The following is a 72089-nucleotide window of genomic DNA, read 5'->3' as shown; positions in this document are numbered from 1 at the left end:
AGAGAACATGTAACAATAGATAGTAAAATACTCCTCTCAAGTACTCAGTATTATCTCCACCTGTTACACACAAACTAGCTCCGATCTGAATCAAGTCATAGGTTCAAATCTCCTCTGCTTCTTGCCTACCTCTACTGCGCAATCCAAAGTGAGTATGATTACTTTCCAAGCTCATTTTCCTTGGCTTGTACTGCGCAATCCTCATTGGAAATCTCCATAAATGCATGTGCAAATCTCATGCACAACTATAGTCACAAATGATAGCAGTCTCAACCTCTAACACCTGTCTCCACTGAACTGTACATGCATTGAGTTAACTGGTGTATTCTTTAGTTGCTTTATGAGTTAATAATTAGTGAATTAATTAACAATTAGTTCACATCACTCATCACTAGTGTATTTGCAGTTAAACTAAATACAACTAGTTCAACCAAGTCAAACTGAACACAACTCCATCAACTCCTCAATCAACTCACCAAATTCAATCACTTGAGTTCTAACTAAAGTCCACCATGCAATAGCTCAACTAACCCATAAGAAAAGCGTATTTCCTTCTGATAGATACATGTGCCACATCCGTAGCTCGAACTGAATTGCTCCAAGAGGATAAGATATTGTTTATAGTCCAAATATTATTATGAGCTAATAATATTCAACTGTTCTATTTTTAGACTGGCAGTCTAAAAATAGACTCCGCCCATATGTCTAAAAATAGAAGTCCATCTATTTTTACCAACATGACCAATCCTCCACAAATAGCATCCTGCAACTCATAGACCATGATCCATATGTCTAAAAATAGACTTTGCACCAAAAATAACCTGCGGGCCCACTTAGTGAAGGCGACTCCTTTCCACTAACCTCCATCATCTTGTTGCATTCTCAAAACTCCCTCTCAACAAGATATGGATTATCTGCAACCCCTATCCTGCCTCGGTGGTATTCGAATTTGCTCCTGATGAGCACCTTCGTCAAGATATCAGCATCCTGATCCTCCATTGGAATGCATGAAAGTAACATGACTCTTCGCTGCACACAATCTATGATATGATGGTACCTGATGTCAATGTGCTTGGATCTATCATGAAATACTGGATTAGCCGAGATTTTAATGCAACTATGGTTATCACAATAAATCACTGTAGGCTCCAAGCATGAACCAAACAACCCGACCAGGATCTTCCCCATCCATATAGCCTCGCATGCAGCCAAACTTACTGCCATATACTCGGCCTCTGTTGAATTGAGTGCCACGGATCTCTGCTTCCTGCTGTACCAAGAAACTGTTGTCGACCCGATACTAAAGATCCCTCCAGATGTGCCCTTTCTGTCCGTTGGGCTCCCTGCCCAAATAGCTTCACCTCATCCTCCTGTCTGTACCACAATCCATATCCCGATGTGCCTCTGAGATAACGCAATACATGCTTGCCTGCCTTCCAGAAGAGCTTGGTTGGCTTAACCATAGCTTGTGAAAGCTGGTTAACAGCATAGCATATATCGGGTTGTGTATTGACCAGATACATAAGCGACCCCACCAAATGTCAATAAACAATGGCATCCACTACCTCTGCTGAAGTGGTATCCTCCTTCCTCCAACCTCCAGGAAGAGGAGTATCAACAGGCTTGCAGCCATGCATGTTGAACTTCTCCAGTATCTCCCGAGCATACTTACCCTGAGAAACAAATAGTCCATCACTGCGCTGCCAAATTTCCAATCCCAGGAAATAATGAAGGAGGCCCAAGTCCTTCATCTCAAACTCCTTAGCAAGATCATCCTTGCATGAAAGTATCAACAACTCATCACCTGTCAGAATAAAATCATCTACATAAAGTACAATGATAAGCAACTTACCCTCCACCACAATCTGGTATAGGTTAGGATCCACCTCACTCTTGGAGAATCCAAGTCCGGTGAAATAACTGTCTATCCGTGTGTACGAAGCACGTGGTGCTTGTTTCAACCCATACAACACTCTCTTGAGCCTGCACACATGCGACTCGCTGCTGAAGATCTTGAAACCTTCGGGCTTCTCTATGTACACCTCCTCCTCAATGACTCCGTTGAGAAACGCAGTCTTCACATCCATCTGATCAATGTGCCACCCCATCTGCGCTAAGAGAGCAAGAATCGTTCGTATGGAAGAATACCTTGCGACAGGTGCAAAGGTCTCCTCATAATATATCCCCTCTATCTGTGAAAAGCCTCGGGCAACAAATCTTGCCTTGTACTTCTCCACACTCCCGTCAGCTGCCTGCTTCACTTTGTAGATCCATCTCGAACCCACCACTGATTTCCCTTCCGGTCTTGGGACAATCTCCTATGCACTGTTTCTGACAATCGAATCATACTCTTCCACCATGAAATCTACCCATGCGGGATCCTCCATAGCTTCCTCGAAAGAGGATGGCTCAGTCACAACACATTTGCTCACAAGAGCCATGTATCCAGTGTACCGATCAGGTGACTGTCTCTGCCTGCGTTGAGCTGTAGGTGGTCCTACAACCTTCTCTGCATCTTGAGCCAGTCGCTCAGCTTCTGTAATGCGCTTTCACCCTCTGATGGTTGGCGCTGCATGAGTGGTCTCTTCCACTCCATGAACTTCGTCCTGTGGCTGATCCACGTCCTGAAGCTCATCCTTAGGAACTAATAGCTCCTCATCTGCATGCAAGTGTGGCTCCCTCTCAAGCGAACACTTCATGGCTTTCTCCTCCTGAAATTTGATATCCCGTCACACAACAGTCTTGCAACTGTCTGGAAAATACACACGATAGTTGTGGGGCGTATCAGTGTACCCCACAAATATCCCAACCTCTGCAGTCGGCTCCAGCTTCTTCCTGGCATCCTTCGTCACATGCATGTAAACGTTAGAACCAAAAGTCCTCAAATGAGAAATATCAGGCATCTTACCAGAATAAACCTCCTCGGGTGTACTCATGCCAAGTATCCTGTGAGGACAATGGTTCTGCACATATACTGCAGTATTGCATGCTTCTGCCCATAAGTGAAGGGGTAGGCCCTGATCATGCAACATCACCCATGCAACACCCACGATCGTTCTGTTCTTCCGCTCAGCAACCCCGTTTTGTTGTGGGTTATGGGGAGCAATGAGCTCTCTTCGAATCCATTATGCGTTGCAGAAGTCCTTGAACTCGCCAGAGATGAAATCACCGCCATTGTCGCTCCTACGAGCCTTCACCTTCTTCCCCGATTCCTTCTCAACCAGTGCTTTGAACTCACAGAACTTTGAGTATGTCTCGCTCTTCTTTTGCATGAAGAAGATCCAACACTTTCGAGAGAAATCATTAACAAAGATCACATAGTACCTGTGCTTTGCTGTCGAAGCTACTGAGAAAGGTCCACACACGTCTGTGTGAATTCTCTCAAGGATCATCGTGGCACGACTATCCTTCTCGTGAAAGGTGGCTTTCAAAAATTTTCCCAAAGTACACCCCTTGCATTCATCTGACTGTGCAAGAATGCCTTTAGGAAGCCCAATAGTAATCTGCTGCAGTATCTTCAAGGCTCCATGGTGAAGGTGGCCCAATCTCCTATGCCACAGCTCGCCATCATCCCGACCCAACAATCCTTTTGCCTTGCATGCCATTGTTGCGGAGCCATCTACATGCAACTGATAAAGGTTCTTGACTCGAACCCCTATCTTCCAGGTTTCTCCAGTTGTCTTACTGCGCAGGAAAGCCTTTCCCTCGCTGAAAACAACATCATATCCCTTGTCTTCTAACATCGCCACAGAGATAAGATTCTTCTTCAATCCTGGAACATGCATCACTTCCTTCAATACGAAGGGTTTAGCAGACTCCCTCTCAAAGGAAATGGTACCGATACCGGTCGCACTGTATCTACCATCATTGCCCATTTCGATGTGCACTCCAAGATCTTTCTCATCCAGATCAGAAAACAAATCTCGATCTCCTGTCATGTGAAAAGACGCACCACTGTCCAAGAACCATACCGATCCCATCAGACTTGATACCAAGCATACGATCAATGAAAAATCCAGCTCAAACTGCGAGGCTAAGGCCTCTCCCGCTGCAGATCCAGCAGCTTGCTTATTTTTCTTCTTCTGCGGACAATTTGTGGCATAATGTCCGTGCTGGTGACAATGAAAACACTTCACCTTGGACATGTCCTACTTCTTGCCTTTCACACCAGAATGAGAAGCTTTCTTGTTCTTCCCCTTCTTTTCTTTGGCAACCAAAGCGCAATTTTCTTCATCAGGTGCCTTTGATGAAGATCCGTCCCTGGTATTCCGCCTGATCTCCTCTTGCACAAGATCCAACCAAAGTCTCTCCCATCCTGGCAATTTCTACCGACCATTGACAGGGTCCTGATAGGAATGCCAACTCTTCGGAAGACCAAGTAGAGCCAAGCTCACCAAGTCCTCATCATCGACAGTCACCCCCACACTTCCCAGCTCATCCCGGCATTGAGTGAACTTCGTGAGATACTTGGGCATATTGTCTCCTTTCTCACACTTAATGTTTCTGAGTTTATCCTTGAGCGCCAACTTCCTCTGGTCGCTCTTGCTTTGGAATAGATCTGTCAACGCTTTCCACATCAAGTATGGAGAAGCCTTTCCATGCAGGCTGGACACAATGTGATCCTTCACGCCCTCCAACAGAATCCTTTGACACTTTGCTGTCTTCTTTTGCCAAGCCTCAACGTGAGCAGTATTAGTAGGCTTTGGGACCTCAGCCTCTATGAACTCCTTCAGCCCATTGTCATCTAACACAGCCTCCATCCTGTCTTTCCATGCAATATAGTTCGAGCTGCCCTCAAGGGCATACTCCAATCGCAATCCGTTGAAAGACATTTCAACTTTGACACCAAGAAAAAACTGCTGCAAATTTGAATTCCACCAGCTCAAAACTCAACCGCTTCTGATCTAAAATTCATGAGAACAAAGTATTTCTCGTACAGAGAATGACTGTATGGGCATTCACCGGATATCTCACCTTCCAAAAGAAGGATGAATCCAGAGGCTACCTGGCCCGATTACAGACTCTGCCTAAAGAAATAAAATGTAAACACTTTGTGAATAATAGATCTGATGATCAAATCTGCTCTGATACCATGTAGAAATTTTGAATAATATGACACTTATTCACAGAGATTATCATGATTATACACTATTGCGGAATGCATGCATAATACATAACCTCCTCTACGTTGATCATCAATTTTGCGGAATTAAAAACAATGAAACATCAATCGCATGCACACATTAACACAATATGTAACCCAGGGAAAGCATACAACTGAAAACCCCACACTATCTGTATATTATAATGATAGCGAACATGTAACAATACATAGTACAATACTCCTCTCAAGTACTCAGTACTATCTCCACCTGTTACACACAAGCTAGCTCCGATCTGAATCAAGTCACAAGTTCAAATCTCCTCTGCTGCTTGCCTGCCTCTATTGCGCAATCCAAAGTGAGTATGATTAATTTCCAAGCTCGTTTTCCTTGGCTTGTACTGCGCAATCCTCATTGGCAATCTCCATCAATGCATGTGCAAATATCATGCACAACTACAGTCACAACTGATAGCAATCTCAACCTCTAACACCTGTCTCCACTGAACTGTCCATGCATTGAGTTAACTGATGTATTCTTTAGTTGCTTTATGAGTTAATAATTAGTGAATTAATTAACAGTTAATTCACATCACTCATCACTAGTGTATTTGCAGTTGAACTAAATACAACTAGTTCAACCAAGTCAAACTGAACACAACTCCATCAACTCCTCAATCAACTCCACCAAACTCAATCACTTGAGTTCTAACTGAAGTCCACCATGCAATAGCTCAACTAACCCATAAGAAAAGCGTATTTCCTTCTGACAACTGCATGTGCCACATCCGTAGCTCGAACTGAAATGCTCCAAGAGGATAAGATAACATTTATAGTCCAAATATTATTATGAGCTAATAATATTCGACTGTTCTATTTTTTAGACTGGCAGTCTAAAAATAGACTCCGCCCATATGTATAAAAATAGAAGTCCATCTATTTTTACCAACATGACCAATCCTCCACAAATAGCATCCTGCAACTCATAGACCATGATCCATATGTCTAAAAATAGACTTTGCACCAAAAATAGCCTGCGGGCCCACTTAGTGAAGGCGACTCCTTTCCACTAAGCTCCATCATCTTGTTGCATTCTCAACACCTTTCAGATACTATAAACCATATCATGTAGTCCTCTTCAAGTACCTAAATATTCCTTTCGTTGCTAACAAATGACTTTGTTTAGGTGTTGACTGATACCTTGCTACTAATCCGACTGCCAACATTATATCCGGTGAAAAGTTGTTAGGTATAATAAGCTTCCTATAATAGATTTATATTTCTTTTGATCCACATCACGTGATTCATCATCTGCACATAGCTTACATCCGTAGTCATGGGGGTTGAGACAGGTTTACATTATTCCATTTGAAATCTTTTCAACATATCTCTTAGATATTTCTCTTGAGAAATGAATATACCTCCAGGGTTTTGTAGGATCTGGAGCCCTAGGTAGAAGGTAAGTTCTCCAATCATAGACATTTCGAACTTGGTTTTCATCTCTTCAGCAAACCATTCTATTAGAGGATGCTTATTGCTGCCAAACATAATATCATCCATGTACGTAACTATAATTAGTAACTCATCTCTATTAGCCTTAATGTATAGATTACTATCATATCCTCCACTCTTGAACCCCTGTTTGTGAAGGTACTTGTCCAGTCTAGAGTACCACGCCCGAGGTGCTTGTTTAAGACCATATATTGCTTTCTTTAACCTATATACATAATTAGGCTTATCTGTCAATGAGAAACCTTCAGGTTGTTCCATATAGACTTCTTTCTCAAGATCACCATTTAGGAAAACAGATTTCACGACCATTTGATACACCTTGAAATCATTGTAGCATGCAAAGGCCAAAAACATCCTGATTGCCTCCAATCTTGTGACGGGTGCATGAAAGGTTTCTTCATAATCAAGTCCTTCTATTTGTGATTACCCCTTACACATGAGCCTGGCTTTGTTTCTAACAAGTTGACCCTGTTCATTCATCTTATTTTTGAATACCCATTCTGTGCCAATGATATTCTTTCCGACAAGTCTTAGTGTTAGTTCCCAAGTCTTGTTTTTCTCAATTTGGTCTAATTCCTCATTCATAGCATCTATCCAAATTTTGTCTTTTCTTGTGTCCTCAAAGTTCTTTGGCTCTATCTGTGACAACATGGCTATATGAACTTTCTTATATTTTTCTGCTAGTTGCCTCGTTGTTTGTACTCCACTTTTATCTCCAATAATTTGGTTTTCAGGGTGATTTTTTTTAGTGTATCTTGAAGGTCCTTTTGGATGAGTCTCAACATCATCTAATTCTTCATCTTGTACTTCATTCTCCTTACTGATATGATGATGATGATATGGAGGATTGATAAAACATGTGTTCTTGCTCTTATTGAGTAACTCTTCATCAACCTTTACATATATGCATTCCAAAATCTTATGCATTCTTTTATTATAACACCTATATCCCTTACTTTTTGACGAATAAGCCAAAAATATCCTTTCATCATATCGATCATCAAACTTTCCCAACTTTTCATCATTATTTTTGATATAAAATTTACTTCTGAATACTTTAAAATGTTTGATTGTTGTTGGTTTCCCATACCACAATTCATAAGGTGTCTTATCACAATTTGGTCTAAGATGTGCCTTATTGAGAATGTGTACTGCTATATGCAGCACTTCCGCCCAATAGGTTTGAGCAATGTTTCTTTCTTGCATCATGGCTCTGGCTATTTTCTGAAAAGACTTATTTTGTCTCTTCACGACTCCATTCTGTTGTGGTATGTCTGCGATAGTATATTATTGTTTTATCCCAAATTTTTTACATAGGTATATAAACTCATATGATGTAAATTCACCTCCTGTGTTTGAACTTATGCACTTTATCTCACACCCTATTTGGTTTTCTGCCAGCCCCTTAAATGTTTTAAATTTCTCAAATGCTTCCGACTTATTTATGAGAAATGCCACCCATGTTAATCTTGAATAGTCATCGATTACCAGCATGAAATATTGTTCTCCTCCTGGTGCTTTTGTTATGGAAGGCCCACATAGATCCATATGAACTAACTGCAAGGGTTTGCTACTTGATAGTTTATCTTTGACTTTGAATGATGTTCGTGTTTGTTTGCCCATTTGACATGACTTGCAGATAATGTTTTGAGGCCTTTTTATTGTTGGTAGATATCTAACTACTTTCTTCTTGCTGAGTTTGATGATGTGATCAAAGTTGAGATGCCCCCATATCATATGCCATATCCAGGATTCATCTTGTTTTCTAATGTAGCATTCCTCATTCTCTTCTTTCAATAAATATACATTATTCGCAGTTTGAACTCCTTTAGCCATAACCTTTCCTGAAGATGTTGACCTGATTTCATAGTCTTGAGCTCTAAAAAGAACATCAAAACCTTTGTCACACATATGACTTACACTTAACACGTTATGTATTAGACCATCTACAAATAGTACATCTTGATCCTTTCCTATTCCATTGTTTAGACTGACTGTACCCTTTCCTCTAATTCTTCCTGCTTCATCATTACCGAATGTGACATTTCTAGAGTAGCCACTTTCCACATACCATTTATTATTTTGATCTTGAGCATACAGAACTAAGTCACACTTGTCAGGTTTCTTTTCTTCTTCCTTCTTTCTCCATTGCATGCATCCAATTGTTTTATACATATTCTGATATGTTAATCTATTGTCTTTAAGCTTACATTCATATGACTTGTGCCCAAAGTTGTGACAATAGAAATATTTAGTGATATCAAGGAGTGGAGAAAATGCATTTTTGTTTAGATTCATATTTGTTTTAATGTTTGTGAATCCATTCTTCCTCATCTTAAAGTTTTCAAAATCGATTCTTCTGACATAAGCTATACAATTTATGGTTTTATGTCAAAATTCTTTTACAGTAATAACAATATCCATAAAACAAATATATGTACTTGGTAATGGATGTTGTTTGCAAATCTAACCAACTTGACATGTGATAACTCTGTCTTCTGAAGAGGCGTGGTTTCTGATAGGTTGAGTATTGACTGCCCATTTCTCTTGCCTTCTGTACTACACTGGTATTGTTCCTTTGCAATTGTTCACTTGATGTTGAAGTGTTGCTCAAACTTTTATTCTTAGATTGATGTGAGTTGTCATCCTCTCTCCTAGCAGCTTTTACAAAGGTGATTGTCCTTTTATCCTCTGCCTTAGATTTACTAGATTCTCCTTCATAGCCTAACCCTATCTTTATGAGTGGAGACCTATGAGAATTCAATATCACATCCAATTTTTCAGATCCTTTTATCTGCTAAATATTTATGTTTAGTTCAGTTTGAGCTTTCTCTAGTTTTTTCTTTAGACATACCACCTCTTCCTCCAATTTTTCACACTCCTGGTTTTTCTCTTTTATCTGCTGCAGTAAAATGTCTTCCACCTTATTTGCTTCTTCAAGTTCAAATTTCAACTTGATAATGTCTTCTGAATTTGATTCTTCCTTTACATATTTTAATAGGATTTCTTTCTACTTTCTATTCTTTAGTTTAAGCCTTTCTATTTCATCTAGGGCATTGATTAACTCCCCCTCAAGGTCTAGCTCGCCTTCCTCTTCTTCTTCATAATCTTGAAAATCCTTTTTAAGTTCTTCCAAGGCCATTAGTATAAATTCACTTGTTCCATATTCACTAGAGGATTCGTTAGAGCTTTCAGATCCAATGCTATCTTCTCGAGCATAGAAAATTTTCTTTTTGAATTGTCTCTCTTTCTGCATTTTGTTAGACTTGTTCTTCTCTTTCCCTTTAAAATGATTTTCCTCTTTCTTAAAAGGGAATTTTGATGCATAGTGTCCCACTCTTCCACAATTAAAACACTTAAATGGAAGTTTTCCTTTATACTTACCTGTGCCTTTCTTCAACCTTCTGACGAATTTTGCTTCTTCTTCATCAGAACCTGAGCATGACCGCTCCTTTTCTTCTATGGGCTTGTCTACCTTGAAAGTTGCCTCTCTACTGGTTGCCTTTCCTTTTGGAATTCTCATCTCATATGCTGTCAAAGAGCCACGTAGTTGATCTTTGTTCAAGGTATCAAAGTTTGTTGTTTCTTCTATAGCTGAAACCTTAGGATTGAATTTAGAAGGTAATGACCTCAAAATTTTTTGAACTATTACACTTTCATTGATTGTTTCACCTAGACACAGCATGATATTCACAACTTCATCAACTCTTAAAAATAATTTATCTATATCTTCTTCTTCATTCATTTTTAACGTTTCAAACTGAGTTCTACACACTTGTAATTTGGCCATCTTCACTTTTTTATCTCCTTCATGAGTATTTTATAATTTATCCCAAATATATCTAGCTGTCTCACAATGCATTACTTTGATAAATTCATACTCATATAGACCACTTAGAAGTGCATTCATAGCTTTTGCATTAGCTATAAAGTTTAATTTGGCATCTTTATCACTAGTTGTTTCCTTTGGTTCTTCATACCCCATTAACACAACAGGCTAGAATTCTATTCCTAGAGACATTAAATATGTCTTCATTCTTACTTTCCATAAGGCATAGTTTGTACCAGTATATAGAGGGGCCTTATTTGTTGAGCATCCTTCTTGATTAGCCATTTTGTTTACTTATTACCTCCTTCCAGTTGTTAGACTTCTACTGAAGGAACTTGGCTATGATACCAATTGATATTTAAGATGGGAAATTACTGTGAGGGGGGTGAATCAGTAATTTAATTATTTATTTCTGCTCCACTTAATCTTCTTCTTATGCAATTAATGATTTATGTTTGTGCTCAATAGTTATTGTATTCTTTTTGCAGATTTCAAGGAGAGTGGTTTGTTGATATATTTATCAAGAATTCAAAGCATTCACACAACATGCAAGAATCAAACACATGAAGACACCAGATATAAGTGGAAACCCCGAAGGGAGAACACCAAAAACTTTAGGCTGAAAGTGATGTGAAGGCAAGCTGCTGCTACTTTCTACATCAGATTTTTGTAGGTTCCAACTTGCAAGAAACTCCTACCTCAATGGAAGCTTCAACTCCTACTAGTTTTCTGTAGGCTACAACCCATAGGAGGCTCCTACCTCAACATGCTACAACATGTTCTTTTTCAAGCTGCAACATGGAAAAGAAAAGAAAATTCTCAAGTCACAACTGTAGGTTACCTCATATCCAATTCTGTTGTCAAGTTTTCTACTAAACTACTCCTTCTCTTCTGCTACTGCTCATTGTTTCTTTGATGCAAACCACTTCCATACAAAGAAAGAACACCAATTTCATTCCACATTGTATATTTTATAAGCAAGCCCTCTTGGTTGTTTTAATTCTTTGGAGGAATATGAAATGAAACATAGTCTCTTGGACTTCCAAAACTGCTCACAAGCTTGTCCTTTCATTTTCAGTTTATAAAATTGTTTGCAATAAAAAAATAGAGCCAAATTAACAATGCATTCAGAAATAATTACAAGAGACAAATCAGATTTGGATTATCTACATTTTCTATTCAAACAATTATATGTATTCCAACTCTTGTCTCAATGTTTAGCTTTCACATTGATTAGCATAGCCTTTGCACTTCACATCACTTTCAACCTTTTATATTCATCATTTAACATTTATGTACATTTTTTATTCAGCATAAATTATCACTAATGTGCTTAGTGACGTCAATAACATTTACCGACATTAATCAACCAGTTTAATCTTGATATCAATGTCAATATTGCCAACACTTTTGCATACTAGGAAATCAAGTAGTATGGCTAAAGGCATGGTGTATCCTCAATTAGTTTTGTGAAATATTTGACTGGGAACTATTATTGGAAACTCTTAGGTATATAAATATTTATAGCACTTGACACTTCTTTGTCCTTATGGCCCTGAAAAACTTGGCATCTTCAATACACTAATGAAATTTCCACATCTTTGAGTACAACTCAATTTTCAGAATTACGTTATTGTAGTAATACTAAATTAAGAGTAATAGTCCCACTAGCTTAAAAAAGAGTATGGGTCCTTCCAGTACCATAGTGAGATATTTATCTCAAAATATTCCTTGTGGAATGTTGATTGCCTGGCTATACCTCTCCAATAGTATTTTTTCGAGGGACTTTACATTACACATTTATGATATATCCATAAAAATCCTCTCAAGCAACTGGCCCTATTGAGATAAGTTTGAGATAACACCTTTTGATAGGATCTTAAGAAATCCCATGACCCATACTCGCAACATGGAAATCATAATAATAGATTTACAAGTTAACCCCATAATCTTGACAACTTAGTTTCCCACCTTAGAAACAATTGACAAAAGGATGTTTGACCTCTCCTAGCTTAACCAAAATGGAGCTCATTTCAACAAAATGCTAGGATATATGTACATAGTTGGGTATCAAAGTATCATAACAACACATGGGACCACCCAAGGTGGAATCTTCAAAAAGAAAGAGAAACACACTTACACACCATTTTTAGATATCCCTCACACATTCTCTTAGAATTTCCATTCATGACACCACTATCCAAAAGTTGACATGAACAAGTTTGATGATTTGGGTCTTTTGGGTTGGATTACACAAATGGAAGACTGATTTTCTCTTTAAGGAATTATTGGTGGCCTATCGAAACTTAAATTAGAGATTTTATATCTGTATCTTGAATGTTGGTTGTGTCGAAAATGGTATAAAAAAAGTCCATGGCAGCTACATTTCCTAGAGCCATTTGGTGAAAGCCATCTATGCTCATTTTGAAACAAACTGTAGTAAATTTGGCATGCAAATATATGATAATGCAAATATACCAAATAATTGCAAATAATCCCAAGAGAAATACAAGGACAAAGTATAAAAACTCCAGATATTTATTAATAAAACCCTTGAGGTATGGTAACACCATACAATTACTCCTTAAGGAAGGAGATCACTCCAGAAGCCATCACTTGTCAATACAAAACCAATACTTGACCTCCTCAATGGGGAGTCTCTAGCCTCTATATAGGCTTCATACATACAATACCATGGGTATCTCAATAACATATATCCAATACTATGGGTTTATCACATTATTTCCTAACTACTTGTGGTCCCTTACATAATGCGGGTTAACCACTTTATTTATTAAATATGGCTCCTTTATTTATTATCCTTACATATCATTATTACCTTGGGTACCTCCCTCCGTACCCCATATTGTCCCCCGTAGGTATACTACATTCCACCCCCCTTAAACATGTTTCATCCCAGAAACATAAGAAGAACACAAATAATAAGATCTACTCAAAAGAGTAGTCCACTGGTACCATGCATGTGCATCTAGCCATCCCAGAGAAAGGTGAACACTCGATTTAGTTGGTGCCTCGCTCGCTTGAGTTGGAAGTTGTTTTTGGTGGTTCCTCTGTGTCGATGTGCTATGGGTGGTTTGTCGTAGCTTTCTATGTGTTGTCTAGGGGTTGTTGTCCTTGTTGCTAATTCTTTGTCCCCTTGCTGGTTGTTGTTTAGCTGGGCGGTGCTGATGGTGATATGCTGAAGTTTTAATTGTTGGTGTATCTTTCTTCAATTTTCCACATGATGGAGCCTGAGTGTTATGTGGTACCTGTTGTGGTGCCTTGTTTTATTGCTTGTCTTCCATTATTTCTTCCATCATGGACTTCTCATCTGATGTGTCAGTACCTACAGCATTTTCTGCTTCGGTCTCCTTGGACTCTACATGTTTAATGATGGAAATATCCTGCAATGTAATTTTCTCCTTTTTATATCAGAGCTTCATGAATTTCTTTTGCACATTAATGTTGATAGTACCAATGGATTCCATCCAAGGGTGTCCCAAAATAATATCCACACCAACCATATCTAAAGCATAAAAATCTAAATGCAACACATACTTATCTAGAGAAATCTTCAAATCTTTATAAACTAGCACCTCCTCATTATCAACCTGTGCGCTCCATTTGTTTTTCTGGGACTTGCAATCTTTTAGCCAAATGATCATTAATAAAATTATGCTTGCAACTAGGATTGATAGACACAATGATCTTCTCTTTTTGAATAGGTCCATGAACGTGTAATAAGGAGATACCAATAGAGACTAACCCATTATGTTTCTCATTATCCTGTTTTCTAGCATGAGACCATTTTTCCAAAATGACTTTTTCAAGTTCTTCATTGGGAAGGCTTACCAACTTTTTTTTGTCAAGTGAGTCCCACCATATGGTAGCCTCATCTCTAAAATTAAGCCATGATGTCTCTTTCCAAACTTTTAGATATATTGACTTTTCCTCTTTTAGGAATTTTTCAATGGTAGGGCCATCATATTTTCCTGTAAATTTACTCTTAGTAGAAGCCATGAAGAAGAATGAGGGGTTTGAAAAACTTTACCTACTTTATGCAGAAAATCTAAAATAGCCACAACTTGGTCACTATGGTGCAGAATCCTTATTATAGCTCATTTTCGGAAATGGAACAACCATTCTGCCACTTCTCATGGGATTGAAATCTTGATTTGGGCATTCTAGAACTCAAATTCGCGCAGCAACTGTTTGTCGTCACAAATAATTCTGAAAAAGAGTTGATTTTAAATCAGTGATATCTCCCTCATCCGAACTCAGATTCGATCGATTTTGTTTTTTGAAATTGGGTGAATTTTCAAGAAGATATCAGATATGCAATTATTTTCCTAAAATTGCCCACAAAAGCTGCAAAAATTTTACCAGAGAGCCGCTGTCCAAAAATTGCCGTCAGAAAAATTTTCTGCAAAACAACGGATTTTAAATCGGTGATATCTCCCTCATCCGGACTCCGTTTCGACTGATTTGTTTTTTGAAATTGGGTATTTTTTTGCAAGGAATCTAGATATGGTATTCACCAAAAGTTTCAGATCTGATTTGCAACTCGCCGCCAAAAAATTCCTGCAAAGAAAGAAAAAAATGCTCGCCCTCTTTGCCCAAGAAAGTGCTCTGATACCACTTGTAGTAAATATGACCTGGAAATATATGATAATACAAATATACCCACTAACTGAAAATAATCCCAAGAGAAATACAAGAACAAAGTATAAACAGATCTTTATTTATAAAACTCTGGAGGTAGGGTAACCCCATACAATTACTCTTTAAGGAAGGGGATCACTCCACAAGCCATCGCTTGTCAATACAAAACCAATACTTGACCTCCTGAATGGGGAGTCTCTAGCATCTATATAGGCTTCATACAATCAATACCATGTGTAATAACCATGGGTCTCTCAGTACCATATATCCAATACTATGGCCTTATCACATTATTTCCTAATTACTTGTGGTCCCTTACATTATGCGGGTTAATCACTTTATTTATTAACTATGACCCATTTAGTTATTATCCTTACTTCTCATTATTACCTTGGGCACCTCCCTCTATACCCCATATTATCCCCCCTAGGTATACTAATTTTTTTTTTGGAAATTGGATATTTTTTTAAGGAATCCAGATCTGGTATTTGCTTTTGCCAATTTTTCACCAAAAGTTTCAGATCTAATCTACAACTCGCTACCCAAAAAAATGCTGCAAAAAATGAAGAAAATTCTCACCCTCTTCGCCCAAGAAAGTGCTCTGATACCACTTGTAGTAAATCTGACCTGCAAGGAAAAAGTATAAAAACTTCAGATTTTTATTAAAAAAACCCTTGAGGTAGGGTAATACCATACAATTACTCCTTAAAGAAGGAGATCACTCCATAAGCCATCGCTTGTCAATACAAAACCAATACTTGACCTCCTCAATGGGGAGTCTCTAGCCTCTATATAGGCTTCATATCTACAATACCATGGGTAATAACCATGGGTTTCTTAATACCATATATCTAATACTATGGGCTTATCATATTATTTCCTAACTACTTGTGGTCCCTTACATTATGTGGGTTAACCACTTTATTTATTAATTATGACCCATTTAATTATTATCCTTACATCTCATTATTACCTTGGGTGCCTCCTTCTGTATCCCATATTGTCCTCCCTAGGTATACTACACAAATACTCACTATTTGATACCACTAACGAACTTATTCCAAATAGTTATAAATATAGACTTAATAGTGGCATCTAAAGAGTTGGAAATTCATATAGAAGCATGTATGATATGTACCTAAAAGAATGTTTCATCAGTGGCCTAAATGAGGGAACTTGAACACATGCGATGATGTAATGCCTATCTATTTGGTTTAACGATGGTGGGTGAGCTAAAGAAGTTGATATGGTAATCAATTCCCAAATTAAAACACTCGCATTCATTTTTATTCATCACCCTCCTATGGATTGACAACCAACCCCTCCAACTCTTCACCTTTGAGAATCCAAAACTTGTCTTTAGAAGAGATGGAAAAACTTCAACACCTCAAACTTTGCTATAATTATGATGAGGAATATTTCAAAGGGAACATATGTAAAAAATAGAAATTATTTCAATTATTAAATGCACCCCCCAATATAACTCAAAAAGCATTCTAATGGAAGACACTCCTAAACTAGAATTCAAAGACAATGTCTCCTACTAAAAATTAACAACCTTACAAGGACCTTGTGAGGTACCTCTAATTTCTCTCCATGGTTTATTGGTTTTCATACACCCCAAACTCTAAATTTGATTGGTTATATCATGAAAAACATGGTGATTGTGTTGCATGTTGTGTCAACACCCACAATTGTTTTCATTAGATAACGATAGAATACACTCAATGTTATGTCCATGCCATACCTAATTTTCAAGTTATGATAGCCAATGGATTATGATGGAATATGGAGGGGATTGTGAAAATATGTGAATTCAAATGGGTGAGTATTATTTCAAAACTCACACATTTGCTGAATTGGGTGGTTGTGATGTAGTTGACAACGCAGAAAGGTTACACACTTGGGATTAGTGACCATGAATTTCAAGTATTTGTATAAGAGCTTCACTAATTATGGGAATAAACATACCCATGAAGGGTTTAAAATTTCATTTCGGCAATCTCTAGTCCAATGCAATGCTCAACTCTCTATGCCTCTTCATCTCTTGGCTAGCATAAATTCCCTTGAGAGTGAAATCAATGGAAAAGATAGGGAGAAATTCCCTTAGAGTGAAATCAATGGAAAAGATAGGGAGAGTTAGAAGTAAGGGAAAGGCCAATAAATATGACCCTTCATTTGACATTCCTTATCCCTCTCTCCTATTCTATTTTTCTTGTTTCATCTAATTCTCTGTATCTTCTTTTAAACTTGTAAATTCTCTTTTCCAAATATTGTTTAATATGGACAAAGAAAGCTTTGCATATCTTAAGCCTAGTAAGAGTGAGTATGTAATAAAATTGTATTTGGTCCATTATTAAGTAACGCTGGTCTTAAGCCTTGTTTAGCAATTCCCTCTTAAGAGGATTTATTGAATAAAGTGGAAAGACGCTTTACTAAATCACTTCATAAAGTTATTTTATATTTTATTTTTATAGAAACCCTTCATCCAAAACCATTTACATTTATCCTTATATGAAAACTATTTTGCTAAATCTAAATGGTTAAATCACTTTATCATGTCATGAATCTCATGACTTAGGTTCATTGAAGAGATTTTTTTTTATTTTTTTAACAATTAAATCTGAGTGGAAATATTATTTTATGTTTTTCTTTTTTATTAAAATGTATTATATATATAAAATTTTGAAAATAAATAAAATATTTAAATATGTGCTTTTCGGTGAAGAGAGTATGAGATATATCCTTGGTCTCTAGATCCTACACTAACAAATACCATCCTACAAAGTAATTTCATTTTTTAGATAATCTTCGGCGAAATCACATAATTAATCTTTTGTCGACGCGTTTCGAACCAACAAGTGTGGTTCATTGTAACTAAATTCTAAGGATAATAGTAATTTAATACCATTTACTTGGTTTTAAATAATTTTAAATATAGGTTATTTAATAAATATGAAGATGTATTGACCATTATATTTAAAAACAATAGATTTATTCAATTAACTTATATTAATAATAAAATCAGGGGTTTGACTTTGATCCTCTGGTTAAAATTAGCCGTTGCAATAGAGCCGTTGGAGTCTCTGCACACTCTATTTAATCAAGCTAAGCCAGATCAGTTCTTCAACTTGTCCTGACGATGAACCACACTTGTTGGTTCGAAACGCGTCGACAAAAGATTAATTATGTGATTTCGCCGAAGATTATCTAAACAATGTTATGGATCACAGAAGTCTAAATTCCTTAATAATTTCATTTTTATTTTTATTATATATTTTCAATTAATTTTACTTAAAATTTAATTAATAAATTAAAAAAATTAAACCAATTATAATTTTATTAACATTATAATTAAATTTCAATAATAATGAAATAAAAAATAAATAAAATATTTAAATATATCCTTCCCCGTTGGGGAGATAAACCTGTGATCTCTAAATCATGCGTTGACGAAACTCATCCCGCATGTAGCCTCCATCCAACAGGCGCGGTGTTAAGACTCGTCTGTCGTGGTATCAACCTGCGTTAAATAAAATTACATCAACACAGAAAAGGAATTGCCGAGGCTGAGGAATTGTTATGTGGTTGGAAATTGGGTTAAAAAATTTAAAAAAATCTTACAATAATTTGGTTTGAATTATAGTAGAAGTAGATTTAATTTTTTGAAACACTTAAAATTTAATAATTATATCCTGAATTTATAAAATCCTGCCAAATCTTATCAAAATCTTATTTGTCTCACCCTGTTTAAAATAAAGCCTAAAGCAAAAAAGAAAAGTTATAGTCAATGCAGGCCCTCAGAAAACGCTGCTGGAAAAGGGTGCATCATGAAATGACAAAAACTAACGGCTACGTCTACCCCACCCATCGATTCCGATAAAATGCCGTATTAACTTTTATCAAAACCGGCAACGGCTCACGGGAATTCTAGAAAAGTGGTTTTTCGAGAAACCTGTAACGTCACTTTCGTTCCTGTACTCATTCGCTTATTAAATTTCAATTCACAGTCACCACTTAATGGAAGCATTCTTTCAGTAATTGCTCACTGAAAAACCATGGATTCCACGGCCCTCTTAATCTGCAATCGAGTTTTCTTGTTCAAGAATTCGTTACAATCATGTTCTCATCGTCGTTGTATCGCACTACGCCCTTCCGTTGCGCCAAGAGCGCTTCAAGCGTCTGCGACAAAGTCTGTTTCATGTTGGGTATTTTTTAATGGAGAAATACCAAAACCAAATAAAAATATTCACCACAGAGACAATGCTCTGTTTACTCTGTCCAGGATCTTTTGCAGACAACCTTTAAAAAAACAAACTCACTCAGAACACAGCATTACACAGTCACAACACATTTCTATTAATTTAAAACTGAAAGACTGATACAAATTCCATCCTCTGTGCAAAGAGGGATTCACAAAAACAACTCTGCTGCTCTCACAGATTTTCTACTGCTGTAGAAATTACAAACACAGCTCTCTGTTCTTCAAAAAACTAATACAAAGCATTACATTCCAAAATCTATATAGCACTGCTGTGCATTTACAAAAAAAATCCCACTACTGTGCGCAGCCACTCCACTCTAAACTTAAAAAAAAAACTACAGCACGTAGCCATGTTTTTAACATATAACAACGTATACAAAAAATATATAAAAAAATATAAATCGTATGGCATGTGGGACAATGCCCATAACCAAAATTAACTATATTCCCATATCGTATTAAAGGCATGGGACGTATGCCCATTACCATAATAAAAGCTGCCACCAAATTTTACGTAAATGCATTAAAACTACAATGTTTCCTTCACGGTGGTCAACGAAACAAAACTTCACTCCACGTAAAAAAATTGATTTGACATGGGCCCGTGCACCTTCCGGAGATCAACAGCGGAGATTTCGTGCCCAAACCACTTGACTGATCCAACGAGGTTCGCACACCAACCTCGGGCAAAACAAACGAACTTTACTGTCCGGGAAAATGGTTTTGGGGGGTTCGTACAAGAGACGCGTGGCGGCAGGTGAGAGTGTTCGGAGGGCTCCAAGGAAAAACAACCTTTGTCAAAAGGCGGTGCGATATCCCTTCAGCCGGTTTGTGGTTTTGCTGAAAACCACCGCGCGCTGTAAAATTACAAATTTAACACTCCCCTTTAATTTTAACAGCTGCGCGTTCAGTCATTCCCAAACACTTTCTCAAAAATTCGAAACTCTTCTGAACCAGTGGCTTTGTCAAGATGTCTGCTACCTGTTCCTGGGTCCTGCAATGTTCTAGGACAATTTCTCCATTGTTCACTAATTCTCTGATGTAGTGAAACCTTGTATCAATGTGTTTCGTTCTCTTATGAAACACTGAATTCTTTGACAAAGCAATAGCTGAGCTATTGTCACAAAAGACCACTGTCGCTTTTGCCTGCTCTTGGCCTAAGCTTCTCAACATCCTTCTCATCCATATTGCCTGACATGCTGCTGCTGTCGCTGCCACATATTCAGCCTCTGCTGTAGATAATGCTACAATGGACTGCTTCTTAGAAGCCCATGAAATGGCTCCTGAACCCATATTAAAAACATAACCGGAAGTGCTCTTCCGATCATCTACACTTCCAGCCCAATCACTATCTGTGTACCCAACCAAATCTGAATGTTCTGAGGCATGATATAGAATTCCAAACATTTTGGTACCTTTGACATACCTCAAAATTCTCTTTGCTGCCTGCCAATGTGCCTCCTTTGGCCTCTCCATAAATCTGGAAATTAAGCTAACAGCATACATTAAATCAGGCCTAGTTGCTGTTAAATACATAAGGCTGCCCACAATGCTTTTATACAAGCTAGGATCAAAATCCTTGCTGCTGTCCTCTCTGCTGAGCTTTAATCCCATCACTGTGGGAGTGATTGCTGCCTTGCATTCTTCCATCTTAAATCTGCCCAAAACTTGATTTACATATCTTGCTTGACATATAAAAATTCCTTTTTCATTTTGATCTACTTCTATGCCTAAGAAGTATCTCAACAAACCCATGTCAGTCATTTCAAATTCATTCTTCATGACTGATTTAAAATTCTCAATAAGATAAATATCATTTCCAGTGAAAATAACATCATCTACATACAAGACAACAATTAAAATTTTACCATCCTTTTCCTTGATGTAGACTGTGGGTTCTCCTTCACATTTGTCAAATTCATTCTCCAATAGATATGAATCTATCCTGCTGTACCATGCTCTTGGCGCTTGCTTCAGCCCATAAAGAGCTTTCTTCAATTTGCACACTTTGTGCTCTTCTCCTTTCTTCTCATATCCGAGAGGCTGTTCCACATAGACCTCTTCCATTAACACTCCATTTAGGAATGCTGACTTCACGTCCATTTGGTAGACTTTCCATTTGTTTTGTGCTACTATGGACAGCACTGCTCTCACGGTTTCCATTCTTGCAACCGGGGCGAAAGTCTCCTCATAATCTCTCCCATACTGCTGCTTGTAGCCTTTGACAACCAGCCTTGCTTTATGCCTTTCAATCTTGCCTTCAGCATTGCTCTTGGTCTTGTAGACCCATTTCACACCAATGACTTCTTTGCCTTTCGGTAGCTCAACCAAATCCCATGTTTTGTTTCTCTCTATGGCATTCATCTCTTCATCCATAGCTTCTATCCATTTCCTATCTTTAATAGCTTCTTCAAAATGAATAGGATCATCAACATGACAATACAAGGCAAATAAGGAATTCATTCCTTCATCATAAATGTCACTTAGATTTCTAAACTTCTTACCTCTTTCACTTGGTGTGCAAGTGCTTGAAGATGCACTTGAATTTCCTCCTTGTGGTGTGCTTGGAGAAGCACTCTCATTGATCCTCAATGGTGTCCCTTGCTGTCCTTGTGTTGGTGCTGCTGTTTGGGGATGTACTTCAGCCACCTCCTCTTCATTTTCATCATGAGACAAACAGTTTTTGACATTCACTGTTTTCTCTATGCTTCCATCCCAAGCTTCCTCTTCAATGAATTGAACATCCCTGCTAACAAAGAACTTCTTGGTAGATGGAATGTACAGCCTGTAGGCTTTGGATTCATCACTGTATCCAATGAAGATGCATTTCTCCCCTTTGCTGTCCAACTTCCTCCTTAGCTGATCTGGAATGTGTGCATAGGCCACACACCCAAAAACTCTCATGTGGGTGACTCCTTGCTTTCTCCCACTCCATGCCTCTTCTGGCACTTTGTTCATGACTGCCTTTGTAGGACACCTGTTCAAAATGTACACTGCACAATGTACAGCTTCAGCCCAATACTCATTTGGCAAATGCTTTGCCTTCAACATGCTCCTTGCCATCTCCATGATGGTTCTGTTCTTCCTTTCAGCAACTCCATTTTGTTGTGGGGTGTACCGAGTTGTGAACTGTTTATGTATTCCATTTTCTCTACAAAACTTTAGGAATTCATTTGAGATGTACTCACCTCCTCTATCAGTTCTCAATACTTTTATGTGCAGCCCGCTTTGGTTCTCAACAAGTGCTTTGAAGTTTTGGAATTTCTCAAAGACTTCACTTTTGTTCTTGAGGAAATATATCCAAGTCTTTCTTGTAAAATCATCAATGAATGTCAAGAAATATAGGCTGCCAGCTAATGATGGAGCTTGCATTGGTCCACACAAATCTGAGTGGATAATCTCTAAGGGTGCCTTTGCCCTTATGCTCTTACCTGATGGAAAACTTTCTCTATGTTGTTTTCCCAAAATGCAGCCTTCACATAGGCTGTCCGGTTTCTCTATCAATGGTAATCCCTTTACCATTCCTTTTCTGCTCAATAAGTTTAGACCTCCAAAATTTAGATGCCCGAATCTCAAGTGCCATAACCAGTTCTCATCCTTTGGCACGCTTTGGAAGTCCTCTTGGGTGACTGCTGCCATTTCCCTTTTGTTCTTCATGTCTGCCCTAATCCGGAGAGGGAACATCCTGTTCCTTGTCATCTTCACTTCAGCAATGCATCTTTTGCTGGGTGGTATATCTATGATGGTGCACACATCATTTACAAAGTAAACATTGTAACCCTTTTGGATAAGCTGTCCAACACTCAATAGGTTACATCTCATTCCGGGGACATAGTAGACATCTGCTATGGTTTTCCTTTCTCCTTGCTTTGTAAATATTTTTACCTCCCCTTTTCCCATAACAGACACTTTACTATCAGTTCCTAGTGTGACCTCTGATTTCAAATTCTGATTTAAGGCTGAAAAGAGGGCTATATTCCCTGTCATATGGTTGCTGCAACCTGAGTCTAAAAACCATATATCTTCACTATGTGTTTCAGCCATGTTACAAGCTAACAAGACATTTTCTTGACTGTTGTTTTCTCTTGTAACATTTGCATTTTGTCTGCTGTTCATATCATGTTGTTTCTTTCTACAATCACTAGCATAATGTCCATACTTTTTGCAATAATAGCATTGAACATTAGATTTATCATACCTTTGTCCTTGAGCATGATACTGATCTCTTTGTTGGCTGTTGCCTTGGCCTTGGTTCTGATTTGTATTGCTGCCTCTTCCTTGTGCATTTGCTGGGCTGTTCCTTCCACCTCTGTTCTGGCTTCTGCCTCTTCCTCTTCGGTTTCCTCTTCCTTGACTCCTTCCTCTTCCAAAAGACATCTGGGTCTTGAAGGCTTGCTCAAGGGATGAGTTTTCATTCCTACTCAACCTCTGCTCATGAGTTATCAGTGATGCATGTAGCTCATCAACTGAATATTTTGAGAGATCCTTTGTCTCTTCAATGGTGGTGACTATGGCATCAAACCTTGAGGGTAAGACCCTCAATATTTTCTCCACTATTCTTCTATCCTCAATTGTTTCTCCATGAGTTCTCATTTGTGTGATTACACCAATCACATGAGTGAAGAATGATTCAATGTTGTCTGACTCCTTCATGTTCAAGTTTTCAAAATCCTTTCTCAGCATTTGCAATTTTGCTGTCTTCACTCTCTCCATGCCTTGATAGGCTGTCTTGAGAGTTTGCCATGCTTCATGTGATGTTGTAGCTGCTGCTATCCTTGGGAATATACTCTGGTCCACTGCTTGATACAACAAGACAATGGCCTTTGCATCCTTCTTCCTATTTAGCTTCAGTTGATCCTTCTCTCCCTGAGTTAATGCATTGAACTCAGTTTCATCTGCTGGTTCCTCAAACCCATATTCTACTAGTTCCCATATATCTTGAGAGATGAACAAAGCTCTCATGGTTATAGACCAGTAGTCATAGTTCTTCCCATTAAAGTGTGGGAGCTGGGTGTTGAACATACCCATGCTTGTGCTTGCCATTCCTTGCATCTTGAACTATGGTCTTAAATCCTTGACTGTGAGTTTTTTAAAAAAAACTGACTGTCTTCAGCAATAACAAGAGAAATGCTTTTGGGGAATACCTGAATCCTTCGCTGTCTGTGTCTTCTAACTGCCTGAGAGGTTTTGCTGTAGCAACAACCTTCTCCCTTCAGCTTCTTTAACTTCTTTAAAGAGCCTGGTCCTGCTCTGATACCACTGTTGGGTATTTTTTAATGGAGAAATACCAAAACCAAATAAAAATATTCACCACAGAGACAATGCTCTGTTTACTCTGTCCAGGATCTTTTGCAGACAACCTTTAAAAAAACAAACTCACTCAGAACACAGCATTACACAGTCACAACACATTTCTATTAATTTAAAACTGAAAGACTGATACAAATTCCATCCTCTGTGCAAAGAGGGATTCACAAAAACAACTCTGCTGCTCTCACAGATTTTCTACTGCTGTAGAAATTACAAACACAGCTCTCTGTTCTTCAAAAAACTAATACAAAGCATTACATTCCAAAATCTATATAGCACTGCTGTGCATTTACAAAAAAAATCCCACTACTGTGCGCAGCCACTCCACTCTAAACTTAAAAAAAAAACTACAGCACGTAGCCATGTTTTTAACATATAACAACGTATACAAAAAATATATAAAAAAATATAAATCGTATGGCATGTGGGACAATGCCCATAACCAAAATTAACTATATTCCCATATCGTATTAAAGGCATGGGACGTATGCCCATTACCATAATAAAAGATGCCACCAAATTTTACGTAAATGCATTAAAACTACAATGTTTCCTTCACGGTGGTCAACGAAACAAAACTTCACTCCACGTAAAAAAATTGATTTGACATGGGCCCGTGCACCTTCCGGAGATCAACAGCGGAGATTTCGTGCCCAAACCACTTGACTGATCCAACGAGGTTCGCACACCAACCTCGGGCAAAACAAACGAACTTTACTGTCCGGGGAAAATGGTTTTGGGGGGTTCGTACAAGAGACGCGTGGCGGCAGGTGAGAGTGTTCGGAGGGCTCCAAGGAAAAACAACCTTTGTCAAAAGGCGGTGCGATATCCCTTCAGCCGGTTTGTGGTTTTGCTGAAAACCACCGCGCGCTGTAAAATTACAAATTTAACATTTCAGTGCCCGGCCACATGAAATCAAAGAATTTGTATGAAGTACTGGAGATTAGCCCCACCGCAACTGCAAAGGATATAAAGAGAGCTTACAGAAAACTGGCAAGGGATTTCCATCCGGATCACGCGGCTTCTCCTCAGGAGAAAAACGAGAGTACCCAGATGTTCTTGAGGATACACAATGCGTATGCGACTCTCTCGGATCCATGTGACCGCGCGCAATATGATCGCCAGATTTTGGCCCAAATGCGGGTGTCCGTTGCACAGTCAATGTGGGACAATTCGTCCTACAGGAGGGAGGCTGTTGATGGATATTCACAGGGTTGTTGGCGTAAAGGAAGGAGTTGGGAAACGGATCAGTGCTGGTAATTAAGGGGTGTTTCTCATATTTTGGTTGCAATGAGGATTCATTCGGATAAATTTTACCCCTATGTATTTTATGCCTCGGCTCTCCACCTTCCTCTCGTTTTGAGAATCAAAATAGGCTGTGTATTTTTTTTCAATCCAAATGAAATGCAAAAAGTTATATTATCTCCACTCATGAATGTCTGACTATCCATCCTCATTCCATTGTAGAGAAATGAATACGTACTGTTTTTACATAGATTCGCTTCAAACTGAGTAATTTTAATTTCCCGCATTGATCGAAATTCTACTTGGTTATAGTAATTGTCTCATTACTCTTCACTGACTTAAAGCAATGAGAAAAAAAGGCCATCCCATTGCCAAGCGGATGTAAAACAATGTAATTTGATGCATTAACTGAGTATTTGAGTGGAATAGTTGTTTTCAGTGTTTTCTAATAACATTGGGTATCAGGAAAATTTTAGGGGCTAATATTCACAAGTGGGTTAATTTTTCATGCTTTAAAAAAATTATATATTCTTCAATTGTTATTTTTTCTGAAAAAAAAATTGCCTAAATTTTATGGTATAAAATTATTTTACCTTATAAATCGCATTTTTTTTATGGAGACCATATAATGAATCTTTGGACATTTGAATATTTTTAGAAAAAAATCAGTAAACATTTTACAACTTGAGCACATGTCGTAGTGCCTATCTATTTGGTTTAAAGCTTGTGGGTGAGGTAAAAAAGTTGATATGGTGATCAATTACCAAACTAAAACACCCACATTCATTTTTATCCATCAACCTCCTATGGATATAACAACCAACCCCTCCAACTCTTCACCTTTGAGAATCCAAAACTTCAACACCTCAAACTTTGCTATAATTATGATGAGGAATATTTCAAAGGGAAAATAGGTAAAAAATAGGAATTATTTCAAATATTAAATGCAACCCCCCAATATAACTCAAAAAACATTCTAATGGAAGACACTCCTAAACTAGAATTCAAAGACAATGTCTCCTACTAAAAATTAACAATCTTACAAGCACCTTATGAGGTACCTCTAATATCTCTGCATGCTTTATTGGTTTTCGTACGCCCGTTACACGTCAATTTGTCGCCATGACACTTGATCAATTTATGGATATTATTAGCATCCGTGAACATGTTGAAACCAACTCCCTTAGAAGTCCAACAACTCAAAATATGTTAAAGTCCATGAGAAATTTGGGTCAAATAGCTCTCACACTTTATTAAGTTCCACCTGTGCCGATTTCTCTAGTGTTTCCCGTGCATGCGTTGAAATTTACTCTGAGAACAACGCAGAGCTGCGCTCTGTCTGCAACTATAAATCCGTGCAGGTGAATTCTAGAAAGTAAAAATAAAAAGTAGATTCTAGAAACCTAGTTGGTCGAATATTTCCCAACCAAAAGCTTCCAAGTGATGACTATTCAAACTATAATCCTCATAAGATGCATCTCCATCCTTTTTCTCATGGTAACCTAATCCTTCACTAAAGGAGATTCATCCTCTTCTTATGGATTTGAAACTTCCCCCTCTTTGATCTATAAAAAGACTAGAGGGTTGAGGGATGAAGGAGGTCAGATTTCAGAGAATGCAAACTTATGTTGCTAGTTTGAGATTGGAGAGCTTGTTATCTAAGGAGGAGATTGAAGGCATTTGGGAGGGACCTCATGACATCAAGGCGAAGGTTGTAAGGCTCCTCTTATCTTCTGATTAATACACATGAGCACTTTCTCCCATTGATTTTGTCTTTTATGAATGATAAATAACTTGCAATTGGTTATTATGTTCATTAAGACAAGTTCAATCCCTAATTTCCTTGATCATTAGGCTAAGTTGTTTGAATTAATATATCACATGTGATTTTGGTCCTTTTTATGGTTTATGTTTGCAGGTTCTACTGAGCATTGAAGAGTTGCATCAAGTCACAACTAGGGATCTTCATCAGACATTTCGTGAAACCGGTAAGAGGTCTATCTATCAGTTAGATTGCTTGTAATTCGATTAAATTCAGCTTAGGGAAAGAGTCAGTTCATTTGTCATGATTGTTTCTAGTTTCCATTTAGGATCTAGGGAGATCTCTCTTGTACGCAAGAGGGATTGTCTGGTGTAACAAACTGGCGACCATACTAGAGAACGTCTCTGTTCTCGTCTTTTTCCTTAGCCTCACTTTCTGATTTTTCTGATTTATCTCGACCTGAGTCTTCCTAAATTAATGACCTTTTAGACCTGGCTGGTTTTTTCTTGAATTTTTTTTTTTTTTCATAGGGTTTTCCTCCTTGCGTTGATTCTGTTTATACACAGAGAACAGTTTTGCGCCCTCTTTGCCTTAGCAACTGAGCGCATGCACACTGTTTCCTCATGGAAACCGGCACAATTCTTGAAATTTTTTGAAAATTTCATGCTAGCCCCAACCCAGACCTGAATTTGTCTTTCTGAAAGTGTCATTCTATTTGTTTGGATTGTGTGTTTGATCGAGTGTTGTGAAGGATTTTTCTTTATATTTTTCCATTGTTAAGGATTGAAAGGTAGGGTTTCTTAAGAATTTGTGTTTTGATGAGATGTGCTTCTTGTGGTGCATTAAAACAACATTAATTTCTTATCCCAGCACTGAAGTTTAATTATAATTAAACTTTAAGTGTTGATTTCATAACATTCATCCAAGCATTTTAATTTTAAGGATTTCTTTGGGTGTTTGAGTATTAATTGCCTTCGTGTGTTATTATTTTTTATCTTTGGAATTTTCACCCGATTTCCTTTATTGACACTTGATTGGTTCTTTAGTTGTATTAGTGAAGGGAAATAGTCTTGTTGTTCTTTCGCTGACTTAAAATCATCTTGTGTTTGTTTTGAAGAATTCTCTTGCATAGATTACATTTGCATGGTTAGAATTCTCATTTCATGAACGAAAATTGTGCATAGATTACATTTGCATAGTGTTCACGGAAATTGTGCATGGATTACATTTGCATAGTTTTTAGACAAATTGTGCATATATTACATTGCGTGGTTTGTAACTTAGAGATTTGAATTGCATTGGAAAATTAAAAGTGGTACATTTTTGGAGTTATTATTTTAGAGAAGAACCTCTTTACTTACTTTAGCTAGAAATCATCAAAATGAAAAGATTATAAATTTCATATTTGATGCATTAGAGTTTTGACTCAAGTCATAGTACCATTAGTTTCACATCCATTTTCCCTTTGAGTAAAAGACAACTTAATAATACAACGTTAAATTAAAATTCACTTAGATTTCTTTTATAGTTTTAGGGCTCTTTTCACCTACAGTAGCTTAAGTGTAGGTCTTTGGAATAGGGAAGGAAGTAAACTTTCCAAAGCTACAAACGAACAATAAAATCTTGAGTTAGGGAGAGAAAATCCAATTATTTCCGTTTTGCTCTTGGAAGCTCTTCTTAGACATGAGTTAAGCACGAGGTCGTGTCGACTCTGGTGAAGTGATCTGACCCACTTCATTAGCTTAGATATAGTGGTTTACACGTATTACAACAGTACTGAAAGGTACTTGGGGTCACTTGAAAGTAAACCTCCAATTGATCATGTGGAGGAGCCTTCAAGGGGATTGAGCTTGTTACTCTGCCCTTGCGTGTACGTCCGATCTACGACTGTCCCCCCAGGTAAAATTGTTGTATTTGGTGAACATAGTGACTATAATCCTAAGGCTCTACCTAAGGTGATAGCAGAGGGAAGGTCTTGTTGTACCTAGAACAGACATTGTCTAGATTCACTTGGACTTTTTGGAGGGTAATCTTTGCTCGAGATGGCTTACAACGAAGTTACTTGCACTAGACTATTTCATTAAGCAGGTTGTCAGGGTAACTGGTTCCAAATGCTCATATCTATAAAAAAATTCACTTTGATCTCTGCGATGTTGGATTTCATCACCAACTAGTAAATATTGATCTCTGTGAAAGGTGGGTTTGTATGGTTTGAATGCCTAGATTTTTTAGTGTGTGTTACTTTGTTTGTTTTCACTTTTTACAAGACCTTAGGTGTGAATTAATAATACAAACTTATTTGGATTGAATCTAATGGCTACCCATCCGGAAGTTACCAACCAAGGAAACCCCATTAACGAGACCCTAGTCCTTTTCCCAATCTTGGAAATGTCGGTCCTCCTTATATGGCTACATTGTCACTTCCCGGATTCATGATAGGTTTACCTATATGGTCGTTTTCAACTTCTTTAATTCCCAGTACTCCAATTGTACCAGCTCAACCGAGTTTTCCATATCAACGTCACCAGCCTATTGTTGACCCTTTACCTTCTTCATCCAACATGTCCTCCTCCCTTTCTTCTTTTTCACTTGGTAAAAGCCTTGATGCTAGTCACCAAGTGACTAAGAAGAAGAAAGGGAAGAAGAAGAAGAAGAAGAAGAAGAAAGTAGTCAACCAACCAACCATGGTCGTAAGTATTGGTAATGTTGAGGGAAATTCTACAATGCATCGTAAGCCCAAATACCCTTGCAAGCTTTGTAAGGGTGACCACTTCCTTATCAATTGTCTTGGTATTCCTAAGGTTTTGGAAGTATGGTCAAATAATTCTCATGAACTTACTGTTGATCCCTTAATCCATGATTCTCATACTCTAGGGAAAAAGATTAAGGTTAGGTTTCCTTGTAGGTTATGTAAAGGGCTCATCATAGTCACCTTTTCCCTCACATGGATGAAGCCTCAGAATTGTTGGAAAAACTTACTGTTTCACAGCAACAACTTCCAACTAATTACTATAAACTTTCTCCTCATCTATCGTCAGTTGACGAAGTGATTGATCTAAATCCAACTAAATTCAATTCCACTCTTTCATTGGAGGGTGAAACATGTATCACTTAGGTTGATGGACTATTTGTTGATCAAGTGGTTGAATCGATTCCATCTTCAGTCGATCCCACTCTCCCATTAGATAGTGAACTTCATACCGCTCATGTTCTTCATGTTACTTCAGATTCTTCTACACATGGGGGCATTTCATCTGTTGCTTTTGAACCCCATCCAAGTAATGATGCTATTTCTTTTGATTGGATTAGACTGACATAACCTCGCCTTCCTTCTTCCACCCCTTTCCAAATCATTGTGAAGGCTTATGGTAAGAATGTGCGACGTACAAATGTAGATGAAGGTGCTTATGTCAGTATTTTATCCTCGACTGCTGAGAAAGCTTTGGGTTCCCCTCAGCTTATGCCTGTTACACATAAATTGTTAGCTTTTAATAGAACCAATAATGAACTTTTAGGGATCCTTCCTAAGTTACCTATTACTTTGGAAGGAAAAAATGTTTGTATTGATATTATGGTAGTCCAAGAACCTTTAGATTTCAATTTTTTCCTTGGGCGAGACAATGTTTATGCCATGAAAGATGTCATATCAACACTCTTTTGTGTGATGTCCTTCCCTCACAATGGAAGCATTGTGACAGTTGATCAGCTTTCATATGTTGATCTTGCTTCAACTACCAACGATCCAACACCCCTGAATGTTCCTTATATGGAAGTGGTACCTACCCTGCCACAAGTTAATTATGTGGCAACATATCCCATGTTTTCAATTACCGATGCAAGCGAACCTCTCACTGTCTACTCGACTTATTTTGACTTAGATCCGGTAGTTGACGTGGTCAAAACTTCAATGGGGGCATTTGAATATGATTTTCTTATCCCTATTGATCCCCTTGACATGTGTTCCTTCTAAAGAATTGTTCTTCCATCTGATGAAGACCTTCTGGAAGCCATAATCAACGGGGGGTGTCCCTTGCCATGTGTTTCTTCCATATGGAAGCCATGAACAAGGTTCCATGAGGATAGTTCTTTTAATGTGTCAACCTCAATAAAAAATGAAACAACTATTTACGAAGATGGTTCTTTTACTGTGTCAACCTCGTTAAAAAATGAAACAGATCCTTATGAGAGTGAAATCAATGGAAGAGATAGGGAGACTTAAAAGTAAGGGAAAGGCCAATAAAGATAACCCTTCATTTGACATTCCTTATCCCTCTCTCCTATTCTATTTTTCTTGTTTCATTTAATTCTCTATATCTTCTTTTAAACTTATAAATTATCTTTTCCAAGTATTGTTTAATATGGACAAAAAAATCTTTGCCTATCTTAAGCCTAATAGGAGTGAGTAAAAATATATATTGGTTAGTAATAAAGTTGTATTTAGTCCATTATTAAATAAAGCTGGTCTTAAGCCTTGTTTAGCAATTCCCTCTTAAAAATTTTTATGAGAGAAAGTGGAAAAACTCTTTACTAAATCACTTCACAAAGTTATTTTATATTTTATTTTTATAGAAATCCTTCATCCAAAACCATTTACATTTATCCTTATATGAAAATTATGTTGCTAAATCCAAATGGTTAAATCACTTTATAATGTCTTGAATCTCATTGCTTAGGTTCATTGAAGAGCTTTTTTTATTTTTTTTTTAACAATTAAACTTGAGTAAAAATAGTCTTTTATGTTTTTTTTTAAATTAAAATATTATATATATAATTTTGAAAATAAATAAAATATTTAAATATATGCTTTTCCTCCGTTAGGAGAGTATAAGATACACCCTGGTCTCTAGATTCTACACTAACAAATACAATCTTACAATATAATTTCATTTCCATTTTCAATTAATTTTACTTAAAATTTAATTAATAAATTAAAAAAATAAATATATAAACTCACAATTTAATTATTAAAAATTTATAATTTTATTAACATTATATTTAAATTTCAATAATAATGAAATAAAAAAATAAATAAAATATTTAAATATATCCTTCCCCGTTGGGGGAGATAAACCCGTGATCTCTAAATCATGCGTTGACGAAACTCATCCCCCAACGTGATATCATTCCCATTTATGTACCCTCCATCCAACAGGCGCGGTGTTAAGACTTGTCTGTCCTGGTATCAACCTGCGCTAAATAAAATTACATCCATACGGAAAAGGAATTGCCGAGGCTGAGGAATTGTTCTGTTGTCGGAATCTGGGTAATTGTTTTTAAAATTTTTTTACAATGATTTTGTTCGAAGTATGGTGGAAATTTTTTGAAGCAATTAAAATTCTGAAGTTTAATAATTACATTTTGGGTTTACAAAAATCCCACTAAATTTGATCAAAATCTTACCTATGTTTCCATAATTTGCGTGGAAAAATTTGCCCATGAATAAACAGCCCGTTTAGAATAGGTAAAGTCAATGCAGGTCCTCAGAAAACGCCCCCGGAAAAGGGCGCATCATGAAATGGCAAAAACCAACGGCAAAAACCAACGGTAAAATGCCGTATTAACTTTTATCAAAACCGGCAACGGCTCACGGGAATTCTAGAAAAGTGGTTTTTCGGGAAAACTGTCACGTCACTTTCATTCCTGTACTCATTCGCTTATTAAATTTCAATTCACAGCCACGACTTAATGGAAGCATTCTTTCAGTAATTGCTCACTGAAAAACCATGGATTCCACGGCCCTCTTAATCTGCAATCGAGTTTTCTTGTTCAAGAATTCGTTACAATCATGTTCTCATCGTCGTTGTATCGCACTACGCCCTTCCGTTGCGCCAAGAGCGCTTCAAGCGTCTGCGACAAAGTCTGTTTCAGTGCCCGGCCACATGAAATCAAAGAATTTGTATGAAGTACTGGAGATAAGCCCCGCCGCAACTGCAAAGGATATAAAGAGAGCTTACAGAAAACTGGCCAGGGATTTCCATCCGGATCACGCGGCTTCTCCTCAGGAGAAAAACGAGAGTACCCAGATGTTCTTGAGGATACACAATGCGTATGCGACTCTCTCGGATCCATGTGACCGCGCGCAATATGATCGTCAGATTTTGGCCCAAATGCGGGTGCCCGTTGCACAGTCAATGTGGGACAATTCGTCCTACAGGAGGGAGGCACATGATTGTTGGCGTAAAGGAAGGAGTTGGGAAACGGATCAGTGTTGGTAATTAAGGGGTGTTTCTCATATTTTGGTTGCAATAAGATTCATTCGGATAAATTTTACCCTGTATTTTATGTCTCGGCTCTCCACCCTCCTCTCATTTTGAGAATCAAATATTGTCTGTGTATTTTTTTTTCAATCGAAATGAAATGCAAAAAGTTATATTGTCTCCACTGATGAAAGTCTGACTATCCACCATCCTCATCCCATTTTACAGAAAGGAATACGTACGGTTTTTACATAGATTCGCTTCAAACTGAGTAATTTTAACTTACCGCATTGTTCTAAATTCTACTTAGTTACAGTAATTGTCTCATAGATAGAAGCATCACAAGCTTCACTGGGCGAAGCAATGAGAAAGAAAGGCAATCCCATTGCCAAGTGGGATGTTAAACAATGTAATTTGATGCATTAACTAAGTGTTTGAGTGGAATAGTTGGTCTCAGTCTGTCTTAATAACATTGGTTACCAAAGAGTGATCTCGACTGGGAGTATGACGGTTTATGAATTTTTATATTACGAATGTTTTGAAAAAACATTTAATAGGTGGTAAACCAATGAGTTAAAATATATTATGAATTTTTATATTACTTAAAAATAGCAAACAAATGAGTTAAAATATATTAGGAATTTTTATATTATTTTGAAATAGTAAACAAATGAGTTAAAATAGAGGAACGATTGGAGGAATTGTTAGAGGAATTGTAAGGATGTTCAAAAGTGATAAAAAAATTTCAAAAAATCTTGCAGCAGCAGTGTTATGTTTTCAAAGGTGGAAATGGATTGAGTGTCATCGAAAACATTGGGCCACCCAAAATCTTGAAGTTTCACAGCTATAACTTGGATTTACAAAAATCCATGCTTTTCTATGATTTTTCATGGCAAAAAACAATCTAAATTCTTGCCAGAATTTCTATGAAAGAAGTCTCTTTAGACTACAACATTACAATATGAACAATCTAAACTCTTGCCAGAATTTCTATGAAAGAAGTCTCTTTAGACTACAACATTACAATATATTTCTTTAGACTAATACCCATAAATAAGTTTTAAGATAAATATATCTTAATTTTGACTATCCAAAAAGAATAATGAAAATAAGAAAATAAAGATAAGGTAATTCTGGAAGGAAATATAGATAAAATAATTTCAAGTGATAATTCGATTAAAACTTTTCTTATGATCATAAAGTTTTGACTAATAGTTTTTTTTTACAGATTTTAATGTGGTTTTATTAAATAAAGGTAAATACATAGCACTTCAAGGTAATTAGAGAGCACTTCTTCTAGTCAATTTTGCTCAAAATCTAGTAGAGATTTTTAAAAATCATAAAACTCATAAGTTTAAGTTGTCTAATGTGCAAAGTCCTACTGCCACCCTAGTTTTCTAGGTTGCTAAATCCATTTATGTATTCAAAAGTGCATTTTAAAAGACAAGAATCACAATCTTCCTAGAAATGCTTGTGTGAGAGCTATATGTGATTCAGTGCTCGAGCTCAAGTTGACACATGTCCCTTTTAAAATAAAAATAAAATATTTCAATATCCAAATGAAGTAACATAATTTTATAACAAAATTAGAAAAAATAAAGTAATTAAAAATAAAAATCTTAAATAAATTATTTGAATATCAATGTCAATTAATTTATATTAATATTAATTGTGGTGAGAGGAGGCGCTCTACAACCACTATGGGGGTAGATTTCAACCGTAAACATTTAGCATGTAATGTTTAACATTTAACATTTAACATTTTTAATCTAATTTTGGCCCTATTTAAAAATGAATCTAATTATTATAATGTATAAACACAATATAAATTTAAAATATAAAGAAGTTTATGAACACTAAATGAAGAGGTGTGGTAAATAAATAAAAAAAACTTTGTATATTTACTCCATAAACCTCTTTATATTTACAAAAACTCAAAAAAGAGGTTTTATTTAGGTGAAGCCTATGAGCCAAATGCCATGGGAAAAATGATTATTAATACCATGTGCCAAATACCATATTTATAAAAGAGGTATTGTAAATAAATAAATATAAAAGAGGTATAAAGAGGTATGGTAAATAAGTAAAAATATATCAAATAGGATTAGAAATGAACATCCAATTATATACCAAGCCTATGGGCCAAACACCAAATATACTAGAGGTATGATAAATAAATAAAACCTCTTTATACTTATGGACACTAAAAAAAGATATTTTTTTAGGTGAAACCTATGGGCCAAGTTATTATTAATACCATGCAAAAAAAACATTATTAACCCTAATATAATATTAAAAGACTATTATTATTATTATTATTAAATCTAATATTTGAATATTAATATATTAATATTATTAAATTTAATAACTTTGGATTAATACAATATTAAATTTGTTATATTATAATATATATTAATATATTATGATATATATTAACTCTAGATATATATGGGAGGGAAGAACAAAGACATAGAGTGATAGAGGTGGAGAGATAGGGGGAGTGACAAGGGAGAGATGGAGATAAACTAAAGGAGAGGGGAGAGGAGGAATGAAGAGAGGGAGAGAGGAGTGAGAGAGGTAGAGAAGAGTAAGAGAGGGAGAGGGAGACACAAAGATGGAGGGGGGAGAGAGAGAAGGAGAGAGGGAGGGAGATAGTGAGAGGATTGGAGGGTGCAGAGAGAGAGAGAGAGATGGGGGAAGAGAGAGGGAGGTAGGAGAGAAAGGGAGAGAGAGAGGAAGGATGAGAGAGAGGAGGAGAGAGGGAGCGATAGAGATATGGAGTTTGGGGGGGCGGGGCGCAGCGAGGGGGGAGGCGGGGAGGAGGAGGAAAGAAGAAAGACGTAGAGAGTAAGAAGTGGAGAGAGATAGGGAGTGGCAAGGGAGAGATGGAGAGAGAGTGTGTATGTTTAGAGGTGAGATAAAGAGACAAAAAAGGAGAGATAGAGAGAAGGGGGGAGGGAGAAAGAAGGAGAGAGAAAGTGATGGGAGAAGATAGAGGATTAGAGAGAGAGAAGGAGAGAGAAAGTGATGGGAGAAGATAGAGGATTGGAGAGAGAGAGAGAGAGAGAGAGAGAGAGAGAGAGATGGGGGAAGAGAGAGGGAGGTAGGAGAGAAAGGGAGAGAGAGGAAGGATGAGAGACGAGACTTGAGAGAGAGAAGGAGAGTGATGGGGGAAGAGACAGGATTGGAGGGCAAAGAGAGAGAGAAAGAGTGATGAGGGAAGAGAGAGGGAGGTAGGAGAGAAAGGGAGAGAGGGAGGGAAGGACAAAGAGATTGATAGATATGGAGTGAGAGAGTGTGCATGTTTGGGAGGGTGAGATAGAGAGACAAAGAAGGAGAGATGGAGGAGATATAGATATAAATGGAGGGGGAGAGAGGGAAGAATATTTATTACATTAGATGCATTGATTTCAGCGTAGATGGTGATTGCTTGCACTAGATGCATTGATTTTAGTGTAGATGCTGATTTCTAATGACATTTAATTGCTTGCACTAGATGCATCGATTTCAATGTAGATGATTTCTAAGCCTACTTGATTGCTTGCACTAAATGCGTTGATTTCAGTGTAGATGGTGATTTCTAATCCTATTTGATTACTTGCACTAGATGCATTGATTTCAATGTAGATGTTGATTCCTAATAATATTTGATTGCTTACATTAGATGCATTGATTTCAATGTAGATGATTTCTAATCCTATTTGATTGCTTGCACTAAATGCATTGATTTTAGTGTATATGGTGATTTCTAATCCTATTTGATTGCTTGCACTAGATGCATTGATTTCAGTGTAGATGGTTTCTAATCCTATTTGCTTACTTGCACTAGATGCATTTATTTGAGTGTAGATGTTGATTTCTGATTTGATGTAATTAGATGTATGATGGTACATTAATTTTAAAGTGATTGGATTAACATTCTGCATTGATTTCAGTGTAAGCACAAAAAATATTGACAATGTACATTGATTTTTGTGTTATAGTAATTCAACCTATTAATATTGGAGAGCAAGAGAGACAAGGTATGATGTTTACTACAACAGTTCGAGCTAAATATTAAATCATTTATGATTTCAACTGTCCTTTTCATATAATCGATATGAAAAGATGACAAAAGTAACAGGGGTGACAATAACAATAATAGAAGAAAATAGTTTGAGATTAATCGCAATGAGAACTATTTGTAATTGACTACATTCTCATTATTCACATTTTCTATCATTCAACACTATTACATTGTCACTTTGCATTCAAAAATTTATTTCATCATTAAAGTTATTATCAATATTTATCATCTCAAGAAACTGAGGTAACTAAGCAAATTCAAAATTAAAATGACCAGATTCATCAAAGACATATTTAACATATTTAAAATGATTATATTAATATTAGATGTATTTACATATTATTGATAAAATTATTCATATCTTCAAAGATTTTCCTTGTCCCCACAAGTTTGAAACCATCCTAGATCCATCTTAAATTCAGATCTATCAAGCCCCGAGAGGGATCAAATCTCTTGAGGTGCAAACCTTTCCTCAAGTTTTGCAGTCAAAAAAGAGGTTTGCACCTCAAGAGATTTGATCCCTCTCGACGCTTGATAGATCCAGAGTTAAATGGATTTAGGCTGATTTTATATATATAGAGAGAAAAAGAGATGTGTATGCTTATGTAATGTTGATTATAATAAAATATTTCAATGCACAAATTGAAAAAGTAATTGAAAGTAAAAATATTCAATTACTTCTTGATAAGAATAATAAAAGGGAGATGCTTACTTCATTCAAAATTTTCATATAAAATATTATCTTGCATTTAAAATATTAATAATAATTAACAAATTCAATACAAGTCATAAGTATAAAATTTCAATATGCAAGGTTAAATCATATTAACATGTATAAATGAATATATTAATAACAGAAAAGCATTTATTGTGTACAATGTAGTTTATAAATAAAATATCTCACTACCCATGTTGAGTAAAAGATTTCAATGTCAACTATGTATATATTATATATAGTTAAAAAAAATTCCAAGTATATATTATATAAAATATTTCAAAAAGATTTGATCCCTTTCAAACTAGAGATGGATCTATACTAGTATTGTTGAATTCCGACCAAAAAATTCAATTCATCCATTAGTTAGACTGTGCCTATATTAACTAATAACATTAATAATATTAATTGACAAAACAATTATAATAATGATCATAACTAATAAAATTAATTATTAATTAGCAACAAAATATTAAAAATAGTATTGAGAAATCACAACACAAATATTAAAATCGCAAAGTGGTAAGTACTCTTCAATACAAATGGCATTATATCTTGAGAAAGTTGTCATAAGACTTCTAGTTTATTCATTAATAAAATTTTAAAAATGTAATTTTTTATATATATTAATTTTTTTTATAGGATTATTATTATTATTATTATTATTATTATTATCATCATCAAGAGAATTGATAGACCTACCACCTATGATTGAGGAGACCTAGGATCGAGTTAGTGGGATTGCCATGATACTCCTAAACTTGGTGCAACCACCCACAAGCCTTGCTAGATAGGTAAAACAAATTTCAAACATGGGAGGACCCCTTATATTGTTTGGCGAATGCCTTCAGATGCGGGACATCCACAGTTCGACCTAGCTCGATGGGTTATATTTGTTTCTAAATTTAAAAATTAAGACATTGTATAAGCCAAAGGGTAACTAATAATAGTCAAAGAGCAATTTGATTGTTGTAATATTGTTTTGGCATGGACTATTATGGTAGTTAGTTAATACTCATTAATGATGGGAACAAAAGTAGTTAAGATTTGGCTATTGTCACTATATTTAAAGAACAAAAAGACTATGAAATGTTTTCATTGAGTAATGTTGCATTTGGACTTATGTTCATCCCACTTTAAGGGGAAGTGAAAACTATTTTTTCTTCTTCTAATAATAATTGATACAAGGTATACATTGTATATTTGATGTGGTTTGTCTCTTGGATCTAATTTTTTTCATTTACAATATCTATATATCTAGTTTGTATTTTAAGCCTAGGGGTTAAGGAATAATACAAATGGTATTAGAGTTCTTTCTTTAGCCACTGAATATTTATATTTTAGAAGAAAACAAATAATTAACATTTTCTAATCTTAAAATAACACAAAGATACTTGGTTTGGTGAGTAAATCTGTGGTTGTGAAAGAATACATGTAGAAAACACAGGTTGTGTCATCTGATTGAACACCCTTCTAACCTCTTTTCGTACCCTTTCAAGTATTACGACATGAGACAAAGCATGTATACATAATTGCCTTCCACATACCTTAGGAAATATCAAAATCACCTGAATCTAGCCTTATACAAACCTATGATCATCTTGTTGTTATAGTACATCATGAATAATGATTTGGGGGATTACCTTTTTATATTTAAGATGGGAAATTACTGAGAAGGGGGGGAGGGGGTGAATCGGTAATTTAATTCTTTATTTCTGCTCAACTTAATCTTCTTCTTACGCAGTTGATGATTTATTTTTACGCTCAATAGTTATTGTATTCCTTTTGCAGATTTCAAGGAGAGCCGTTTGCTGATATGTTTATCAAGAATTCAAAGCATTCAAACAACATGCAAGAATCAAACACATGAAGACACCATATATAAGTGGAAACCCTGAAGGGAGAAAATCACAAACTTTAGGCCGAAAGTGATGTGAAGGCAAGTTGCTACTCCTTTTTACATCAAATTTTTGTAGGCTCCAACCTACAAGAGGCTTCTACCTCAACGGGCTTCAACTCCCACTAGTTTTCTGCAGGCTACAACCCACAGGAGGCTCCTACCTCAACATGCTACAATATGTTCTTTTCAAGCTGCAACATAGAAAATCACAGATATTTCTCAAGTCACAAGTGCTGGTTACCTCATATCCAATTCTATTGTCAAGTTTTCAATTGAAACGCTCTTTCTCTTCACTCTTTTGCTACTTCTCATTCTTTCTTTGATGCAAACCATTCCCATAAAAAAAAACACAAGTTTCATTCCACATTGCCTATTTCATAAGCAGGCCCTCTTGGCTGTTTGTATTCTTTGTAGGAATATGAAATGAAACATGGTCTCTTAGACTTCCAAAACTGCTCACAAGCTTGTCCTTTCATTTTCAGTTTAGAAAATTGTTTGTAATAAAAAAATAGAGTTGAATTAACAACTCATTCAGAGCTAATTACAAGACACAAATCAGATTTGGATTATCTACATTTTTTGTTCAAACAATTATATGTATTCCAGCTCTTGTCTCAATGTTTAGCTTTCACATTGATTAGCATAGCCTTTGCACTTCACATCACTTTCAACCCTTATATTCATCATTCAATGTTAATGTACATTTTTCATTCAACATAAATTATCACTATTGTGCTTAGTGACATCAATAAAATTTATCGACATTAATCAATCAACTTAATCTTGACATCAATGCCAATATTACCAACAATCTCCCCCTTTGGCATTGATGGCAACTCATTCGTCCTCCTCCTTTTGTCCTAAAAGATATTTCTCCTTGCTGGACTTTCTCCTTGTTGGCCATAACCTCTGCTTATTTCTCATTGCTGCCCATAACCTCTGCTTACATCCCCCTTTGATATCAATGGCAAGGGGTTATAAACGTCTTGTAGCCTGTAAAAGCATCCTTAGTGTAGCTGTCATCATTTCATTAATGATCTATAACCTCCAATGTATTGTTTTGCATAAACAATGTTGACATTATCATTGAATGAATGCCACTCCAAATGGCTTATTAGGGCTTGTCCATATTGAAGATTGCTCCAAAATAAATGTTTCTCCATATGATATAGAAATGCTGCTTCAAAGACGCTCAATATTAGCACTGCAACAAATTTTTGTGAGAAAACTCTAAAAGAATAAGCTTGTTGCAATACCTTTGATGTGCAAGCTGGTCACTATTGTAGCCAACTTCACAAAACTCTTCAATTTGTTGCCAGTCAACGTGTCAATGAAACTAAGCAATGGTGCCTTTTTCCTCTTTTGTAGAAGTCCTTGTACCAAAGCACACTTCTTCAACTAAACAATGATCCAAGAGTATGCCATAACATAAGGCCAATGCAATTATAGTTGAAATTTGAACCCCTTTGTCAGGTCTGTAATGTTTCCTAACCTACTTCAATATGACTGATTATGATGCAAGAATATCACATTACCAATCTAATGCCTCAATCATGCTAGGATACTTGTAAAACAAATTATTGTCCATCACATAGGCTTGAGTAGTTTTTTTTTCAAAAGACAGCCTGTACCTTTATCCAAACCTTATTAGTATATCAAGTTATCAGAGATAGTCACAAATTTTGGGAAATTAATGAAAAAACATCCAGATCTATCTTTTGCTCAAGAAGGAATGCATTTACACAGCCTTTTCTTTCTCCACAAGGTATGTCTATACAAGATTTGAAAAGTATGTTTGATACAATGCTAACATAGCTTGGGAGTATTAAGGTGAGGAGAAGGAGTGTTGGTCCAGGGTTAAGCCATGGATGGAGTTAGGGCATAGGAGCCGAGAGTAGACTGCAGGCGGGAGGCCTGCAGGGCCAAGATCGCGATAGGAGTTTGTACAAGAGGCGGACGGCTGGCCATGACAGACCTGAGGTGGTCAGACATGGAAGTACTGTGGAGGACAGGTGGAAGGCGACAGACACAAAAGCTTTTCGGGATAGGGAAACCCTTATGCACATGACTGCCATCAGAGAATGGAATCCAGCGGTGAAACAAAGTTTTGCTTGAGGGTTAGATGCGCTACCGCCTTCTACCCATGACACGCGATCGAAGCCAGAACTGTGAAGGGAGTTTTTGCCGCAAAGTAGTTACCTAGGAATAGACAGGTAGAAGATGGTCAAACCAAGTGATTCTGTTGATATGGACCCCGAGCCTGGGGATATCCTGCCGGTTTGGGGTCTAGAGGTAACGGACCAAAACATCGAAAGGTATATTCATCCAGCTGGACGATCAGGGAGGAAGAAAGGAGGCTCAAAAGCTGTTTGGAAGCAGAGTAAAACCCTAGGGCTCCTAGAGGAAGGCCTAGGACTATCGTATTTGGAAAGATGGGAAGGGCAGAAGAAGCAGTAGGAGAAACTATCCTTGTCGGAGCATGGAGTGATGACAAATGATACTTTCCAAGTAAGTTTTGATCCTTCCCGCCCTCACAGTCATTTTTATTCAGGAGGGTTAGAGGACATTGTGATTAGTTGCGGGCTCAGAAGCAATGAGGAATGGAGCACAGGCCAAACAGTGGGGGTAGGGTTTGGTCAAGAAGAGACAGAGCTGAGCCTGACTCAGGCTCATGTGTCTAGCAACCCTCACACACTCAGACGAAACAAGGTACAACATCAAAATCTGGTCATAGGGGCCGGAATTGCTGGTGTGATCGAAATTGCAAAAGGGTTGACAGAGGATTGGAAGGCGGCTGGGGAAAGTATAATGAAAGGAAGGGGAATCAAGTTGATAGAGGCAGGGGAAGGGAGTGGAAGTGGGAAGGCAGAACAGGCGGTATACAAGGCACTTGTAGTTGGGGCGGAAGCCACAAATCTAGTAGGAGGAAGGTTGGTTGGAGGGAGTCGAGAAACAAGAGAAGAAGGGAGTGCAGGAACGCTCCTGGAAGTATCAGCAAATGTGGAAACAAACTCACAGAATAGGGAGGAATGGATACGACAGAGGCAGGCGAGGGAGAAGAGGAAAAAGCACAAAATAATCAAAAGAAAGGAGGTTGTTTCAAATATGGTCCTTGGAATGGACGTTAAAATTGATGAGGCCATGGAAGTCGCGGACTTAACCCTAGTAGGAAGGGCTCAAGGCAAGAAATACTCTGCCAATTTCATTTAGGAATGGACCTCAAAAAGCTAGACGGCAGTGCCAGACATTGTCTTTCAGGTCACGACATTGGCAAAAGGTTGGTTTATGGTCAAGTTCAGAAGGAGGGAAGCAGTGGAATGGATTCTAGAGAGGAACTGGTCATTCGGGAGACACCCAATTTACTTCAAAAAATGGAATCCAATGTTCGATGCATAGAGAGAAAGGGTGGATGAATTACCTGTATGGGTCCGCATGCTCGGACTCCCACTATTTTTCTGGATAGAATCTATTTTCAAAGCCATTGGGAACCACCTTGGAAAATTCATGGAGGCAGACATGTCATTCCTGCAAACAAGAGACCAGGGGATGGCTCGTATCCTGGTAAGTTTAAACCCTTAGTCTAGTTTGGCAGAGGAGATTCATTTGCAATACAAAGATTTCAAGTACGTGCAACAATTAGATTATGAACACTTGTCATTCAGATGCCACAAGTGTCACATTTATGGACACCTGGAAAAAGAGTGTCCGATGGGGTTTAGGTGTCGAAGGAAACAGAGGAAGGTAGAGACAGGGGTAGCAGAAGAGGAGGAATCAAAAGGAAGGAAACCAAAGAGAATTATGAGTGAAGATCAGATGGATATAGACAAGCAATAGGAGGACTTAGTAGAGCGCATGGAAGTGCAGGGAGAAGGTTATCCTGGACCTCAGGCCCCTCAGCAGCAGGAGGGATCTAAGCAAGATCAGGAACCAGCAGCAGAAAATCCCGGGAGCCTCATTATCACACCAGAGGGTACGGGTCCGGCCTTAACCCTACCTTCTTTTACTCTTGCATTTTCTTTGATTTTTTCTGAATCAGTGCCTAGCCCTTCCAGGCATTAAAACATTTTTATTCCAATTTCAAGTATTGTAAACAACCAATTGGAGAGCATCATTACCTCTATCCCTAAGTTAGATCTGAACCGTAAGAATGCAAGCGGTAAGGTGGCCCAAATCTTGTAGAGACCCTAGCTACAAAACCATCCTACAACCTCAGACCTCGCGAGAAAAAGCCCCCTCCATGGGAGGTAGTGGGGGGAATTGATATGCAAATCCCCCAAGCAAGGGACCGCAAGGTGAGAGGGAGGATAACCAATTTGTCAAAAGCTCAGTTAAGAGCCAAAATAGATATAGCAGATGGGAAGCAAATGTCCATCTTCGGGGCACTTAGAGCAGCGAAATCCCCACCTGAGGTAATCCAATGATCATCCTCTCCCTGAATTGTCGGGGCTTAGCCAGTAACCCTAAGAAACTAGCCCTAAAAGAAGTTATTCGAATCCACAATCCGGATATCCTACTGCTCCAAGAAATGTTGGGAGTAGGAGAAGAAGTCACAAAATCTCTGTCTAAAACTATGCCTGGTTGGAGCATCCAGTCACTGGATGCCAAAGGCCGCTCTGGGGACTAGCTTTGGGAGTAAATGAAGGAAAATTCAAAGTTCTGAACACCTGGGGGATGGACCAAGCGATGGGGATTTAAGTCTACTCCCTAGAGCTATGCACTAATCTGGTGATCCTCAATATTTATGGACCTTGCCAAGGAAGAGTTCATTTCTGGAAAAACCTCTTCTCTAAGTCTCTTTTCGATATCCTGAATCTGGTGATCAGGGGCGATTTAAACTTCTCTCTAGGCACAACTAAAACCTGGGGTCCTTCAACCTGAGAAGACTCGCTATAGGACTTCTTCACCAAACTCATCAGAGAGAATAAGCTACTGGACATAAACTTACTGAAGCTAAGGCCTACCTGGAGGAATAGGAGAACAAGGGAAGATCGAGTGGCCAAAAGACCAGATCGTTTTCTCTTGAGAGAGGAGGTAGTGACAAAGATCCCAGCTTTTAGACAGTGGGTGGGGGAAGCAAGGGACTCAGATCATTTGCTAGTCCTGCTAGAGTTAAACAAGCACCCCAAACTTCTGGCAGCTCCCTTTAAATTTAATCCTGCTTGGTTAATGGAGGAATCCTATAACTCTCTTTTTAAAGAAACCTAGAGACTAGTGAGGGCAAGAGAGACTGGGGATAAAGCCTTCTCTTTATGGAGAACCTAAAACGTCTTAAAAAGGCCACGATGGAATGGGCTAGGGCAAAGAAATTGAAAGAAGATGAAGACCTAATCCAAATAGGGAAGGACTTAGAAATGTTCAAAAGCCCAGAAGCTAATGGATATGAAACACAAGAAAAAAGGGATAGGATCATGCAGCTGGAATCCCAAAGGCGCAAAATACTCTTAGCAAGAGAAGAACAGTGGTGCTTGAAAAGCAGAGCCATTTGGCTAAGGGTTGGGGATGAAAACACCAAATTATTCCAAAATTATGCAAAAGGAAGGAAGAACATGAACACCATTTGGTCCTTAAAGGCAGAAGGAGGAAGAGAGGCAAGAACCTTTGAAGAACTCTCACAAATGGGAGTAAGACACTTCCAAAATTTATTTACAGCTCCTGCGGAAGTATCCCTAGCATAAGTGATCCGAATAGCTCAGACTTTCCCTCGTTATGTGGACGATGGGGATCCTATGGAGCTCATGGGGGAAGTCACGAGGGGGAGGTTGAAGGAATCATAAAATCTATGCCAAAGGACAAGAGCCCCGGACCAGATGGCTAGACAGTGGAGCTGTTTCAACATTTTTTTGAGCAGATTGGAAGTGAACTGACTGAAGTGGTAGAAGAGTCCAGAAGGAAAGGTGCAACCTATGCCCCTTTTAATTCAACATTCATAGCGCTCATCCCAAAATGAAGAACCAACCTCTTTCGAGGATTTTAGACTGATCTCCCTTTGTAACTGTATGTACAAAATTATAGAAAAGGTGATCGTTGTTAGACTAAAGCCTTTGTTATCTAGGCATATATAAAAAGAAAAATTTGGTTTCCTGGATAGAAGACAGATCCATGAGGCAATTGGTGTGGCCCAGGAAACCATTCATAGCATCAAACAAACAAAAAGCAAAGGAGCAGTAGTGAAAATTGATCTATCTAAAGCTTATGACAGAATTAGTTGGATGTACCTTCATATTCTCTTCATTCATCCGGGGTTTCAATTTAATTTTATAAATTGGGTCATGGGGTGTTTGACCAATGTGAGTTTTGTGGTGTTAATTAATGGAGCGAAATCCTATTTCTTTCAAGGACAAAAAGGGTTGAGACAAGGTTGCCCCCTTTCACCTCTTCTCTTCCTCCTAGTGGCTGAAGGTCTCATCCAACTGCTTTTAGAGGCCAAAAGAAACGGTGAAATTCATGGAGTGGAGGTGGATGTCAACTTGTATATAACCCATCTTCTGTTTGTGGATGACATCCTCCTTTTCAGTAATGGAAGAAGGAGCGAAACAAAGGAATTAAAAAATTTCTTGGACCTCTTCCTTAAGGAAACGGGCATGCAAGTGAACAAGGAAAAATCCCATCTGTTGTTGGAAGGATTCAACAGAATGGAAGCACTGAATATAACTGAAGTCCTTCCCTTCGAAGAGTGGAAGTTAGAAGACAACTTTAAGTATCTGGGTTTTTTCCTAAAGCCGAACTCATACAAGAAGTAGGATTGGTTCTGGCTAGTAGCAAAAATAGAATCGAGGATCACTTACTGGAGCTATAAATGGATGTCTAGAGCAGGTAGACTAATTCTCATCAAATTAGTCCTTTTGGCTATACCTGTTTACTGGACAGCTCTAACATGGGTTCTGAAAAGAATTCTGGAAAAAATCAGAAGAGTTTGCAGCAAATTTCTCTAGGTAGGATCCAAGGAGGAGTCGGTATTGCCATGGGTGGCATGGGATAAGGTGGTAAGGCCGAAGGAGTGGGGTGGATGGGGAATTAAATATTTAACAACCTTTGGACCATCTCTAGCAGCAAATTTGGGATGGAGATTAATTAAGATGGAGAACCTGTGGGCAATGGTTGTCAAGAGGAAATATATCGACCCCATCCCTATGGAGGATTGGATCAGGAATCCAAATAGGAAGAAAGGAAACACTTCAGTGGTGTGGAAAGCCACCTTAGATGCTTTCAATATCATTGAACAAGGCCTGTCATGGCAAGTAGGGAATGGAGAACAAGTCAAGATAGGGAAGGACCCATGGGTGGGATATAATGAAGGATACTCACTCTCCCCAGGACTCATAAATCAACTAGACATCAGAGGCATCTAGTACATAAGCCAGATCCAGAAAAATGGCCACTCCACCATATGGGGACAAGCCTGGTTAACAGGGGCAGACTTAAATCTTAATCTACATTGGAGGGAGGAATGGCACAATTTCACAAAGGAACTGTCCAGGTCAAATGTCAGGCTAAGAGATAGACCAGACCAACTGGTATGGGCACATGCGGACATGAGCTCTTACTCTCCTAAACAAGGCTATAAATATCTCATGTCGAGGAAAGGTTGGGGGATCCAGGATTGGTGGGTTAGTTCAATATGGAAGCTTCAATGCCCAGCCAAAGCTAGGATGTTCTTTTGGTGCATTCTCCGGAGAAAGGTGCCAACTTGGGATACATTACAGAGGAGATACAAGTCAGGGCCAGGGAGATGTGCCTTATGCAAAAATGATGTAGAAACAATCCAATCTCTTTATAGAATGCTCATACACAAAGGATGTATGGCAGGAAGTAGGGAGACTGATCCAGAAGAGGGTGTCCTGGGAAGGGGAGTCACTAGTAGAAGTATGGAATAATTGGTGGAAGAATAACCCGGAAGGAAATTTGAGGAATCTACCTCTAATCATTGCTTGGGGTGTCTGGTTAGCCCGGAACAACAGTATTTTTAAAGAACAAAATCCCTCGGCTGGAAATACCACGGTAGGATGCACAACAATATACTCAAGCATCCCAGAGCCAATCCAGGAAGCATGCACTCACCCTGTTAGAGAGGAGAAAATTAAGGAAGGAACCCCATGGGCCTACTTTGATGGGGCATCCGATCAAAACAACAAATGTGGGGTGGGATTGGTGATACACCTAAATGAGCACAGTGTAGAAATCTCCACTGTAGATCAACAGATTATGCAATATAGTAAAGCAAAATACAAGATCTACTTCTACAACAAACTTTGCGGAAGCTTAATCGAATATGAGCAAGATCAATTAGAAAACATATAACTGAGAATGAGAAATCAATCACACATAACACAGAAGAAATAACCCGGTGAAAGCCTTAGCCTAAAACCCTAATCTCTGTATTATCATACAAGCGGAAATATGTTCAAGTTACAAAAAGAATTAGCTCTCAAGCTATCCTGCTCTCTCTGCAATAAAAAACAATACAGCTCACAGACTGAGTAGACACTAGATATGCCTTTCCTCAGCCCTCCAAGCCTCCTATTTCCTTGCGCAGTTTTTCTTGGGGTCCAATGATGTCACATGTGTGAATTGGCCTCATCACACTCACTAAACTGAAGAAGTAACTGCACAATCTCCAAGGAATGAATTCCTTCTGCATGCAAGAGATATTCACAATGGAATATTCCTGCAACTGATAGTACACTGTCCCTCCATCTGATCTCAACTGGGTCTCTATCTGAACTGACATGCATGAGTTATTTATGAGAGAATATTCAGTTATCTGAAGTGCAACAGTTACATGCATGCATGCATTAACTAACTGAACTCACAATTAATTCAACAAACTGTTTGAATTAATCTAACTGGACTTGACTCAGTTAATTGAGCCAACTAATTACAACTCAATATTACAACTCATCCTTATCTCTTTAACTGATGGATAAATTCGTCAATCAATGGAGAAACTGTTGCATGTCCCCACATAGACTTCATGTTTGATTTTATACAACTAATTAACTCAAGGTGAATTAATTAATTATTTTACAAACAGTTGCTAAGATCAAATTCAAATTTTTACGTCTCTATTTTAGTTCAGGGAATAACTAAAATAGGAAGGTATCCCGAAATGCTATTTATAACAGTACTAAATTTAGCACTTCTATATTTAGCATTTCTTGTTGCTATTTTCAACACTCCCTCTCAACAAGAAATGGATTATCAGTAACCCCAATCCAGTCTCTGTGGAACTCGAACTTGCATTTTGACAATGCCTTAGTCAAAATATCTGCATCTTGTTCCTTGATCGAAACATACAGCAACAACATGATCCTCTCGACTACACAGTCTCGAAGATGGTGATACCGGATATCAATGTGCTTGGACCTGTCACGAAAAATTGGATTCTCAGAGAGTTTGATAAAACTCTGATTATCGCAGTAGATCACGGCTGGATCCATCCTATGACCAAACAATCCCACTAGAATCTTCCACATCCAAATGGCCTCACATGCAGCTTGACTAGCAGCCATGTATTCAGCCTCTACTGAGCTAAGTGTAACTGATCTCTGTTTCCTGCTGTACCAGGAAACTGCAACTGAACCAAGGTTGAATATTCCTCCAGAAGTGCTCTTCTGGTCTAATGGACTCCCTGCCTAATCCACATATGTGAAGCCTTGAAGCTTCACTCCCTCTGTCTATCTGTACCACAATCCAAACTTAGATGTGCCTCTGAGGTATCTCAGCACATGATTTGCTACCTTCCAAAACAGATTGGTAGGTTGAACCATAGCTTGACTCAGCTGGTTCACCGCAAAGCATAAGTCAGGTCATGTGTTCACCAGACACATAGGTGAACCCACCAGCTGCCGATAAATAGTAGCAGCTACTACCTCACCTGAAGTAGCATCCTCTTTCCTCCAGTTCCCAACTAGAGGAGTCTGCATGGGCTTGCACTTCTCCATGTGAAAGCGCTTGAGTATCTCATTGGCATACTTGCCTTGAGACACAAATACTTCACCATCTTTCTGCCACACCTCCATGCCTAGAAAGTAGTGCATAAGACCCATGTCTTTCATTTCGAACTCTCTTGCAAGACTGTGTCAGCTGATCATCACCTGTCAAAATCAGATCATCGACATAAAGAACAATGATCAATGGTTTACCTTCTACCATGATGTGGTAAAGGTTCACATCTGCTTCACTCTTGGTGAAGCCCAACCTAGTGAAATAGTTGTCGATCCTGGTGTACCAAGCACGGGGTTCTTGCTTCAATCGATACAAAGCCCTCTTGAGTTGGCACACATGCAACTCATGATCGAAGGTCTCGAAACCCTCTATCTGCTCAATGTACACCTCCTCCTCAATCTTCCCATTGAGGAATGATGTCTTCACGTCCATCTGATGGATCTTCCAACCCATCTGAGCTAATAGTGCTAACATCGATCTACTAGATGAGTACCTCGCTATAGGATCAACGGTCTCATCGTAGTCGATCCCCTCGACCTGTGAGAAACCTCGGGCAACAAACCTTGCCTTATGTTTCTCAACACTGCCATCAGCTGCCTGCTTTACCTTGTAAAGCCATTTGGAACTCACCACTGACTTGCCCTGAGGTCTTGGGACAACATCCCACACACTGTTCCGAATGATAGAGTCGTACTCCTCTACCATTGCATCAACCCAGACTGGTTGCTGCACTGCCTCCTCGAATGAAGAAGGTTCGGTATCTACACACTCCCCAACCAGGGCCATGTACCCAATGTACCGCTCGGGCAACCTCCTCTGTCTGCGCTGAGAAGATGGCTGTCCCACATTCTCCCACGCATCCAACATCAACCTGTTAGCTTCCCTTGAGCGTTTCCACCCATCTCTGGAAGTCTCAGCATGAGTGGATGTCTCCACTCCCGATCCTCTGCATGCGGCTGCTCCGCATCAATCTAAGGCTCCTCCTCCTTAGGAACTGAAAGTTCCTCCTATGCATGCAACTTGAGCTCCCTCTCAAGTGATAATTGCATGGCTTTCTGCTCGCCGAACTTTAGATCCCGTCGTACCACTGTCCTCTGACTGGTAGGCAGATACACCTGATAGTTGTGGGGTGTATCCGTGTACCCCACAAGTATTCCCAACTCAGGTGTTGGATCCAACTTCTTCCAGGCATCTTTGGTCACATGATAGTAAACTGAGGATCCAAAGATTCAGAAGTGACTCACATTTGGTCGCTTCTCGGAAAAGGCCTCCATAGGTGTCTTCATTCCCAGTATATGGTGCAGGCTTCTGTTATGCAAGTATATTATTGTATTGCATGCCTCAGCCCACAAATGCAGTGGTAGGCTTTGGTCATGCAACATCGCTCGAGCTACTCCCACAATTAATTTGTTCTTCCTTTCGGCCACCCCATTCTGCTGTGGGTTATGGGGTGCCGTCAACTCCCATTTAATTCCTTCTGCAGCGCAGAAGTCCTTAAACTGTTGGGAGACATACTCTCCACCATTGTCACTATGCAAGGCTTTTATTTTCTTTCCAGATTCTTTCTCTGCCAAGGCTTTAAACTCACAAAACCTCAAGAAGGTCTAATCCTTCTTTTGCATAAAGTAGATCCAGCATCTACGAGAAAAATCATCAATAAAAATAACATAGTACCTTTGTTTAGTGGTGGAGGCTGTAGAGAAAGGTCCACAAACATCTGAGTGAACTCACTCCAGGATTGCTCCAGCTCTACTGTCTCGATCCGGAAAGGAAGATTTCGCATACTTACCCAAGGTACAACCTTTGCATGTATTTGTCTGCTCCAGTTTTCCCTTGGGTAGTCCGGTAGAAATTTGCTGCATGATCTTCAGGGCTCCATGGTGCAAGTGGCCCAGTCTTCTATGCCATAGCTTGCCAACATCTTGGCTGTGCACCATCTTAGCTTTGAAACTCAATGCAGCAGAGTCGTCTACCTCCAGCTTGTAGAGATTCTTTACTCGGATCCCAATTCACTTGGTCTATCCAGTACCAATAGGCCTCAGGAATACCTTTCCTTTACTAAAGACTACATCATAGCCTTTATCTTCTAGCATAGCGATAGACACAAGATTCTTCTTCAGACCTAGTACATACTTTACATTAGTCAAGGTGAGGGGAGCTCCATGCTCCCTCTGAAACACAATCGTACCTTCACTTGAAACACGGTACTTTCCATCATCACCCATCTCGATCCGCATCTGGAGATCCGTCTCCTCTAAGGTACTCAAAAGATTCTTGTCACCTGACATGTGGAATGAAGCTCCACTGTCCAGGTACCACACACATCCCACTATGGATGAAACCATACATGCAATAAGCGAGAAATCCAACTCAAACTGTGAGGCCAGTGCCTCACCATCAGATCCCTTCGAGGAACCCTTCTTGAATTTCTTCTGTGGACAATTCATAGCATAATGGCCCACTTCATGACAATGAAAGCATCGCACTTTCGATTTGTCAAACTTCTTCCCACCATGGGAAGAATTGGATTTGGGATGGGATGCCTTCCCTTTCCCTTTCCTTGCCTTACTTGTTAAGGCTAGATTTTCCTCATCATCTTGCTTCGATGAGGATCCATCTCTGGTGCTTCTTCTTATCTCCTCCTGCATCAGATCCGACCAAAATCGTTCCCAATCTGGCAGTTTTTCTCTTCCATTAACCGAGTCTTGGTAGCTATGCCAGCTCTTAGGAAGACCGAGGAGTGCAAGACTCACCATGTCATCATCAACAATCATGATCCCTACACTTCCAAGCTCATCCTTGCAGGTGGTGAGCTTGTTCAGATTTGTAGAGATCGTGTTGCCCTTTTCACACTTGATTTTCCGAATCTTGTCTTTCAGCACCAGTTTCCTCTGATCATTGTTGTTCTGATATAGATCTTTCAATGTTTTCCGCATCGAAAACGGTGTCTCCTTCCCATGGAGGCTCAAGACAATGTGGTCTCGAACTCCCTCCGGGAGGATTCTCCTTGCCCTAGCCACACATTTCTTCCATTCCGCCAATTTTGTAGTGTTAGTCGGCTTGGGGGCTTCTTGATCAATGAAGTCCTTTAGACCGTTATCCTCTAATACTTCTTCCATGTGATCCTTCCAGGCTATATAATTCGAGTTGCCATCAAGGAAATGCTTGAGTCTTAAACTGTTGAACGCCATTGGTGAAATTGAGATGTGATAAGAACTCGATTTCTATATTCAGGAACTTAAAACTTCGAACTTCTCCCTTATTGTATATTGTTCTTTGCTTTGATCACCTTTGCTCTGATACCATGTACAAATTCCCATTGTAGATCAACAGATTATGCAATATACTAAAGCAAAATACAAGATCTACTTCTACAACAAACTTTGCGGAAGCTTAATCAAATATGAGCAAGATCAATTAGAACACATATAACTGAGAATGAGAAATCAATCACACATAACATAGAAGAAATAACCCAAGGAAAGCCTCAGCCTAAAACCCCAATCTCTGTATTATCATACAAGTGGAAATATGTTCAAGTTACAAAAAATTTCAGCTCTCAAGCTATCTTGCTCTCTCTGCAATAAAAAACAATACAACTCACAGACTGAGTAGACACTAGATATGCCTTTCCTCAGCCCTCCAAGCCTCCTATTTCCTTGCGTGGTTTTTCTTGGGGTCTAATGATGTCACATGTGTGAATTGGCCTCATCACACTCACTAAACTGAAGAAGTAACTGCGCAATCTCCAAGGAATGAATTCCTTCTACATGCAAGAGATATTCACAATGGAATATTCCTGCAACTGCTAGTACATTGTCCCTCCATCTGATCTCAACTAGGTCTATGTTTGAACTGACATGCATGAGTTATTTATGAGAGAATATTCAGTTATCTGAAGTGCAACAGTTACATGCATGCATGCATTAACTAATTGAACTCACAATTAATTCAACAAACTGTTTGAATTAATCTAATTGGACTTGACTCAGTTAACTGAGCCAACTAATTACAACTCATCCTTATCTCTTTAACTGATGGATAAATTCCTCAATCAATGGAGAAACTGTTGCATGTCCCCACATAGACTTCATGTTTGATTTTCTACAACTAATTAACTCAAGGTGAATTAATTAATTATTTTACAAACAACTGCTAAGATCAAATTTGAATTTTTACTTCTCTATTTTAGTTCAGGGACTAACTAAAATAGGAAGGTATCCCGAAATGCTATTTATAGCAGTACTAAATTTAGCACTTCTATATTTAGCATTTCTTGTTGCTATTTTCAACACACAGAAGCCTCAAAGCCTCGATGGGATTGGGGAGTGGAACCAATAATTTCGCAGAACTATCTGCCTTAAAACTCCTCCTATGTTGGCTTACCCACCTGGGCATTCCATTGGTTCAGATCTTCGGGGATTCGATGAATATCATTAAATGGTTCAACGGTGTGAGCAGATGCCAGAATTACATTTTATACCCATTGTTAGAAGAAGCAAAACACCTAAAGTTATTTTTTAATGATTTTTCTTTATGCCATATATACAGGGAACATAATGACACAACATATCAACTTTCTAAAGTGGGTCTATAACAAGATATGGACAGTTGGATAATAGAGGAAGCAGACCGAGATGAGATCCATGTGTCAGATCAAGCACCATATGCATAATGTTGACATATCACTCTGGTTTTTGCATAGGCTTCCAATTTATGACAATTATTTAGTCTTTCAGTTTCAGACTCGTACATAGCAGAACAATTTGTTTTTTTTTTACTTTTACTTTATCGGAATATGTCAATGAACTGGTATAAAACTTTAAGTTATAACTTAACACATTCCTGTTTGCACTGTTTTCCTCAATGACGAGACCCGAGAATGGCTCGGAACATATTTCTTGAGACTTTGATAAACATCTGATATGTGTTTTAGATGGTTTTGGTTTTTGTTGATAAATTGTCATCGACAACTGATCCTTTATCTCATTTGGGTTGTTTTCCTCATCGAGAAGGCCCGGGATAAAAGGATCAGTGATTTTACTCCAGTCAAGGTGAGATGGTAGACATGGAATATACTCAAACTGCATTTCAGAAAAACTCTATGATTAGATCAAATCATACAGTTAACAGAATGCTTAATTGCATATACTATGTAACATTTTATAAATCGTAATAAATGTTAGATTTTTTCCTTGAAAAAAAATTGCTAACATAGCTTAGTCATTTCAATTAGGTGTGTGTAGGCACATACATGTATATATATTTATACCAACAACTTCCTTGTTTAATGTGAAGCCAAGCAGTCATACAACAAAACAAATCTGGCTTAAATTGTAACACCGAACACCTTAATTTTTTTTTAAGAACAATAAGGAAAAGTGACAAGATATTTTGCAATAATTATTGATGGTCTGCGTCGATCTCTTGTCCATAGGTTGAAACTTACAGAGACAAGGTGCTTAGTTGAATACTTGAATCATTGGGAGGAGGACCAAATCTTTACTTCTTCAAAGTAGTCCAAGATGGCTGGCATTTTAGGATCTTTAAGCCTTACAAACTTCAACCATATAAGTCGTGTTGCTACACATATCACAGAGTTAACATTCCATATGGTTGCAGAGCTGCCTCATATGTTGCATCAGTGGCCTTTAGAGCCCTAAAGCAACAAAGATTAATTCATTCAGACCTTGTGGTTGCATTTCAAAACCGATGTAGGAGAGAAATAACGAAAGGTGCAACATGGGTTCTAAGCTGAGCGGCTACTGCAACAACAACCAAGTCGAAATACGAAGAAAACCTCTTGGAAGTTCTTAATGAGGAGATTCGGTGTGCGATTGAATCAGACCCTCCCACGCAGGATGTCAAACCTGAGGGCACCATACCCTTTGAGATAGAAGATTTGCGAGGCGTTCAGACGATTACACTCTGGAGGAAATATGGTAACGAGGAAATCAAGGTTGAAGTTCTTTCCGTGGATGTTGATGACGATAACGGTGAGGAAGGTAGTGGAAGTGATACCACATCAGGGGGTATCCAAGTGAATTTAACTGTCACTGTTGCCAAAGGAGGAGGTCCTTTCCTCGAATTTATTTGCATTGGGTATTCCAATGAGGTTTCAATTGAGGGCATGGCTGTCAAGCATAAGCAATCGACAAAAGCAGAAGCAGTTGGTCCAATTTCATATTAGGGACCTCCCTTCAATGACTTGGACGAGAATTTACAGAAGGGATTCCATAAATACTTAGAAGTGGGAGGCATCACACCTAGTCTATCAAATTACTCGTGCGAGTACATGATAAATAAGGAGAGCAAGGAGCATACCAATTGGTTGAAGAATGTTAAGGAATTTTATTTAAAAAAAGAGAGTTAATGTTCCATATGTTTCATAAACGTGTGTCATAGAATATAGTTATTCATATCCTATAATCTACCCTCGTAGCCTCACCCAATGTGATGAATTGACTGCTCGAATTTTCATTACATCAGCGGTGGCAACAAACCTACATTCCTAAAAAATAATTCAACCAATCATAGAGTTCAGGATTCTGTGATCCATATCAAGTTAAGAAAGATTCTTCGGTGAAAATCACATGGAATATCATTTGTGACGCGTTTCGAACCAACTAGTGTGGTTCATCGTCCATGTGATTTTCGCCGAAGAATCTTTCTTAACTTAATTCAACCAATCATCAGGTTAATAATAACACTGATCCTATAATAAATAAAGACCTCATGATTATTTTTGATATTAATAATGTCATAGATTTTGTTCATAATAATAAAATGATAACCATACATCCCCGACGCTAGCCATGGAAATATCTGGAGATTCAAGCCATTGTGTTTTAATCTCTGCACAAAAAATTGATTCATCCACCATTCCTCTCAACAACGCGCACTCAATTCACAAGAAAAACCAAGGAAATGAACATGATTTGACTAAATCGAATTTCTAGACTCAGCACAGAATCAAACGATGTTTACAAAACTCGGCCCAATAAATTCAAATCTGCCTATTTCTACGCAAAAGAATAATAATTTTGCTAAACCACTATCTTTTGTCCAACCACATAACCCTAATTCAAATCTGCCTATTTCTACGCAAAAGAATAATAATTAGACATCATCTTGCAAGCTCTCTTATAACATCAACGTCCAACTTAGTGGGATCTTTCACCTGCACTTGATGGTAGATACCATCCAACTCCATCATAAACTTGTCCAAAGAGCTCGCCTACACCATCTTTCTCCTTCAACAATAGTCTTCGGTAAGAAAGTCGAAGTCATAGACCGTGAATCTACACATTGACTTGAGAAGTGAAGCCCTAAAGCTATCATAGTTCTCATTAGGCCACTGAGTTTATCTACTGTGACAGCCTGATTTTCTTTTTCGTCGATCTTGAATATTATGAAGAGATATATCGTCTTTCTTCGTTTGACCTCGCCTAGATCTTTTGATTCCAATGCCTCCATATCATTCATTGCTTTAAGCTTTTCAATAATTATGTGAACCGATGCTACGAGGTAACATATATTCCACACGTTGTATAGGAGCTGGAGATGGAGGTAAAGTATAACACACAACGCATGAGTAGGAGTTGGAGGTAACGTATAACACATATTAAACCTAACACTACTTTGTGCAGGAGTTGAAGCTGGAGGAAATGTATAACGCTATTAAATATACCACGACTTGTGCAGAAATGTAGCATATATAGCATGAGCAGGAGCTGGCTATTAAAACTAAGCCTAATAGATAAAATAGAGATGCCTCTTACGTGTAATCCGTTGATATTTACATTGTCCATCAGTTACAAATTCTGCTCATTCAATCTATATCACACCTTCCTTGTTGTCAATACTATATATGGGACTGTCAATACTCATTATCAGGATTTCTGACTCTTGACATTTATGCTCCATTCTTCCTTTTCCTTGTGTTAGATATTTTGCAGCGATTCATATCTTACCATTGTATATAGAGCTCGTTCTGAGTGCTCAATTCTCTTTTGAATCCCATTTCTTTCTTTGAGATGCTTGCTTACAATGCAAGTTTTCTTTAATAATTTTTTTCTATGTGATTTATCAATGCTAGTGATGTCCCATCCTTTTTTTTAATAGCAAGCAGTAATAGCCTTTTGTTCAACATCTTGTTGTTCTGTGTATTTTCATCATTTTCTTTTGAATGCCCAAGAATTTCATCTCGGTGATAGTAGAAAATAGATATGGCGATACGTTGTATTTGAATGTTTGTCTATTTTCCCACTATAAGATATATGTAACAAATTTTCTACATCTTGAATCGATATGAAGAATGTTCTATTTCAATTTGAATGTTAAGTTGTTGATGTATTGATTTTTCATTTGAAACCTCATGAGATGGTGAATCCTCATATGATCTTCATCTTCAACTATGTTGCTGGTGTTTTTCAAGAGGTTCCTTTTATTGATGATACATACATTTTAACTCTTCTTGCATCCAAATATTTATTTTCACAATAACAGACTTGAAGGACTTAGAGAAATCCTAGTGATGCAGTGAAATTGGTACAATATTTGATTAGTTGTTGGAATAGAAGTCATCACATGGAGATTTCCAATAATTAGGTTCTGATGTAGATCTCATGATGCTTCATGATGAATGCATCTATAGACCAGACATAAACATATACAGAGTCTGCTCCTCCGCTTGATGGAAATATCTTTGCTTTTGCTTCCATGTTTTATATTTAGATGGCTCTCAGGTTTTTATACATCAAATGTTTAACCGGGATCATCATAATGTACATTGAAGCATTTAAAGAATGAAGAATTTTGAAAAACATTGATGATGCAATTTCACAATAAGTTATGCTTAACTTTCAACATGATGTGCAATTGTCTTAGAAGTACTAGTATTGTGTCTACTTGCAGAAATTTATTTACATGTTTATGCATTAGATATATACATGTGAAGAAAAAATAATAATTGAAGAATGGACTTTTGAATGGTGAACCTGATTGATGTTGATAGCTCCTAGAGAACATGACTTGATTTCCCACTTTGATGATGCTTTTGTTCTTGCTGCTTCTTTAACTGCTTCAAATTCTTATCATGATCATAAGCTTTGTGTTCCTATTCATTACTCCTTCTTGCTCCTATGATCTCCCCCTTAGATCGTGCTTGATTTCATATACTTTGCAGTATTCTAGGTTCTTCTTTTGAAGGCACATTAGTGAAGAGAGTCTATAGGTACTATCCCTAGATTGTTTCTCAGATATTCAAATGGTTCTTTAGCAAGGGGTTTTGTAAATATGTTTGCTATTTGTTACCTTGTGGGTATGTACTCCATCTTCATTGTTTTCTCATACACTCGTTCTTTGAGAAAGTGGCACTTTATAGGGATATGTTTAGTCTTTGAATGGAGCACATGATTTTTTGAAATGCTTATTTCACTTGTATTGTCGCACTTGATAGATATTGGTTCATTAAAATTTACCTTCACGTCTTGTAGTGTTTTTTTCATCCACAATATTTAAGTGAAACATGCTGCAACTGCTATGTACTCAGCTTCTGTAGTAGATAGAGACACTAATGCTTCTTTTTTTTCTTAGCCATGCCACCAATGATTCTCCTAGATAGAATGCACTATCGCTTGTATTTTTTCTGTCATCCACACAACTTGTCCAATCTACATATGTGTATGTTGTCAAAGTAAAATTTTTACCTTTTGGATACTATAGACCATAGCCTGTAGTCCCCTTCAAGTACCTAAATATTCTTTTCGTTGCTAACAAATGACTTTCTTTAGGTGTTGATTGATACCTTGCTACTAATCCGACTACCAACATTATATCCGGTGAGAAGTTGTTAGGTATAATATACTTCCTATAATAGATCTATATTTCTTTTGTTCCACATCAGGTGATTCATCATCTGCACATAGCTTACATCCCGTACTCATGGGGGTTGAGATAGGTTTACAATCTTCCATTTGAAATCTTTTCAACATATCTCTGAGATATTTCTCTTGAGAAATGAATATGCCTCCAGGGTTTTGTAGGATCTAGAGCCCTAGGTAGAAGGTAAGTTCTCCAATCATAGACATTTTGAACTCGGTCTTCATCTCTTCAACAAACCATTCTACTAGATGATGCTTATTGTTGCCAAACATAATATCATCCGCGTACACAACTATAATTAGTAACTCATCTCCATTAGCCTTAATGTATATATTACTATCATCTCCTCCTCTCTTGAACCTTTGTTTTTGAAGGTACTTGTCCAGTCTAGAGTACCACGCCCGAGGTGCTTGTTTAAGACCATATATTTATTTCTTTAACCTGCATACATAATTAGGCTTATTTGTCAATGAGAAACCTTCAGGTTGTTCCATATAGACTTCTTCCTCAAGATCACCATTTAGGAAAGTAGATTTCACGTCCATTTGATACACCTTGAAATCATTGTAGCATTCAAAGGCGAAAAACATCCTGATTTCCTCCAATCTTGTGGCTGGTGCATGAAAGGTTTCTTCATAATCAAATCCTTCTATTTTTTATTATCCCTTACACACGAGCCTGACTTTGTTTCTAACAAGTTGACCCTGTTCATTCATCTTATTTTTGAATACCCATTTTGTGCCAATGATATTCTTTCTGAGAAGTCTTGGTGTTAGTTCCCGAGCCTTGTTTTCCTCAATTTCGTCTAATTCCTTATTCATAGAATCTATCCAAATATTGTCTTTTCTTGCATCCTCAAAGTTCTTTGGCTCTATCTGTGACAACATGGCTATATGAACTTTCTTTGATTTTTCTGCTAGTTGCCTCCTTGTTTGTACTCCACTTTTATCTCCAATAATTTCATTTTCAGGGTGATTTTTTTTAGTGTATCTTGAAGGTCCTTTTGGATGAGTCTCAACATCGTCTAATTATTCATATTTTACTTCATTCTCCTTACTGATGATGATGATGATCTGGAGGATTGATAAAATCTGTGTTATTGTTCTTATTGAGTAACTCTTCATCAACCTTTACATCTATGCATTCCACAATCGTATGCAGTCTTTTATTATATCACCTATATCCCTTACTTTCTGACGAATAATCCAAAAATATCCCTTCATCAGTTCGAGCATCAAACTTTCCCAACTTTTCATCATTATTTTTGATATAACATTTACTTCTGAATACTTTAAAATGTTTGATTGTTGTTGGTTTCCTGTATCACAGTTCATAAGGTGTCTTATCACAATTTGGTCTAAGATGTGCCTGATTGAGAATGTGTACTACTGTATGCACCGCTTCTGCCCAATAGGTTTGAGAAATGTTTCTTTCTTGCATCATGGCTCTGGCTATTTGCTGAAAAGACTTATTTTGTCTCTCTACGACTACATTTTGTTGTCGTGTGTCTACAATAGTATATTGTTGTTTTATCCCAAATTTTTTACATAGGTCTATAAACTCATATGATGTAAATTCACCTCCTGTGTCTGAACTTATGCACTTTATCTCACACCCTGTTTGATTTTCTGCCAACCCCTTAAATGTTTTAAATTTCTCAAATGATTCTGACTTATTTATGAGAAATGCCACCCATGTTAATCTTGAATAGTCATCGATTACCAACATGAAATATTGTTCTCCTCCTGGTGCTTCTGTTCTAGAAGGCCCACATTGATCCATATGAACTAACTGCAAGGGCTTACTGCTTGATAGTTTATCTTTGATTTTGAATTTTGTTCGTGTTTGTTTGCCCATTTGACATGACTTGCAGATAATGTTTTGAGGCCTTTTTATTGTTGGTAGATCTCTAACTGCTTTCTTCTTGCTGAGTTTGATGATGTGATCAAAGTTGAGATGCCCCAATCTCCTATGCCATAGCCAGGATTCATCTTGTTCTCTAATGTAGCATTCCTCATTCTCTTCTTTCAATATATATACATTATTCACAGTTTGAACTCCTTTAGCCAGAACCTTTCCTGAAGATGTTGACCCGATTTCACAGTCTTGAGCTCTAAAAATAACATCACAACCTTTGTCGCACATCTGACTTACACTTAACAAGTTATGTTTTAGACCATCTACAAATAGTACATCTTGAGCCTTTCTTATTCCGTTGTTTAGATTGATTGTACCCTTTCCTATAATTCTTCCTGCTTCATCATTACCGAATGTGACATTTCTAGAGCAGCCACTTTCCACATACCATTTATTATTTTTATCTTGAGCATACAAAACTAAGTCACGCTTGTGAGGTTTCTTTTCTTCTTCCTTCTTTCTACATTGCATGCATCCAATTTTTTTATACGTATTCTGAGATGTTAATCTATTGTCTTTAAGAATACATTCATATGACTTGTGCCCAAAGTTGCGACAATAGAAATATTTAGTGATATCAAGGAGTGGAGAAAATGCATTTTTGTTTAGATTCATATTTGTTTTAATGTTTGTGAATCCATTCTTCCTCATCTTAAAGTTTTCAAAATCAATTCTTTTGACATAAGATCTACAATTTATGACTTTATGTCCAAATTTTTTATAGTAATAACAATATCCATAAAACAAATATATGTACCTGGTAGTGGATGTTGTTTGCAAATCTAACGAACTTGACATGTGATAACTCTGTCTTCAGAAGATGCGTGGTTTCTGATAGGTTGAGTATTCATTGTCCATTTATCTTGCCTTCTGTACTACACTGGTACTATTCCTTTGCAGTTGTTCACTTGGTGTTGAAGTGTTGCTCAAATTTTTATTCTTCGATTGATGTGAGTTGTCATCCTCTCTCTTAGAATCTTTTACAAAGGTGATTGTCCTTTTATCCTCTGCCTTAAATTTACTGGATTCTCCTTCATATCCTAACCCTGTCTTTATGAGTAGAGACCTCTGAGAATTCAATATCACATCCAATTTTTTAGATCCTTTTATCTCTAAATATTATGTTTAGTTCAGTTTGAGCTTTCTCTAGTTTTTTCTTTAGACATACCACCTCTTCCTCTAGTTTTTCACACTCTCGGTTTTTCTTTTTTATCTGCTGCAGTAAAACATTTTCCACCTTATTTGCTTCTTCAAGTTCAACTTTCAACTTGACAATGTCTTCTAAATTTGATTCTTCCTTTACATATTTTAATAGAATTTCTTTCTGCTTTCTATTCTTTAGTTTAAGCCTTTCTATTTCATCTAGGGCATTGATTAACTCACCCTCAAGGTCTAGCTCACCTTCCTCTTCTTCTTTATATTCTTGACAATCGTTTTCAAGTTCTTCCAAGGCCACTAGTATAAATTCACTTGTTCCATATTCACTAGAGGATTCGTTAGAGCTTTCAGATCCACTGCTATCTTCTTGAGCATAGAAAATTTTCTTTTAGAATTGTCTCTCTTTCTGCATTTTGTTAGATTTGTGCTTCTCTTTCCCTTTAAACTGATTTCCATCTTTCTTAAAAGGGAATTTTGATGCATAGTTTCCCTCTCTTCCACAATTAAAACGCTTAAATGGAAGTTTTCCTTTATACTTACCTGTGCCTTTCTTCAACCTTCTGATGAATTTTGCTTCTTCTTCATCAGAACTTGAGCATGACCGCTCCTTTTCTTCTATGGGCTTGTCTGCCTTGAAAGTTTCCTCTCTATTGGTTGCCTTTCCTTTTGGAATTCTCATCTCATATGCTATCAAAGAGCTACGTAATTGCTCTTTGTTCAAGGTATCCAAGTTTTATGTTTCTTCTATAGCTGAAACCTTAGGATTGAATTTAGAAGGTAATGACCTCAAAATTTTTTGAACTATTACACTTTCATTTATTGTTTCACCTAGATCCAACATGATATTCACAACTTCATCAACTCTTAAAAATAATTTAGCTATATCTTCATCTTCATTCATTTTTAACGTTTCAAACTGAGTTCTATACACTTGTAATTTGGCCATCTTCACCTTTTTATCTCCTTCATGAATATTTTCTAATTTATCCCAAATATCTCTAGCTGTCTCACAATGCATTACTTTGATAAATTCATACTCACATAGACCACTCAGAAGTGCATTCATAGCTTTTGCATTAGCTATAAAGTTTAATTTCACATCTTTATCACTAGTTGTTTCCTTTGGTTCTTCATACCCCATTAACACAACAGACTAGACTTCTATTCCTAGAGACATTAAATAAGTATTCATTCTTACTTTCCAGAAGGCATAGTTTGTACCAGTAAATAGAGGGGCCTTATTTGTTGAGCATCCTTCTTGACTAGCCATTTTGTTTACTTAGTACCTCCTTCCAGTTGTTAGACTGCTACTGAAGGAACTTGGCTTTGATACCAATTGATATTTAAGATGGGAAATTACTGAGAGGGGGGTTGATTCAATAATTTAATTATTTATTTCTGCTCAACTTAATCTTCTTCTTATGCAGTTAATGATTTATGTTTGTGCTCAATAGTTATTATATTCTTCTTGAAGATTTCAAGGAGAGTGGTTTGTTGATATGTTTATCAAGAATTCAAAGCATTCACACAACATGCAAGAATCAAACACATGAAAACACCAGATATAAGTGGAAACCTTGAAGGGAGAAAACTACGAACTTTAGGTTGAAAGTGATGTGAAGGAAAGATGGTACTACTTTCTACATTAGATTTTTGTAGGCTCCAGCCTATAAGAAGCTCCTACCTCAACAAAATCTTCAACTCCCACTAGTTTTTTGTAGGCTACAACCCACAGGAGGCTCCTACCTCAACATGCTACAACATGTTCTTTTTCAAGCTGCAACATAGAAAAGAATAGAAATTTCTCAAGTCACAAGTGTTGGTTACCTCATATCCAATTCTGCTATCAAGTTTTCTGCTGAACTGCTCCTTCTCTTCACTCTTCTTCTCTTCTGCTACTGCTCATTCTTTCTCTGATGCAGACCACTTCCATACAAAAAAAGAACACCAATTTCATTCCACATTGTATATTTTATAAGCAAGCCCTCTTGGTTGTTTGTATTCTTTGGAGGAATATGAAATGAAACATAGTCTCTTGGACTTCCAAAACTACTCACAAGCTTGTCCTTTCATTTTCAGTTCATAAAATTGTTTGTAATAAAAAAAATAGAGCTGAATTAATAGCTCATTCAGAAATAATTACAAGAGACAAATCAGATTTGGATTATCTACATTTTCTATTCAAACAATTATATGTATTCCAGCTTTTGTCTCAATGTTTAGCTTTCACATTGATTAGCATAGCCTTTGCACTTCACATCACTTTCAGCCTTTTATATTCATCGTTGAACATTTATGTACTTTTTTTATTCAACATAAATTATCACTAATGTGCTTAGTGACATCTCATTTACCGACATTAATCAATCAGTTTAATCTTGATATCAATGCCAATATTGCCAACACTTTTGCATACTAGGAAATCAGGTAGTATGGCTAAAGGCATGGTGTATCCTCAATTGGTTTGTGAAATATTTGACTGGGCACTATTATTGGAAACTCTTAGGCATATAAATAGTTATAGCACTTGAAACTTCTTTGTCCCTATGGGCTTGAAAAACTTGGAATCTTCAATACACTAATGAAATTTCCAGATCTTTGATTACAACTCGATTTTGAGAATTATGTTATTGTAGTAATACTAAATTAAGAGTAATAGTCCCACTAGCTTAAAAAAGAGTATGGGTCCTTCTGCTACCATAGTGAGATATTTATCTCAAAATATTCCTTGTGGAATGTTGATTGCCTGGCTATACCTCTCCAATAACATTTTTTCGAGGGACTTTACATTACACATTTATGATATATCCAAAAAATTCTCTCAAGCAAATGGTCCTATTGAGATAAGTTTGAGATAACACCTTTTGATAGGATCTTAAGCAATCCCATGACCCATACTTGCAACATGGAAATCATAGAGGAAAAAGGATAAAGGAGTCAAAATCATATATTTACAAAATAATCCTCATAATCTTGACAACTTAGTTTCCCACCTTAGAAACAATTGACAAAAGGATGTTTGACCTCTCCTAGCTTAACCAAAATGGAGCTCATTTCAACAACATACTAGGATATATATGTACATACTTGGGTATCAAAGTATCATAACAACACATGGGACCACCCAAGGTGGAATCTTCAAAAAATAGAAGAGAAACACACTTACACACCATTTTTAGATACCCCTCACACATTCTCTTAGAATTTCCATTCATGACACCACTATCCAAAAGTTGACATGAAAAAGTTTCATGATTTGGATCTCTTGGGTTGGATTACACAAATGGAAGACTGCTTTTCTCTTTATGGAATTATTGGTGACCTTTTGAAACTTAAATTAGGTATTTTATATTTGTATCTTGAATGTTGGTTGTGTCGAAAATGGTATAAAAAATTCCATGGAAGCTACATTTCCTAGAGCCATTTGGTGAAAGCAATCTATGCTCATTTTGAAACAATCTATACTAAATATGGCCTGCAAATATATGATAATGCAAATATACCAAACAATTGAAAATAATCCCAAGAGAAATACAAGGACAAAGTATAAAAATTCTAGATCTTTATTAATAAAACCCTTGAGGTATGGTAACACCATACAATTACTCCTTAAGGAAGGAGATCACTCCACAAGTCATCGCTTGTCAATACAAAACCAATAATTGACCTCCTCAATGGGGAGTCTCTAGCCTCTATATAAGCTTCATACATACAATATTGTGGGTATCTCAATACCATATATCCAATACTATGGGTTTATCACATTATTTCTTAGCTACTTGTGGTCCCTTACATTATGCGGGTTAACCACTTTATTTATTAAATATGGCTCATTTATTTATTATACTTACATATCATTATTACCTTGGGTACCTCCCTCTGTACCCCATATTGTCCCCCCTAGGTATACTACATTCCACCCCCCTTAAACATGTTTCATCCCCGAAACATAAGAAGAACACAAATAATAAGATCTACTCAAAAGAGTAGTCCACTGGTACCATGCACGTGCATCTAGCCATCCCAGAGAAAGGTGAACACTCGATTTAGTTGGTGCCTCGCTCGCTTGAGTTGGAAGTTATTTCTGGTGTTTCCTCTGCGTTGATGTAGTGTGGGTGGTTTGTCGCAACTCTCTATGTGTTGTCTAGGGGTTGTTGTCCTTGTTGCTAATTGTTTGCCCCCTTGCTATATGTTGTTTAGCTGAGTGGTGCAGATGGTGATATGATGAAGTTTTTATTATTGGTGTATCTTTCTTCAATTTGCCACCTAATGGAGCCTGAGTGTTATCTGGTACCTGCTGTGGTGCCTTCTTTTATTTCTTTTCTTCCATTATTTCTTCCATCATGGACTCCGCATCTGATGTGTCAGTACCTGCAGCGTTTTCTGCTTCGGTCTCCTTGGACTCTACCTGTTTACTGATGGAAATATCCTGCAATGTAATTTTCTTCTTTTTATACCAGAGCATCATGAATTTCTTTTGCACATTAATATTGGTAGTACCAACGGATTCCATCCAAGGGTGTCCCAAAATAATATCCACATCAATCATATCTAAAGCATAAAAATCAGAATGCAACACATACTTATCTAGAGAAATCTTCAAATCTTTATAAACTTGCACCTCCTCATTATCAACTTGTGTGCGCTCCATTTGTTTTGTTGGGGCTTGCAATCTTTTAGCCAAATGATCATTCATAAAAGTATTCTTGCAACTAGGATTGATAGACTCAATGATCTTCTATTTTTGAATAGATCCATGAACTTGTAATAAGAAGATATCAGTACAAAATAACCCATTATGTTTCTCATTATCCTATTTTCTAGCATGAGAACATTTTTCCAAAAGGACTTTTTCAAATTCTTCATCGGGAAGGCTTACCAACCTTTTTTTGTCAAGTGAGTCCCACCATATGGTAGTCTCATCTCTAAAATTAAGCCATGATGTCTCTTTCCAAACTATCGGATATATTGACTTTTCCTCTTTTAGGAATTCTTCAATGGTAGGGCCATCATATTTTCCTGTAAATTTCCTCTTAGTAGAAGCCATGAAGAAGAATAAGGGGTTTGAAAAAATTTACCTATTTTATGCGGAAAATGTAAAATGGCCACAACTTGGTCACTATGGTGTAGAATACTTATTATAGCTCCTTTTCAGAAATGGAACAACCATTCTTCCACTTCTCATGGGATTGAAATCTTGATCTGGGCATTCTGGAACTCAGATTCGCGCTGCAACTGTTCTGTCGTCACAAACAATTATGAAAAAAGAGTTGATTTTAAATCAACGATATCTCCCTCATCCAGACTCAGATTCGACCAATTTTGTTTTTCGAAATTGGGTGAATTTTCAGGAAGATCTCAGATATGCAATTATTTTCCTAAAATTTCCCACAAAAGCTGCAAAAATTTACTGGCGAGCCGCTATCCACGAATTGCCCTCAGAAATGTTTTTTGCAAAACAATTGATTTTAAATCGGCAATATCTTCCTCATCTAGACTCCGATTCGACTGATTGTTTTTTTTGAAATTGGGTATTTTTTTTGAAAGGAATCTAGATATGATATTTTATTTTGTAAATTTTTTACCAAAAGTTTCAGATCTAATCTGCGACTCGCCGCCCAAAAAATTCCTGCAAAAAATGGAAAAAAATGCTCGCCCTCTTCACCCAAGAAAGTGCTCTAATGCCACTTGTAGTAAATATGACCTGACACCCTAGGTATACTACACAAACACTCACTATTTGATACCACTAACAAACTTATTCCAAATAGTTATAAATATAGACTTTATAGTGGCATCTGAACAATTGGAAATTCATATAGAAGCATGTATGATATGTACCTAAAAGAATGTTTCATCAGTGGCTTAAATGAGAGAACCTGAGCACATGCCATGGTGTAGTGCCTATCTATTTGGTTTAAAGCTTGTGGGTGAGCTAAAGAAGTTGATATGGTAATTATTTCCCAAATTAAAACACCCGCATTCATTTCTATCCATCACCCTCCTATGGATATGACAGCCAACCCCTCCAACTCTTCACCTTTGAGAATCCAAAACTTGTCTTTAGAAGAGATGGAAAAACTTCAACACCTTAGACTTTGCTATAATTATGATGAGGAATATTTCAAAGAGAACATATGTAAAAAATAGAAATTATTTCAATTATTAAATGCACCCCCCAATATAACTCAAAAAACATTCTAATGGAAGACACTCCTAAACTAGAATTCAAAGACAATGTCTCCTACTAAAAATTAACAATCTTACAAGAACTTTGTGAGGTACCTCTAATATCTCTCCATGCTTTATTGGTTTTCGTACGCCTGTTACACGTCAATTTGTCGCAATGACACTTGATCAGTTTATGGATATTATTAGCATCCATGAACATGTTGAAACTAACTCCCTTAGAAGTCCAACAACTCAAAATATGTTAAAGTCCATGAGAAATTTGGGTCAAATAGCTCTCGCACTTTATTAAGTTCCACCTGCGCCGATTTCTCTAGCGTTTCCTATGCATGCGTTGAAATTTACTCTGAGAACAATGCAGAGCTGCGCTCTGTTTGTAACTATAAATCCATGCAAGTGAATTCTAGAAAGAAAAAATAAAAAGTAGATTCTAGAAACCTAGTTGGTCAAATATTTCCCAACTAAAAGCTTCCAAGTGATGACTATTCAAATTATAACCCTCATAAGATGCATCTCCATCCCTTTTCTCATGGTAACCTAATTCTTCACTAAAGGAGATTCATCGTTTTCTTATGGATTTGAAACTCCCCCCTCTTTGATATATAAAAGGACTAGAGGGTTGAGGGATGAAGGAGGTCAGAATTCAGAGAATACAAACTTATGTTGCTAGTTTGAGATTGGAGAGCTTGTTATCTAAGGAGGAGATTGAAGGAATTTGGGAGGGACCTCACGACATCAAGGCAAAGGTTGTAAGGCTCCTCTTATCTTCTGATTAATACAAATGAGCACTTTCTCCCATTGATTTTGTCTTTTATGAATGATGAATAATTTGCAATTGGTTATTATGTTCATTAAGACAAGTTCAATCCCTAATTTCCTTGATCATTAGGCTAAGTTGTTTGAATTACTATATCACATGTGATTTTGATCCTTTTTATGGTTTATGTTTGTAGGTTCTACTAAGCATTGAAGAGTTGCATCAAGTCACAACCAGGGATCTTCATCAGACATTTCGTGAAACCGGTAAGAGGTCTATCTATCAGTTAGACTGCTTGTAATTCAAAAAAATTCAGCTTAGGGAAAGAGTCAGTTCATTTGTCATGATTGTTTCTAGTTTCCATTTAGGATCTAGGGAGATCTCTCTTGTACGCAAGAGGGATTTTCCGGTGTAACAAACTGGCGACCATACTGGAAAACGTCTCTCTTCTCGTCTTTTTCCTTAGCCTTGCTTTCTGATTTTTCTGATTTATCTCGACTTGAGTCTTCCTAAATTAATGACCTTTTAGATCTGGTTGGTTTTTTCTTGAATTTTTTTATTTTTTCATAGGGTTTTCCTCCTTGCGTTGATTCTGTTTATACACAAAGCGCAGTTCTGCGCCCTTTTTGCCTTAGCAACTGAGCGCATGCGCACTGTTTCCTCATGGAAACCCGTGCAGTCCTTGAAATTTTTTGAAAATTTCATGCTAGCCTCAACCCAGAACTGAATTTGTCTTTCTGAAAGTGTCATTCTATTTGTTTGGATTGTGTGTTTGATCTAGTGTTGTGAAGGATTTTTCTTGATATTTTTCCATTTTTAAGGATTGAAAGGTAGGGTTTCTTAAGAATTTGTGTTTTGACGAGATGTGCTTCTTGTGCTGCATTAAAAACAACATTAATTTCTTATTCCAGTACTGAAGTTTAATCAGAATAACACTTTAAGCGTTGATTTCATAACATTCATTCAATCATTTTAATTTTAAGGATTTCTTTGGGTGTTTTAGTATTAATCACCTTCATGTGTTATTATTTTTTATCTTTGGAATTTTCACCTAATTTCCTTTATTTACACTTGATTGGTTCTTTAGTTGTATTAGTGAAGGGAAATAGTCTTGTTGTTCTTTCGCTGATTTAGAATCATCTTGTGTTTGTTTTGAAGAATTCTCTTGCATAGATTACATTTGCATGGTTAGAATTCTCATTTCATGAACGAAAATTGTGCATAGATTACATTTGCATAGTGTTCACGGAAATTGTGCATAGATTACATTTGCATAGTTTTTAGGCAAATTGTGCATATATTACATTGCGTGGTTTGCAACTTAGAGCTTTGAATTGCATTGGAAAATTAGAAGTGGTACATTTTTGGAGTTATTATTTTAAAGAAGAACCTCTTTACTTACTCTAGCTAGAATTCATCGAAATGAAAAGATTACAAATTTCATATTTGATGCATTAGAGTTTTGAGTTAAGTCATAGTACCATCAATTTCACATCCATTGGCCCTTTGAGTAAAAAACAACTTAATAATACAACGTTAAATTAAAATTCACTTAGACTTTTTTATAGTTTTAGGGCTCTTTTCACCTACAATAGCTTAAGTGTAGGTCTTTGGAATAGGGAAGGAAGTAAACTTTCCAAAGCTACAAATGAACAATAGAATCTTGAGTTAGGGA

The 72089-nt window shown here is 37.4% G+C and overlaps 2 protein-coding genes and 1 pseudogene across 2 annotated transcripts; all 3 read left to right on the top strand.

Moving 5' to 3' along the window:
* The first annotated feature begins 19126 nt into the window (after positions 1–19126).
* LOC149172902 (chaperone protein dnaJ 11, chloroplastic-like) lies at positions 19127–26206 on the top strand. The gene is made up of 2 exons (XM_089427816.1): positions 19127–19307; positions 25577–26206. Exons 1-2 carry the CDS (start codon positions 19163–19165, stop codon positions 25936–25938), a joined length of 507 nt encoding a protein of 168 aa, XP_089283942.1. The 5' UTR covers positions 19127–19162; the 3' UTR covers positions 25939–26206.
* A 7143-nt stretch (positions 26207–33349) lies between these two features.
* Positions 33350–34083, top strand: LOC149172901 (chaperone protein dnaJ 11, chloroplastic-like). Its single transcript, XM_089427815.1, has one exon. The coding sequence runs from the start codon at positions 33409–33411 to the stop codon at positions 33898–33900; it is 492 nt and encodes a 163-aa protein (XP_089283941.1). The 5' UTR covers positions 33350–33408; the 3' UTR covers positions 33901–34083.
* Positions 34084–43775: 9692 nt separating this feature from the next.
* On the top strand, positions 43776–56881 carry LOC149172900 (uncharacterized protein At2g39795, mitochondrial-like; annotated as a pseudogene).
* Positions 56882–72089: the final 15208 nt, after the last annotated feature.

This window comes from Pinus tabuliformis, chromosome 4_2 (genome assembly GCF_031772625.1).
Source record: "Pinus tabuliformis cultivar Carrire ecotype Pingquan chromosome 4_2, CPIR1, whole genome shotgun sequence".
Lineage (NCBI taxonomy): Eukaryota > Viridiplantae > Streptophyta > Pinopsida > Pinales > Pinaceae > Pinus > Pinus tabuliformis.
This window is presented reverse-complemented; position numbering and strand designations above follow the sequence as displayed.

Bases quoted from the DNA above. Each gene is read 5' to 3' on its own strand.
- LOC149172902 (XM_089427816.1), top strand. From the start codon at position 19,163: ATGGATTCCACGGCCCTCTTAATCTGCAATCGAGTTTTCTTGTTCAAG. The intron at 19,308-25,576 runs GTTGGGTATTTT...TTAACATTTCAG, and splicing joins TGCGACAAAGTCTGTTTCAT to TGCCCGGCCACATGAAATCA.
- LOC149172901 (XM_089427815.1), top strand. From the start codon at position 33,409: ATGGATTCCACGGCCCTCTTAATCTGCAATCGAGTTTTCTTGTTCAAG.